The 72,089-nt window shown below is 40.6% G+C and overlaps 2 pseudogenes; one reads left to right on the top strand and one right to left on the bottom strand.

Moving 5' to 3' along the window:
- Positions 1-24,481: 24,481 nt before the first annotated feature.
- Positions 24,482-63,419, bottom strand: LOC143390259 (protein FAM107B-like; annotated as a pseudogene).
- LOC143390258 (DENN domain-containing protein 4B-like) lies at positions 25,621-32,279 on the top strand (annotated as a pseudogene).
- Positions 63,420-72,089: the final 8,670 nt, after the last annotated feature.

The following is a 72,089-nucleotide window of genomic DNA, read 5'->3' as shown; positions in this document are numbered from 1 at the left end:
TAGTGGACAGACTGAACAATATAGTCAGGGTAATGAGCTGGTGTAAATAGTTAAGCATGCCCAAAAATGAGCCCAGGAGAAGTGCCACAATGCCCAGTTTTAACACAACTCATTCCTCCACCTTCCAAGAAGGGATTCATGAGTAATTGTGAAAACCTCTGCAAAAGGTCTGCAGATATTTTATTAAGAGGAACACAAAATGCAAGACCCAGATGGAGCTCATCTGGGATTTATGTTTGTTGAAGTTGTCTGGTGCATGGGTGGGACAGACACGATGTGCACTGGGAACTGAATCATTTCCTGGGAGAGAGTCCACTAGGGAAGGAGCAGCCATGCCTGGCAAACAGGAGAGGTAGGGAGGGCACACAAACTCCTACTTTTATCCAAGAGAGAAAGTTATGAGTAAAAAGGAAGAAGGTCGCTCTGTGAAATATGCACAGAACTTCATGATGCAAGTGTCACCAACCACACAGACAAACACACACTGTGCATGCACACTCAACACAGAGGGACACAGTGAGAGGAGCTGGTTTTCCCCCACCTTGCCACAGACCACCATGTAACTTAGTCACCAGGAGGACCTCAGTGAATTAGGCTCTGTGCCCAGAGAAAGATGTGATATCAATAGAAGACAACAAGGCCTAGCAAAAATGGTGGGACATCCAATATGGCCAGGGAGGCCCTGCATAGCCACAGCAGGGACAGTACTCCAAGGAGCTGACATACTCAAGGGCATGTAAGGCCTCCCCTAGGGAGACCCTTAGATTCACAGGGAGAACTCTGCACTGAAATGGAGGTCACCGAGGGGAGCAGAGGGGCCAGGGAGCATTGGTAAGAGACAATGAAATTGAGTCATGACTCATAATGTGACCCCATTAGACACACAAGCTGGTGAAGCTCAGGAAAATGCAGGCCACAAGAATGTATCCAAGGCTGTAATTATCAGCCCATTTATTTTCCAGTGGTGACAGGGACAGAAGCACAGTAATTGGAGGAGAGTTGTACAAAGACTCAGACAAATTGTGTTCCACTCTATTCCATATTTTATAGAGAACACTTACAACCAGATGAACTCTGGAATGGATGATAGCTCATTACTTTTGACAGGTTGTGCCAGAAAATGCATATTGTCAAGTGATTCATCACCATTTATACCCAGATCGCGAATTTTTATTTCCCCAAAGCCAGGCTTTGGATTTGGGGCACACTGCTGGGTTTTTTCTTTTGAGTTGGCAGTCAGAAGAATGACCCCAAGACATCTTTCCTTGTGGACTTTATTGTTTCTCCAAGAACCGTTTTACTCACCTGCTTGTAACTTGTTTTCATGCAACTTAAAGAAAGCAGCTGTTGTTACCAGGGAAAGGACTTTCACAAGTGGATTTTCAGGTACCTCTGGGGTGAATATTGTTGCTTTAACCTACTTTAAACTGTAGTTCATTGGTTCTTCTATTATATAGAGCTGTAAACTGTGCCTAAACCTAAAATAAACTCTCTGAAATAGCTAGGGCAGTGAAAAGACAATTTTAAAAAATCTCCTACTTTTTAAAGGAATGATTTTAAAACCACAAACAAAGAGCATAAAGGGAGAGGAAGAACTTTGGTTTATTACTTATGAGGTACCAGGTCTTTTTATAAATATAACAAGGCTCATTTAAAACCTCCTGAAAACCCTGCCAAGTGGGGTTTCCATGCCAGGATGTCTCCAGATCTGGAGACCTCTGGAGTCCTGAGGTGATTTACAGATGGAAACTGATCTGGTTCCAGTCTTCCAAAGAGACTTTGTGGATGGGTGTCAGCTGGACATGGTGGAAACCATGCCATGGATGTCCACATCCTTATGGACTTCTGAACAAGACGTCCCCAAGAACATGCATTTCTCCTGGTGCATTCATCTCCAGTCCACCACTGCAGCCCCTATCCTGGGTATAGCAGCACTGTGAGAAAATGATTAAGGAAAATTCAGGGTACATTAGCTTTCCTCCAGGACCTTCACTCTATTTAGAAATATTGGTCCTGGGGGATACTTTCAATTTCCTCTTGAGAGATCCTGTCATCTTGTCACAGTCCAATAGACACTTGGTTCTTGGGACTCTCCGTTACATCCAAAGTCATCTGAAGATACTAAATCCATGGAGATTCTTTATGTCTCTTAGCGGGGATATGAAGGCAAAATATTCAGATAGACTGTATTATATAGATTATATGAGGGACATCTGTTTTAAAGATAAGAAAAGGCAAACATCAGGACAACAATAGGAAGGAACATTAAGGAAATCTCTGCCCTAGAGTTCCTTCCCATACTGAAGGGATGGAGAATGAAAAACATTCTCCCAATTCAGATAGTGATTCCCCCTGTTTAGATGTGACACCCCAATTCACATGCACTCAAAGGTAATACCAGTCCTATTTTAGAGAGAAGAAAATTGACCAGGAAAATTTTTAAAATTGTTCTAAATTACAGAGTGGCTCATGGAGAAGCCGGGATTGGAAGCCAGTCTGACTGAAAACCTCACACTCTGTGTTGTCATGTGACCACGGGGAACACAGCCATGCCTATCTGAGTTTTGTTATGATCCTGAGTTCAACTGATGCTATAATTGTCCTCGATTCTCTTGGTACCTAAGACTTTCACAGGTGACTGCATAAGTGACAACTGTCATCAAGCTCAGTGCGGAAGTCCTAGTCTTTAAAACTCTCAAGGTCATGAGAAATCATACGAAAAGGAACCGGTCACAGACAAGAGGAAACTAAGAACCACAATGTGGAGCACACTGTGGGACCCTGGATTAGTTCCTGAACCAGAAAAGGACAGTAAAAGCAAAAAAAAAAAAAAAAAAGCCTGGAGTTTGGTTAACAGTGATGCACCAAGATTGATTCTGTGGTTTGGAAAAATGTCCCACAGTAATATAAATAGCATTAGAGGAAATGGAAATGGGTCATGGATACACAGGAACTCTCTGCACTAGCTTTTCAAATTAGCTGTAAATCTAATGTTATTACAAAATAAAATGGTGACTTTAAAAAGGATCAATGAACTCCCCCACCCACAACCTGACCCCAACCCAAACCAAAAAACTTGAATAAATTTTCCTCTCAAAGAAAAAACCTTATTTACATGTACAGACACACATAATTATACATTTAAAATCTCCAGATGGCTACATTACTGGGAACTTGGGTGAAGATTTTCATTAGCCTCACTTTGCTGTTGCATTAGGACATGTGTCCCACAGAGGGGAGGTGCTGGTGGAGGGGCAGAAAGGGCAGAATAAGGAAGAATGAAGCAGCCTGGGCCAAAGGGACCCTCCCAGGAAAAGGATGGGTCTTGAGAAGACAGCAGCATGGTGGGACAAACCAACAGAGGACCACTGGGCTGGACATGGGTAAAATGACTCCCAATCAGAACTGGCCACACGTTCACAACACACATACCAACTACACTTCCCCTGTAACCAGCAGACAAGCCCTGCCAACTTCAACTCTGAACTACTCCTCGGATCTTCCCCTTCTCCCTATTGCTGTAACCACTGCCCTAATTCAGCTTTTTAGAATCCCTGGGCCCTTGCAGAATCTCTCGACAGATTCCCTTGCTCCTGGGCCTCCCTCCAAGACCACCTACCCCCACACTCAACCCCAGACCAATAGGTAGAAAACAAAATTGATTCCTATCTCTTCCAGAAACCCTTCATGGGCTACTTGTCCTCAAACGCCCTTGCTGCTGTGGATCAACCTTGGTTGGTGGACCAATCCTTTCACTCCAGCATCCAAACAGCCTATCAGCACCATGTGGCCGCACCTTGACTTCTGCTCAGGACCAGCCCTGTGCCATCAGGTTTTTCCCTAGTTGCTTGCCTGGGTAACTCCATGAGGCTGTGAATGACTCATCTTAGAACTCTCCCTTGAATCTCCTCCTCCCTTCCTCAGTTCTTCACTAATCATGTTGAAATTCTCCATTTACAGGTCTATGTTATAGACCCAGAGCCTCAAGATGGAAGAAACCATCTCTACAATCCTGGACTAGCATTGTGCCCAGCATGCCATGGTTGTTCTAGAAATTTTGGCCAAGCTGACTGAAACAGTTACAGTAGCTGGAAAGCAGCATGTGTCTGAGCCATTCACAGCAGTGAGACTTGAGGTGCGTAGCAGAAAGAGCCCAGATAAGATGGCAAAGGCCAGAAGCCAGTGGAGAAGGCAGGGGTGGAGGCTAGAGCAGAAACAAATCAGTTTCTGAGCAACAGAATACCAGAGAGGCAGCTGGGGCAGTGAGAAAGACAAAGAAGAGGAAGCACAGATTCCGTGACTTTTTTGCATGTGTCTTTTTTTTTATTTTGAGTATGATAAACTATATGTAACATAAAATTTATCTTCTTACCCGTTTTGAATGCATAATCAATGACAGTAAATACAATCATATTGTTGTGCCTCTGGCCATTGAGCCCCCTAAATTAGGGCTTCCCAAGCTGTCTGTTGTGATAGACCCACAGTTTCTATTTGCTATCCATTATAGACAGATGCTTCTGTGAAAGACAATAAAAATGAATTACTTAGCAAAACAAATGAAAAATGTAAACAAAAATAAACACACACATTTAAATGTCACATTTGACAGCCTTAAATGGTTGTCCAATTGCAATGGACATTTCTTAACTCCTAGTCTCATCTTCTGTACTCCTCTCACAATGGATTAGTAAGGAATGGTTGCAGAGTCCCACATGAGTGCCATGCTCTGAATTCTCTGTACCCGGGTCCCAGTCACTTTGGTGTAGATCTCACTTTAAGCATATTGGTTTATGTTCCTTCTTCTGCTGCCTTTCAGAACCAGGGAACTCTGATAGTAACAAGGTCATCTTTGGAGGTGGAGAGATGGCCTGAGGTAAAAAGTGAGGTGAGGAAGCCACAGCATTATCACAGAATGGTTTTTGAATCAACACCATGCACAGATGTGTCCTGTCAGCCCTGTGAGTCAGGCCCACCTTCTCCCCTGTGATAGTCAGCCTGCAAGATGGACCCCAGTCATCCATACCTCCTGTGTTCACACCCTTGCTACAGCTACACTCTACTGACTGTAGCTGGCCCTGTGTGCTCATAGAGAAATGAGGGATTGGCAATGATGGCTTCTGAGGCTGGATCTCAACAAGCCTGGCAGCTTCTACCTAAGTTTCTTGAGTCTCTGACTTGGCATGGTAGAAGTTCTGATACCTTGGAGCAGTCAGTGCTGGAGACAGCACCAGGAACGACCGGGAGCACCATGGAGCCAGAGCTAGACACACAGAGAGATATACTGGAGACTCTGAACTCCTCTATCCTCCCTGCTCTACATCCCAGCTGAGCTGCCAAATATTGTGGAGCACAAATGAGCCTTCCCTGCTGACCTCCATCCAAACTGTAAAGTCCTGATTATTATGGATTAGACCCCCCTGAAAATTAATATATCAAAGCCCTTACCAGGGTACTGTGGCATATGGCTGTAATCCCAGTGGCTCAGGAGACTGAGGCAGGAGGATCTCTTGTTCAAAGCCAGCTTTAGCAAAACCAAGGTGATAAGCAACTCAGTGAGACTCTGTCTCTAAATAAAACACAAAATAGTACTGGGGGTGTGGCTCAGTGGTTGAATTACCCTGAGTTCAATCCCAAGTACCAAAAAAAAAAAAAAGCTCTAACCCCCAATGATCCATGTCCTCATCAGAAAAGGAGATTAAAGACACAGGAGAAGATGGCCATCTGCAAGCTGAGAGGAAAGTCTGCAGGAGAAATCAACTCTGTTGACACCATGGTCTCAGACTTCCAACTTTTGTAACTGTGAGGGAAAATAAACTCTCTTATTTAAGCCACTCAGGCGATGGTAGCTCAGTATGGCAGCCCTTTCAAATTATACAATGACCATAAATGATTATTATTATTTTAAGATATCAAAGTTTGGGGCTAAATTGCTATAGAGCAATTTATAATCAGAACACCATAACCTTCAAGAAATCTGTGTTTTTTTAATTACTGGCACAATAGAGGGCTACACCTTCCCCATGGAAATGCATTTCCTATAGAAAAGTGATTGCAGCCTTGTGAAACCTACATTGTCCCTCGAGTCTGATTGCTGTTTTGCTGTATTCACTCCAACAGAGAACAAGGAGGGCTTTGCAGATACCTGCAGAACAAATACACCCCCAACTCAGAAGGAAGAGAAGCTGTGAAGGAGAACCTCCTTCCACATCCCAGCCTTGCTGGATGCTATGAAAATGAAGGTAATTGCCAACCTATAAAAATGCAACGACTGTTAGGTCCCTCAGTGTGCTATCATCTATTAGTATAGTGACAATGGCAGAATTAGGTGGACAAATGTGCTTTCCAGTTTCCCAACTGAAACACTGCTAAAGCTTAATTGAATTCCACTTCAAACTCTGTGCCCCTCATAGGAGGTTGTGAGTTTTCATAACAAAACAAGGCAAATGACACTCATGTCTGAGGTGGCACATTGCCTATCCCTAAATTTACAAGAATGATCTTGTCAGGTTTTGAGCTTTTAGTCCCCAAAGTTTCAAGCCACTAGCAATTTACAGGTGTTCCTGCTCACTGATCTGGAGATCATGCTGGCCTCTGAGATGTGTCCCTGTAGAGAAAATAAAGGCAATAGGAGTCAGCTAGGAATTTTGCCAACTTCTTTCACTTCTCTGCGTGGGCCCAGGGTTTCCAATAACATGATAAATGCATTTACCTCATCCCAATTTGTGTCCATGCAACAGCCAGCTAAAAATCTGCCAAAACTTTTAGCCAAATTCTAGAGGGCAAATGAACATCATCCCTATTCTGACATATAGATTCTGACACTAATGTGTCAGAAATTTCTAGAATGCTGTTCCCAACACAAGGAAATGCCCCAGTAACTACACCCCTCTGTTCCTGGGACTCTCCACTTTCCCAGCAAAAGGGCCAAGTTGTCATTTGCCTTTTTATTGTACAACCCCATGCAAAGGCTTCTGTCAGGGCCCCCAAATGTGTGTGACCTCAGCTGTGGGGGTGAACCACTTGTCAAGGTCCAAGTGATAAATGTCAGACTGCACTGATAATTTAGGGATAGTTTTCTGCCACTTCCAAACTAGTCCAGATTCTCCATCAGAAGTTGACTCTGATTGACCAAGAATTCTCCAATTCAAATCTTTGCTAAATAGTTTGTGTCAAGTCCAGTGCAATTGAATTTGGCAAAAATCCTTAAGAATGCAGCCACTGGATGTGAGATAAAGCAACTTGGTTTAGGTTGTCACAGGAGATTCTTGGCCTGAGCTAGAAAAGTTCTAACCCAAGGAGCAACGGACATGGAATCAGAAGACAAAGGAAATGGGAGTGGACTCCTTGGGAACACTTATCACCTCACTTCCACCTGGGCCACTAGGCCCTGCCCTGGGCTCTGAGCTGGTCCTTCTCCAGCTGATTTCATCATGGAGAGAGAAGCACCCAATGCCAAGGGGATAGCCCCATCCCCTGTAGCTCATGTCCCTGCTTCTAGACCCCTGAATCCTTAAGATTAAATCATCTAGGCCTCCTTCCAAGGCCACCACCAGCCTCTTCCATTCTGTACCCTGCTGAGTGGCCGGTGTTGCCTACAAGCACCATCTGGGTCACAAAGTGTGTCAGGGGAAGGGGAGGGAAGTCCCCATGGCATAAATAGAGAGGGAGTAAGGTGCAGTGCTACTTCCAGGAGCTTACAGAAGATTAAGCCAATAGGAACAGGGAGGCCAATGAAGAACCTGTCGCCCCCTGCCTCCTTCTTCCCTACTCCATCACCACCAAGACAGAAGGAAATTTTGCCTTCCTGTTTCATCTTTCTATTTTTTGTTTCCTTCCATATGAGAAATTTTGTTTCTCATTTTAAAAACAAACTTTGTCCCTTTCAGGGGTCCCTCTACTAACTTCTTTGCCTTCAAGTCATTGAGCCTTGGTGGGAAATGGATGGAGCCTACCTAGGTCCCTGTCTTTGGCACTTGCTGGCCACATGTGAATAATGAGAAGTATTCTGTGGCTGCAGGGAGCCCTGAGCAGCCCTGAGGAAAGCTCAGGCTGAGCTGCAGAACCTTGTGATCCTTGAGTTATTTCCGAATCTCTCGTGTCTCTTTGAGGGGTAGTGGGGACCCAATTGTTTGTTCTCCCTTCTCATACCAAAAGGGCTTGTTCTGGCTGCACCCATGGCTCAGGAATGCATCAAGGTGTCTTTGTCACGTAGTGACAGGGACATGTGTTTTCTCTCCCCAGGCAATGGCATCATGGAACTTTAACATAGAGAAATGGTGGTTGGGATTTAAAAAAATGAATGTGAGAGGCTTTCAGAAGAGGAAATTAAGGATAAGCAGATATGGTTTCAGATCACACCAAGTGGCAGTGTCCATGCCCAGCATCTCCCTCACTCTGTGTGTTGCTCCCCTGAGCCGCATAGCTCTGTGGCCATCCTGCCCACACAAAGTTCCAGTGACTGGAGCTTTGACTGGCTTGAGGATGATAGAAACAACATACAGACCAGTATATAAAACAACAATAACATGACTGTTCATTAAGTGTTTTATGTGGATTAACTCCTTTAACTCTTACCACACAGTGGGGCAGATAGACCATTATAGCCATTTTGCAGATGAAGAAATGGAGGCAAAAGAATTCATTTTCCCATGATCACAAAGACAGACCCTGGTGGTCTCACATTCTAGAGCCTGAGGTCCTGAACACCCTCCACTGTCCACTCAATTTTCCACTAAAATCCATTGTGAAGTCCACTGACCTTTGTTATAGAAAATAGCCCCTTCTCTCTCTCTCTCTCTCTCTCTCTCTCTCTCTCTCTCTGTCTCTCTCACACACACACACACACACACACACACAGTCATTCATTGTTGAAGGAGAGCAGCAACGAATACCTCCCAAGGCAGTGACCCGAGAAAGGAATCCACAGACAACCTGGAGTTGAGTGTTGCCTTTGCCTTATTGTGTTTTGCTCGTGAACAAAATAATTCACTGTGTGTTTCTCTCTCTCTCTCTCTCTCTCTCTCTCTCTCTCTCTCTCTCTCTCTCTCTGTGTGTGTGTGTGTGTGTGTGTATTCCCAAGAGCAGTGTCCATATTTGTCCATATGGAGTTATGACAGACAGCATTATGGTAATTTCTCACAATTGGACTTGAATTTCCTTCATATTCTCTTATAAAAATATCAGCCACACTTTCATGGACCCCACAACACTTTTTCATACCCATTTTTATCAAAGTCAAAATTCAAGGAAGCTCTTGGCTGCCAAGGACCTTGTTCACCTGTGGGCCTCTGAGGATAGGGCTTCTGTCCCACAGTTTTCACCCTCATGCTGCCCAGCACACAGTGGATGCTCAATAAATGTTGGTTCACATAAAATAAAATGTGAGCCCCCCTAGGGAGGGGGAGGGGTGGGTCACCTCTTGATCCCTGTACCCACGGCTCCTCACTGCTCTATGTGGGCTTTGCCGGGGTCTCTGTGTCTGCTCAGTCTCTCTCTGCTGTATGCCAAAAACAGAGCTTTCCTGGTGAGTGCCAGTGTCAGATCAGCCCTTAGAACACGCATCTTTTGTCCCTACTATGTAAGAAGGAGAGACAGGAAGAGTGAGGAAGAGAGGGAGGGATGGTGCTGAAAATGAGGGGAGAGGGGACTCACCCTGGGACTTACAGCTGAGAGAAAATAAAGAGCCTGAATTGAGAGACTCCTGGGCTTTACTGTGAATTAAACTCTCTGCCTAAGAAGAAAATTGTGGACTAGAAAGAGAAACCATGTACACTTAGTTTTGTGCTATTCAGTCCTGCCCATGGGCTTTCTGTTCAGTCGCTTCTAGTTGGCTGGGTTTGTTGGCCTAACTTGCCTTTGGGTCCACCATCGCTGCCTGAGGTCTGGCTTCATTGTGGGTACTCAGGGGCCTCATGGCACTAAGGCAAGAAGAGTGAGGGGCAGTAAGCACAGCCCAACCCATGGCAACCACAAAGAACTTGGGGAGAGTTTTGAGATCTCAGGATGGTGTCTTGCAGCACACAGTAAGTAGGTGGCAAGCTTTTGGGTAATTTCACAATGCAAAAATGGATATTACCAGGGCCTCTACAATTTACTTTTAAGGATTATGTGTGCCCTTAATACCTGATGTGTCCCCCTGAATTGCATTGGCTTTGCTGAGACAATTCAAGACTAGGTATTTTTGCACTGCAGAAAGAAGCCCCCATCCCTGTCCCACCCTATCCTTTTCAAAAAAATCAATTCCCAGGGTGAGATTCACTTTCTTTGAGGTAACACTATAGCACAACAAAGGGAAAAAAGATTTTCTTCCAGCTAGAACTCAATACTACAAATTCACCTCCTCAATACTTTAAGTCAATTCATTGATCATGGCAATTCATGACCCAGTGAACTCAGCCAGCTGCAGAATAACCAAGATGGGGAAAACTACATTTTAAAAATTTGTTCACAGTAAAAACAACTTTTGGAGAGTATGTGAAGGTAAAACATCAGATTCAATACAGAATTGTCTTTCCTCTTGACTCTGATTTCCCAATATTAAAAATCCTGCAGTGTGCTTTGAAAAATATATAGGTTTTGTAAAAATTGATTTTTGTAAGCCAAACAAATCTAAAGGAAAGCAGGGTGGACTGTAGATGATCAACAATAAACTACCTTTAATAAGTTTCTCTTCCTGCTTTCTTGGTGGGAAATACCTTTATTGATCATGTCCTACATTTTTATTGAAGCCACTTCGCAAAAAACTGCCCTAGATGATCCTCTAAGAGAAGATGATGCTGCTGCCGCTGGAAGACCAAGTGTCAATTCCAAACCCCAGATTACCTGGAATGCTGCCCATCCAGCCCAGCCAGCCACTAGTTTCTCAGGCTTCAGTTAAAAAAAGAATAAAATGGGGCCAGGGGGAGGGGAGGCAAGAAAGGAGATTGCCATGTCTTGATACCGGGGTAGAAAGGGAGGATATAGAGTTCTCCCTTGGTATCCATAGAGGATTGGTTCCCAGAAAAATCTGTTGAAGCCCAAATTCCTTAGGTAAAATGGTGCAGCATTTGCACTTAACCTACACACAGCCTCCTGTATGCTTTAAAGCATGTCTGGATTAAACATAATACCTAATACAATACAAATGCTGAGTTGTTCTGCTGTGTTATTTAGGGAATGAGGAAAAAGTCTGTACATGTTCAGTACAGATACAATTTTTTCCTCAAATATTTGCCATCTATGGTGGGCTCAGTCCAAGGACACAGAACTGCAGATATGGAGAGACAGTTGTACAGTGAATGCTCATTCAGAGAAATCTCTGTGAATATCCTTCTAAAATTTACATCACTAAAATTGTCTTAGAGAAAAATTTTGATATGTAAGAAATGAATTGCTGGACTTTTGAGTTAAAATGATCTTCTGCACAGGAAAATATAGAATTCCACATGTTTAAGAAAAATCTCAAAGTCACAAGTGAGGTCATTAAAGTATTGGTGAAAAGATGAGGTTTGGGAGAAGCAAATTGCCCAATGCACTCCAATATCTGTCTATCTGTTGTGGTGAGTATTACTGTGTTCACTAATGTCAGGTTTATTCCTTGCTGAGAGACTGAGAATGTTTTACTTCCCTTCCCCTTTGAAGTAGGCATGGCCCTATGACTTACTTTACCCAGTGATGGGGATCACTTCCACTCCTTGACTCCCCATGCATCTCTCTACACCTGTTACATTGTAGTGGTGTCAAAATGCATGGAGAGGGCAGCTGTCTAGGAAGTTTCCTCAGCCCTTGGTGGACTTGCAGAGTAGGACATGAACATAAGTTTTGATAATCCACTTTGATTCTGGACTTATTTGTTACTGTAGCACAACCTAGCACATCCTCACTAGTTTATAGACTTTTGAAATCACATTTTCATTCATTTATTCATCATGTATTTTCTGCACATCTGTTAAATGACTAGCAATGTTCCGGGACTGGGGACATGGTTGTGAGCAAAGACAAACCTCCCTAACCTCATGAACTTAGCATTGTGTGTTTTCCTTACCTAACTTGACACCACAATAAATCATCTTGTGTATTTTCCTTCCAGTCCTATCTCATACTTGATGATGGACATCACGTTCTGGCTGAATGACTTGCTGAAACTTGTTTCACAAATTGCTTTCTGTTCTTTAAAGGTCAAATAAATAAAAACTCAGGCAGCCTCTATATTCCATTCTTTTAAATCTTTTTTTCTAAAAATAATTTTCTTGAATCTCTTTTGATTTTTATCACTAGAGCTTCTTCCAACTCAGTTCAGAAGCAGCACACGTGAGGACAGGGAGAGAGTAACCAAGTTACATGGAGACATGGCTGCTGCACAATGTTCTGTGAAAGAGAAGGAGGAGGCTCCATCTGTACATATTCACTCTGAAGCATGCTTCAGCTCTGACGTGTTAAGACATTAACATGGTGGTGGCCTGGGTCACAATAGTAGGGTGCAGAGATTAAGCATAAGCTTTGATAATAGTCACAATGGGTTCACATCCTAGTTCTGCCAGATGTTCACAATGTGAGCTCTGAAAATTTCTCTTATTAATTCCACAAAGATGGTTGAATGCCTACTATGTGCCAAATCCTGAATTGAGAATCATGCAGCAAACAGATAGACATATAGCATGTATGTGATAGATTAATTATGAAATAGATCAATTTACCTAAAGTTGGAAAGAAATGAAATTATTGTCATGAGAGTAATTTGACCTGTTTTTCACAATTATGAAAGAAGAAAGAAGTTAGAACCTAAGGGCCCAATATGAGTTAAGCATAGAAGGGAGAATAAGAGCTTTTCAGGAAAGGCAGTTGGTAGGTGCAAAGGCCCTGAGGCACAGAGGAGGCCAGTGGGTCTAGAACAAGGAAAGCAAGGGGCAGAGGTATATGATAGAGTTTGAAGATGGAGGCAGGGGCCCAAGAGTTCAGGGCCTAGGAGTTAGGTTTTTACCCTTAAATCAATGTGAAGTCTTCAAAGAAGAAAGACACATAGTCAAATCCTTTGCCAAAGATCACTTTGGCTTCTCTGAAGAGTACAGATCTGATGGAGGCAAAAGGGAGCAGGAGGCCATGAGGAGTCTCACTCTGAGATGGTAATGGGATCAGGGAGGGGGCACAGAAATTCAGTAGATATTTAGGAGGTAAAGCGCGCAGAGCAGGGTGATTAGCTGATACGGGGGAGGCTGGGTCAACAGTGATTCCCATCTTTCCAACTTATAGAAAGACTGTATGGGTGGATGAAGACCGAATGGGTGGATGAGGGCATAATTCTTCTTAGAAGAGGGAACTGTATCTCACCAAGGTAAATTATTCAAGCCAAGATCTTCTCCCCCAGAAATGTCAGTAGTCCCTGAGGAGGGTGGTGAGAGGTGAATTAGATCCTGAGTGAACACTGAGCCCAGGGCCTGGCACATAGAGCTTGTGCAAGGAGGGTGGTTCTTTCTCTGATCATCATTATCAATCATCTGAGTGGGAGACACAGGCCCCTGTCCTCATACCATCTTGCCCTTCACATTTTGTACCACTCTCATTTTCTAATTTTATAATCCTTTTTCTTTTTTTTCCTGGTACTGAGAATTAAACCCACAGATCTCAATCACTGAGCCACATGCCCAGCCCTTTTTATTTTATTTTTTTATTTTGAGAGAGGGTCTTGCTGAGTTGCTCAGGACCTCACTAAGGTGCTGAAGCAGGTTTTGAACTTCCATCCTCCTGCCTCAGCTTCCTGAGCTGCTGGGATTACAGGCATGCACCACTGTGCCCAGCCATCAGTGTGATTCTTTGAACGATGTTTGTTCGTCTCTTGACTTGAAGCTCCTAAAAGACAGAAACTGCATATGAATTTGATTAGCATTGGAGTCCCAACACAAAGCATTGTGACAAAAATGGACAAACAGCTTGGACATGAGATACCTGCTTCCCCTGAGCCTCATTTTTTCTTGTGACATGTACCCCTTGACAGGTGTCTAAAGAAGCCCTGACATTTGGTTGCTACTGACTGCACCAGAGCAAACCACACAGTTCTGCAGATTTCACTGCTAGGAAACAAATCAAAACTTGCCCAAAGCCTCAAGCACCTCAGGAAGTTCTTTGAAAATAAAAGACAGATGTTACCTAGCAACACTTCAAGCTGCCTTGTGAGGCTTATCTGCCATCTCCCCTTCTCTCCACTACCCAGTCTCCTCTTCTTGGTACTCATAAGATCCTGGGTTTTGAAAGTGTCTAAACTTAACTTTTGAAAACCAGGGAAATCAGAGAGAGAGAGAGAGAGAGAGAGAGAGAGAGAGAGAGAGAGAGAGAGAGAGAGAGAGATATCAAGGAAAAATAAAATTCACATTTAACCTAAAACATTTGAACCATTAATTTCTACACTACTCTCATAGAGCATTTATGAGAGCATCTATCCAGCAATAAAACCATTTGATTTACTGTGTGCATTTTCTTTTCTTAATTTGCTCCTATAGGTACTATCTTCTAAGTGTTTTTATGGCATTTTATTTAAAGCTTATTATTATTTATTACATCTTATGCAACGCCTTACCTCTGAACAAGATTATGAATACCACAAGGACTAGAACCAGCTCCTCGAAAGATATCTTGTTAACATATGTAGCAAGTACTTGTAATTAATTAACTGGGTTGTTTATCTTTGAGAAAAAATAAAATTGAGAAAATACACAGACACTCCTTCCAGATAGCAGAGTACCACCTGAGCAAATTCAAGGCAACTTGCCATTGGTTCACATCCTAGGTTGTTTGTTGGCTTTCCAGGAGCTAGCTCTGAACCCTGATTTGCTTCATGGTTCATTAAGTAAGACAGTCCCCTCCTGTAGGGTTGTAGGTTTTGTTATGGTTTTGGTACTGGGGATTGAACCCAGGGGTGCTTAATTGCTAACCACATCCTCATTTCTTTTACATATTTTATTTATAAACAGGGTCTCGCTGTGTTGTTTAGAGCCTTGCTAATTTGCTGAGGCTGTCATTGAACCTGCGATCCTCCTGTCTTAGTGCCCACCCCCAGCCACCAGGATTACAGGCATGCACCACTGCGCCTGGCTGCTTTCTTTCTTTCTTTTTTGTTGACACCTAGCTGGTACAGGTGCATTGACTCCCTGAAACCTCTTGAACAAAAAATAACCATGACCAAGTGACCTAGAAGACATGAGTGGAAACATATGTCAAGCTTCCACATTGGAGTCAGAATAGGGGAGGTGACCAGTTAAGATTCATTGCTGCTAATTCAATTGAGGGATAGCTTCTTCTAGGCTTCAGAAAGGGCTAGGAGTCAGCAGTTTCCAAATTCTTGGCTAGCTCCTTAAACTTAAAGTCTCAAGCATGCAGCCAGACAAGGCAGAAGAAATGTACTCAGTAATATAACGAAGGCTCCACCTGGAATCAAGGAAAAAGGCAAATAGAAATTTAACCATCATCCAGGAAGCACATCTTCCAGGAACACTTTGATTGTCCAAGCAGGAGCTCCCCAAAAGCCCTGTACACTAAGTACCAGTTTCCTCACATTCTCAATCACGTTGACTCCTGCCAATAAAAAGACCAGCAGAAGACCCAGAGGACTGTAAGCACATTACCTGAAATTCCAGTAGCAGTACAAAAACATAAAGGACAAACCTGTGTTCAAGCAAAACCTATGTCCCTTGGATCTCTCTCAAGAAACCTTGGCTCACTCACTCTCTGCTCCACTCTGAGGGGAGTCTGAGGAACAGAACCAACAGAATGTGTATGTAATTATAAAAAAGAATTTAATGACTTGGCTCATGTGATCAGAGGCTGGATAGTCCCACAATGGCTCTCTGCAAGCTGGAGAGCCCAGGAAACCAGTAACTGTTCAGTCCCAAATAGCTGTAGCTGCAGAACAAGAGGGACCAATGGTGCAGCCCAGTCTGAGGCTGCAGGGTTTCTGGTGAGAGTCCACATTTAAAGGTTGAAGGAGCCAGAGTCTGATGTACACAGGCAATAACAGGAGTGAAGAAACAGAGAACCTACTGGGCCTGTTTGAGCCTGCTTCCCGCTTCTGCTTTTTCTTCTGAGTCCCCAGCCAAATGGACTGTGCTGTCCACATTCATCACGGGTCTCCCCTAAGACCAGCGATGCACATGCAATCATGTCTGGAAACACTCTCACAGATGCATGCAGAGGTGTCTTCACCAACTTTCTAAGTGTCCTGATCCAGTCAATTCACAATCAAGGTAACTGTCACTGGGGGTGATGAAGAGTCAAAACCTTCCTTACTGCCATTCTGGAGACTGAACTTCTCTATTCTTTCCCTGGGTCCCTTTCCCCCTTTGACTTCATCAGTTATGGTGTCTGGGGTTTCTGAACAGTGAAGCATTCTATTTTAATAGAATTCTATCTCCAAAGTGAACTTACATATGCACTATGTGAGCAAATACTATAAAATGAATACATTTAAATTTTAAGAGATACTTTTGTGTTAAGCATACTTACAGTTAGGCTTTTCTTTGTGTCTATGTGTTTTTGAACACTAGTGGCTCATTCTCATTGCACAAAGCCTTAAAATATAAAAATGGCAGATTAAACATGGATGCCTCCTTTGTTTCTGAGCCCAAACAGCTTCCTTTCCCAGAAAGTAACTACTACAAACTGAATAGGTAAGCTTTCAGGCCAATTTCTAAGCACTTTTAATAGTTGTGTGGCAAAATATACTTTCAGATTTTTTCATGTAAATGGGATTATACTACATGTATTGTTCTATAGCATTTTTTATAGAACAGTAGAACTTCAAATCCAAATTTCTAAATAAAGAATAATATATTGAAAGTCATGCATTATAGTTTTTAATTTATTAAAATACTACTGGATGGGGATTGTCTCATAACAGAAATTATGAGAGCTGCTCCAAATATATCTTTGAACAACAAGGTATATAAACATAAATCATTCTGAAGGACAAATTGCTAGAACTGTAATTGTGTCAAATATATCCATACGTTTAAATGTTTTACTGAGGTATAACTCACAATAAAATTACCCATTTAAGGAGATATTAATAATGTTCATATGAATACTATTGTTCATATGATTGTATTTGCTTTTGTACCACAGATTGAAGCCAGTGGCACTTAACCACTAAGCTACATCCTCAGCACTTTTTTTTCCTTATCTATTTATTTTAAGATAGGTCTTGTTAAGTTCCTTAGGACCTTGCAAAGTTTCTGAGGCTGTCTTTAAGCTTGCAATCCTCCTACCTAAGTCTCCCAAGTGGGATAATAGGTGTGTGACACCATGCCCAGCCAGATTACTCATATGTTTGAAGAGTCTTACAACCATCACAATTTTAAATCATTTCCATCACCCTGAAAAAGAAACCTTGCAATCATCCATTATAGCCAACTAGGCCATTAATCTGGTTTGTCTCCACATTCCAGATGTTACAAAGAAAATGTAACTATATATCATGTGGTCCTTTGTTTGCCTCCTCTTACTTGCAGGTTTGGAGAATTACCCTTATTTTAGAATCAGCATTTCATTACTTTTTGTGACTGAGTAATATTCTACTACATGGATATACCATATTTTACTTTTCAATTTATCAATTGATGGACACTTGGGTTGTTTCCACATCTTAGCTATTATGAATATTCCTATTATGACCATTTGTGTGCACAACATTTTGTGAATGTTTTCATTTCTCTTGGGTATATACTTTGAAGTGCTGGGTCTTGTGGTAAATCTATGTTTAACTTTTAAAAAACTGCTAAACTTTTTCAGAGTAGCTGCCCCTTTTACATTGTCACCAGCAATGCAACAAGGTTTGAATTTCGTCACACTCTTATCAATACCTGTTTTTGACTTTCTTTTTTATTATGTCCATCTTACGGAATACTAAGACCTTTGCACTTTCAAATTGGCTATACTAATTTGTATTCTTGCTGAAGATAGAATATATATATATATATATATATATATATATATATATATATATATATATATATATACACTACCCATATCTCCATAACATTACTGGTAGCTATTATCAAACTATGTATTTCTGGGAGCGGTGTTGTATACCTGTAATCCCAGTTATTTGGGAGGTTAAGGCAGGAGGATCACAAAATTGAGGCCAGCCTGGGAAGACCTTGTCTGTGTAGCTCAGTGGTAGAACACCCCTGTGTTCAATCTTTAGTAGCACACTAAAATAAAACCCTACACAACTATGTTTTTATTTTTTGCCTTGTGAGTATTTGTACAAAATTACTCATTGTTATTTTAATTTGTATTTCCCTAATGCTGGTGACACTGAGCATCTCTTTATATGCCACTGAAACATTTTATTCATTTGAAAACTTCCTGTGCATAAATTCTGTTCATTTATTGACATTAATAGATAATCTGTGTGTAATCCAGGTATTATTCATTTGCTAACATATATGAAATATATCTTAGTCTGTTATGTAATTTTTTCAGGTTCTGGGGATTGAACCCAGGAGTGCTTTACCACTGAGCTGCATCCTCAGCCCTTTTTTATTTTGAGGCAGTCTCACTAAGTTGTGGAGACTGGCTTTGAACTTGTGATCCTCTTGCTTTAGTCTGCTGATAGGTGGGATCACAGTTGTGCACCATTTTACCTGGTCCATTTTCTATTTTTGTAAATTTAAATTTTTATAGTTTTCTTCATTATAAATTTGGGGTCAGAAGTCTTGCTTAGTAAGTTTCTTCCACTCCCACTCCCAAGATTATAAAAGTATTTTTATATTTCTTAGAATATGTCTATAGTGTTGAACACTAATAAATTTGAGAATTATTCTTCAATATGGTGTTAAGAATATATGGTTCCAATTGCCCCAAAACTTTTCATTAAATTTATTATTTCCTAATTTGAAGTAAAATTTTACCTCAATCATAGTAATTTCAATGGGCAAATCAATGTTTTTTGGGGGGACTATAAACTATGCTCCATTGACCAACTTGCCTACGCTGGGCCAGTATAGGGCCAGTTAAGTCACTACTGCTTAGAAAGTGCATTTGGGTATCTGGGCAAGCAGGACCACTTTCCTAATTCTTATTTTCAAAGATAACATCTTGGCTAATCTTTGTAAATGTAAAGAAAAATCTTCTGGTGCAATGATACCTCCTGAGAAAAATAACACAGAAAGACAAAGGTTTAAAATGGGAAAATCCAGGGCAATTTCATGTTCTATCATTCTGTCACTATTAAAATTGCAGGGATACTTGTCCACTACAAATTCTTTTTTACACCCCTCATGACAGACTTTGAGGTATATTTCTGTTCTTCATTGAAAGGAACCAGGACTCCTTGATGGGCACAGGTCCTATGTAACATGTCAGAGAAAAAAAATGAGGATGGTTCAAAACATCCTATGTAATAAAGCAAGGATGTTGCTAGAAATGTTAAAAGCAATGTTTTATAAATAAACAGAAAACAAAGACGTAATAACTTTCAAGCACTTTCTTTGGCCAATTTGAAATATTCTGAAAATCTATAAAAGTAGAGGGAAATTAAAGTAAGAAGTTGAGCCTACAAAGAGTCACAGATTTGTACTGATACTCACAGGAGGAAAGGAGGCATAATACAAAACAAGGATGATTAAAGGGAATATAAGGGAATATTCACAGGTATGTGTATTTTGTTTATTCTATGAAAAATATACCTTTTCTTTAAAAGTGGAAGAATGTGCTTGTTTCTAGTTATGAATACAGGAAAGTTTACAGTGAAGATAAAGAAACTGGAAATATATAGTACAAGAAGACGACTGATTACCAAGAGTGGAGACACATAATTACTAAGTAGAAAAGGAGTCCTGTAGATCATATACAATGATGAAGAAAATCCAACAGCATATCCATGGTAATAAACAGCCAAATATCTTGAAGAAAATAATTCTCCACACAGATTCTTCATACACAAAATCTCAAAGTGATTCTACTAATTATATGGAACATCAATAAGGCCATACGTAAGTTTGGCCTATATATCATAAAGGCTGAAGATGAGTAAGTAATACTGGTCATGTTAAGTGAAAAACACACACCATTTCTGGGAAGAACACCAAGTTTTGAAAATTTAAAGTAAAATAAATGGGGAGGTAGTAAAATTCCCATGGCAAAGCACCTAAGAGCTAATTATATAAAAGACTAGGTCCAAGGCCTTGACTTATGATGGTTCAATGAACTTGGACTGTCCAGCCAGGATCCAGGTCTAAGTAAGAATCAGTCAACAACCCAGATATTGCTCCTTCATGTGGTCTAAGCAGGCATCCCTTTCCCTTTAGGCTTGATAAGATTTGTACAAGCCCAAGAAGTTGTGTTTAACTGTGTTCCTAGGAAGACATGAAAGTAAATATGGCCATAGTAGTATAGAAGTCATTATTAATATGCAAAAATAATTGACATAGACTTGGCTTTAGAAACAGATTTACATAAGTGAAGTTTAAAATGTGTTAATTGTATTTAAGCATGGGTTGTATACTGTTTAAGGAGTTTGAAAAGTCCCAATCAGCCATACTAAGCCTGTAGTTGTACTTGAGGTTGTTTGAGACAACTCAATTAATTAAATTTATAATACATGTTTAAAAGCTCAAGAAAAATTGTTGTTTCCAATCTTTTTCCTTAATTCAGTTGAAAAACCACTAGGCAAGGTCAGAGTGAGCAAGGTGGCCGAGGAAAGTCACACACAGGAGACTGAGAAAAAATCATTATCCATGAGGAGGAGGCTGGCAAGCAGGTTTTCACTGCTGGAGAAAGGTGCTATAAATATGGAAAGAAGGAGAGGGAGAAGAACTGGGTAGGCATTAAGGGTATTGCTCATGATTCAATAAATACAGATAAAAATAAATATCAATGCATATATACATTGGGAGCCTGGGTGCACAAACCTCAGGAGCAATGAAATATCTTTAATAAAAAACTAAGGGCCCTTTTTACTACTTTCACTGGGAATTACTATCATTCCAGAAAATCAAGGGGCAAATAGGGAGACCCTCAAAACACCTCCAGTTAATAATCAGACTAATTTGCTCAGGTGAAAAAAAAAATAGAAATTATCATTTAAAAGGCTAGCTTATAAAGCTTTTATTTACTCTGAGACCCTGGAAATAAAATAAGTTCATTTCTTAAAATAAATGTAAGACTAATGTTTTAATGCTTCTTTTAGATATACTACAGCATGTAGTATGTTAAAACTCACTTAACACTTTAATTGTCCCGTCTTCTTTCAAATATATTACTATTATAAAACACACATACATTAGTTCAGCAAAATGGCTTAAAAACTGTCACCATAGAAAACCTTGCAGCTACTGTTCAAATCATTTCTGGAAGCCATCTTCTGCATGGGTTTTAGGGCTCATGATATACCTTAGAGATAGCAGATCTACTCTTCTAAGTAGGCTTTGAAAAAACAAAGAAACCAAACAAACAAACAAATGAAAAATGAGTCCAGAGACACTAGAAGTTGGGTAACTGAACACTTGAATAATTAATTTATGGTTGAAAAATAAAATCATAAAAGTATAATTATCAAATAAAGGGACCTGAGCCTCCAAACTATTTTAAACAAGAGGATAATGCAATCATGAAATAGTTTTCCAAAATAACTTCTCTGATGAAAACATTAATATGTGTAAGAAAAAAAATTTCAGAATCACTCACAATTATACTAGCTCACAAGCACTAAAAACTGGCCCTTCCCAAAATGCTTCTTCATTGGTCCTGTCAAGCTACCTAAAATGCTCAATCTTTCCCTGCAGGACTGGCACCTGCTGCTCTAATGCCATATACTCTCTGTAAAGGGTACATAGAGATTCATTAATATCTTAGCATGAACTTATTTGACATACAAACTCCCAGGCCATATAAATGCAGATGATAGAACATTTGCAGGGAAGGCTGTCAAAGACCATGGTCACCAAGGGAGACCCTGGAACTACCTTCTGATCTCTGAATTGAACATAGCCACATCCCATTCTGGACACTCACCTTTAACAGATCAGACAAACACAGCTTCATGGTCCAGGCACGTGGTGATTTTTATTAAGAATAACTTTGGTTCTAAGATTTCCACCCTCAATTCTGTAATATTTTACATTAAAAACAATAATACAAGAGCAAACACAAAAAATATTAAATTATGAAAACAAACCCATTAAGGCTCCCTTTATATATATTATATACACTCAAACAAGGCAAGATTTTTCAGAGTAGAGGAATAAAGTCAGCTGTTATAGCTTAGAAAGCAACACTAGTTTACTTTTAAGAGACTATAAAACACTGAACTATTTTAAGAAAATCATAGAATGGAAGAATGGAGCCATTTTTGTCAAATGGTGGCTCCAAGCACAGAACTGCTCAGATGTTCATGAGTCCTCAGGTTATAGTGCCAGGTACAGGAGAGACTGACAACTTTTTAAACAAAGCTTGTGGGCCCAGCTGAACAGATGATGTCAAAGCTTCCTTTCCTATACACTCTGCTACTGATCCACACCCATCACTCTACACAATTTACAAGTCCTCTTTAGGTCAGACCTTGTAGTATAGCTACAATCAATTCTGCAGATCTTAGTGCAATTAAAAGGGAAGTGCTTTTTTAATTAACTTTTTCCCAGGGTTGAATCAATCCTAAGGAAGTTCTAGGAACAGAATTGGTCCTTCCAGCCCTTGAGATTTTTATCAAGTGGCAAAACTGCTTCAAGGAAGAGATCTCAAGATCAAAATCCTATTAGATAAAGATAGGAGCCAGTCCTGAATCTTCACTTTACAGACCACACCATGAGTCCACAAACAGAGCAAGAACTCTAATCAATGTGCAATAAGGAATGTTCTTTCAAGATGATCACTTACCTCACTTTCTTCTCTCAAAGGGAAGAATGATAAGAAAAGTGTCACCATTCTAATCTTCAACAGCAAACTATTTTAAAGCAACTTCAGCATGTCATATTTAAATAATATTTGCTGATGAGACAAATAATTCATTTCAGGTGTAAACAGCTAATATATTTCTTTAACTAGCAGTATATTATCATCTATTTAATCTTAGTTTGTTCACATTGGGACTGAATGTGGGCCTGTTGATTACTAAAAGCATCTCCCACAGAAAGCTAATATCTACTTGCTAGTTAAGGATTCCAAAGCTCTGAATCCAACTTTGTATGAGTTATAAAGGAAGTATAAAAGCCTCTGATGTAGAAAGGCTGAATCATCTCTTCGAAGAACATACTAAATCCACAAGAATTCTTCCATGTCAGCAGTATAAAATTAACTTTGCATGACAATTTGCTATTATTTGCAACTTGGATGTCTCTGAATAGCATGCTTGTTAACATAAGGAAACTGAGTCCCTTCTCCCTGCACCTCAGTTTCTCCTGAGAGATGCAATACAGTAGTCATCAACATTATCCTTACCAACAGCATCATGCTGAGAGAGTGGTAAAAGTTTTCCTTCATAAGAAAAAAAAAGAGTAAAGAAATACACAATCATTAATAAAAAAGTTTTCAAAGCTTGGATTCTACTAATATTCAAAATGTACAAATCAAAAGCCTGCTTGAGATCAACTGATACTTGTTTCTCATTAAAATACCTAAAGAAGGCCTCACCATCCAGCTCCTGATGGGAACTTTCCCTGCACTGTGCTCAAGAGAAATTAAGATTTTTGTACTCTTTACTTTTGACACTAAAGCTGGGTCATACAGACTATTTCTGTTTTCCAAAGGAATGAGGATTTTTTTTTTGCTTTTCCTAAAAGAACTATCTCAGCAAGAAATTTAAAAATAAACCTGAACTGAAAACATGCTGGCTATCAAAGCAATAAATGAGTTTACATGAGATACCTTCTGGGAAGTGGATACCTCCACAAAGCATAGAACTGAAAGGAATTAAAACAGACCAACATGAATCTTTACATGTTTTTATACCTTCTTAATCTATTTCTGAATTTTGGTGCCAACAATGGTAATAGCTGTGTTCAACATTAACATTCTCCACTGTTATTTCTAACATGGGTGAAAGCATAAATTAAAGAAGAAAAATTTGATTTCTCAAAGTAGAATTTACAAATATTGGATGTAACCGATTAAATGCACTTCTATGTAATCTAAATTATCTTATAGATAACCAAAAGAAGAAAGAAACACATTTTCTTTACCTCTTCAAAGAAAATAATATTTGCTCCACTGAACTCAGATTGGAAGAAAAACCAAATAGTGCAGCTCTCAAGATTTTTTTCCAGTGTCCTCTTTCTTTCTTTCTTTCTTTCTTTCTTTCTTTCTTTTTTTTTTTTTTTTTTTTTTTTGCTTTAAGTCTCTGAACACAGGTCCATTATTCCAAATTACGTGCTTGTCAATGGCGAATGGGAACTACAATTTTCATAGATAATTTATCCATTCAGACTGTAATCAAATCAAATCAAATCCTTGTCATAGTAAAAATTCTTGGCTGCCTGGAATTCTCTCCAGGGGCTCTGGCCCTGCAAAAATGCAGAGGAGGCAACTAGACACAGCTCTTGTGGTGATGGCAGGACACACCATGTCTCTAGACAGCCTCCGCCTAGGACTCCTGGGCTTGGACCACCTCTTGGCCTGTTCTCTTGAGATTGCATTTCACCTTCACAAACTCCAGGGCATTTTCTTGCTCTTCTTGCAATTTCTGCTTCTCAAGTTCAAGCTAAATGAAATTCAAAACCAGGAAAATTATTTACAAACTGAGAGGCTTTCAAAGCACTCCTCTCATTCCAATGGAAGAAATTCTCTCTTGGTCCCCCAATAGAAAGAAAGAAGGAAAGCAAGGGAGGTAGAGAGGGAGAAAGGACTGATTCTACAGAGGCAGCACCCAACTGGTCGTTACTACCAATGACAGAAAGATAAGACTGGAATGAAAAAGTCAAAGCCAAGAAAACAAAATCCCGAGAAGAACACGCAATTGCCCTGGAGTCCAGGTGAGGCTGAGCTGCATTAAATTACTCCAGTATTCTGTTTATTCAGTGACATTTCTCTGATTTACCTTTGCCTTGAGCATTTCTTTTAGGTCTTCAATAGAATTACTGTCTCTACCTCGAGTGTAATATACACCATCTGCTGACATTTTCTTTCTTTTCTTTCAAGGCAACAATGTTTATATTTGATATGTCTGGGAGATTCTGCTTGCTCCAACATTCTTATTTCTTAGAAATGAGAAAGAATGCTTTTCCCCAGTCACTCTTACCTGCTTCAACTTATGCTGCCATTTTAAAAGTTCTATTTTCAGGTTAGATTTCTTCTTTTGTGCTTCTTCTTCCTTCTGTTTGATTATTTGGTCTCGTTTTCTCTTTTCCATCACCTTCTGCAATTCTGGTTTATTCTGAGGGGCAAGACCCCTGCAAAAAAAAAAGCATTAATGAAAATGAGAAATGTTCATCATGAAAAAAATGTAATTGAAGGTATTAGCCACAGAAAAGAGTTCTGAAGAATCAGACACCTCTGATACCTACTCCTAAGCTAAGTTAATGAGGGTGCTCAGAAACTCACCATCATCAAAGAAAAAACAAGAATATCTTCCAAAGAATTTGTAAAATCCTTATTCAATAAAAAATTATTGAGCACCTACTATGTACAAGACATTAGACTATACAAAGCAGGGTGATAGAGATGGGGATAGTTGGGGAAGTACCCTCCTGCAATGGGTATAATATGTTCCCACCACAGAGAGGTAAATGCCTAGGACCTGAGGAATCTCCACTGGGGGATGATTCCGGAGGCATAGCCTCTGATCTCATATATTAATGCAACTCAGGGACAGGTTAGCACAAAACTATTTCCTACCCTAGAAACCTCTTCCTATTCTCCATTTTCAGATCCCAAAAATAAACAACAGTCTCTGTGACCAAGATTATATAATTTCCAAGGGTCATGGCCAGGCACAGCAATCAATCATCTCCTGTCAGTCTACTGTTCTTTGTGCCTAGACCACGTCAGATACATGGATTATTTATAATGCATGAAATTCAGGCTTCAAGGAAACTCTACTCTTCTGAGAAATAAATTAGGTGGCTATTTTTTTAAATGGGGAGAAGTAAAACCAAAATAGGCTATTCACTAGCAACACTCCATCTGATATGTTTGAGCCAAGTCAAAGGAAAGACCCATTGACAGTTTCTTAAGTAGGACATCTGTCTATGTTTGATGTCAGCTTAGAGTCACCTTGTCTCTATGTGTGTTATGGTTTGGATGTGAGGTGTCCCCCACAGCTCACATGTGAGACAGTGCAAAAAGATTCAGAAAAGAAATGATTGGGTTGTGAGAGAGCTCTTTAACCCAATCAGTGAATTAATTCCCCAACAGGGATTGACTGAGTGGGAGCTGAAGGCTGGGAGAGTATGACTGGAGGAGGTGCAACACTGGGGGCATAGTGTTGGGGCATATATTTTGTATCTGGTGAATGGAGTCTCTCTCTGCTGCCTGATCATAATGTGAGCTTCTTCCCTTTGTCACACTCTTCTGACATGATGTCCTGCCTCACCTTGCACCCTGAGGAATGCAGCCAGCCACTAGGGACTGAGACCTCTGAAATGGTGAGCCCCTAAATACACCTTTCCACCTCTATATTTGTTCTGGCAGGGTCTTTTAGTCACAGTGGTGAAGTAGCTGACTATAATATTGTACTTTGCCATTTCCTTGGGATTTTCTCCAGCCGGGCTTTCCAGGATGCCAGACAAGACTACCTACCTCTTCCTTTTTGTCTCCCCTAGTTATTTACTTTGGCCTGACTCTACTAGCTCATCAGCAACCTCAACTTGATGTTAAATTTTATTAAGAACATTTAAAATAAAAACAAAATAAACCATAGAACAGGAAACACACTGATGATTTCAGACCATACAGGGTCAATAATGGCTGGTGTCCACATTCATGCTGCACAGGTGTATTTACACCTGACTCAAGAGGGGTTCACACTGGGCTGCCTGTAGACTCAGCCTGGGCTCACAGAGGCACTACACCTGCCCACCATTGCCTGCCCCTGCTGCTCACTGCTGATCTGGAGAATGGGACATCAACCCAGGCAGTTGTACTTTGAACTACTCCAATCAACTTACTTAGGAGTCAGTTGAACAACTGGTAAATCAAGTAGAAGTTCCCAGAATAAGTGCTCTGGTTATAAGAAAATTAAGAGCATATCTTTCTTAGCTGCTGTCAAAGTCACACAAACACATCTATAAACAAATCTTGAATATTAAACTTCCTCAGTAATCCAGAATTTTAAAAAAATTCTGGCAACTTTCCTACTTTCTTTTAAAAAATGTAGTTGTTTACAGAGTAAAGATCAGTATGATCTGTCTTTGATGATAAGGACAAAAAGACAAAATAATATATATGTCCTATTTTCTCAAATTTCAAATATTAGCAGAACTCTTAATTAAAAAATTAATTTGGTCAAATTTCCAAAGAAACAAGAAGCAGGTCATGTTTCTGATTTAATTATAGTTTGCCTCACAGTTATCAAGACTGAACAGAGGTATGAAAATACAGACAGAATATTCTAGAAATCAAATCTTTAATCAGCACATTAAAGGTTGCTTTTGAGCACTCTTGCCTTTCAGTTAGAAGAGTCATTAATCACTGTAAAACCTTTCTTAAAATAATCTGAAAAAAGACTAAGAAGCTTCTTAGTTTCATGACTAATAGAAAGTCTTGATTTGACACTATAGACAGAATTAAGAGAATTAAATTTTAGAATTAAGAATTTAGTTATCTGAATAATTTAGATTTCAAAGATTTTTCTTTCATTGTATTCCACCAGCAAAATTCACTTAAATTATTGTTACATTCTTCTGCAAAACTCACTGAAAGAACTTTGATATATGACACTTTAAGCTGATTTTCCATTGCAGCTTATAAATGGGTTTAACTATTCTATAGTATTCATTTTCTGTTCAAAGATTTTATATGATAGTGACAATAAGATAAAATATTTAGTAACAGACAATTCAGGAAAGTGGTGCTCATCTGATAAAAATTCTGAACTTGTAACACTCAAGAAGTAGTCATTGACCTTCAGTTAATATTTTATCATAGTGGGTCTCTTAACTTTCTGTGCAAAATGAGAGACATTAAGCACTGCCTGTGTGTTTCTCTAAGTGGATCAGAATGCAGAGACTGTGGAGGGGCAGAAGTGAGCACCTCCAAATTTTGTAAATAACAAGAACACTTGATTCTCTTCAATCAATTCTGACATACACATAACAAGTACTTTCAATCCCTTCAGTGCTGACAGAGAGTCAAGAGCTAGTGGCTTCATACTACCCAAGATCAAGGAATTCTCAAGTCTGCTTTCTGGTCATGGAGCTAGCTGTGACTATCTCAGTGGGCAAAGCCTAGTTTAAAAATTGTGAACTTAATAGGTGCACTTTGAGTCTTTGCCAAAAGAAGTCAGGCAGTTTATCCAGATCCATTTTAAAAAAGTAAAAGCACACCCCAAACTTGCCCCATTAAACAAATCATGGGAGGACCATCTGCACTGTATTCTACACAGTGGTGTCCCCGAGAAGTATAAAAGGTAGTGTCTGCTCCCATCAAGCCCTACCCATTCCTGCACCCAGAGATAACTGTTACTAACAGTTTGATCTGTGTGCCCCCACACTTTTCATACCTGTAAAAACACAGGATTCTCTTCCTCACTCTTCTTCACATCAACAAAACGCACTAAATATTCATAGGCAAACTGGAAAAGCCCATATGCATTGCTTCTTCATCTCAACCCCAAGCATGCTTGCAAGCTATGAATTAAGTCAACTCCTCAATAGGAACACATCACCAGCCAGAGCAGGAAGCTGGGGAGCAAACTATCAGAGAGCACACGTGCCTGACCCCCACCCCCAATCCAAACTGCTCCTGGTCTATTAGGTTTTTGTTTTATGGTGAAAGGGATGGCTGCATTTGGATTTCAGCATGATTGTGAATCTTGGAATTGTCTAGTTTGGCCTGCCTGATTTACATTCTTGGCTTACCCATTTTCACCTGCATGGATTCAAGTATAAATACTTTTCTCTTTTATTGCTACAACCTCCCCTATATTTTTCCATGCTGTACAGCACCAAAGTATTCATTGAGAAACTATTTGTCTGGTAAAGCATTTCTAAAGTTCAGCTGAAAACTCAGGGAGCTAGAAACCACTCACTTAGAAATGTACAAGACAAAGAACCATTAGGGACATGCTCAACTTACCTGGTTTATTTGTCCCAAAATTACTCTTTATAGAAAACTGAATCTCTTAATGTGTTAGAAATCATCTTATTTTTTTTTTCTTTTCTTAAAAATTAGTCTAATTTTCAGACGAAAAGAAGCTCCTCTCTCCTCAGACCCTGCCCCGCAGACCCTACAAAGTTCTCCTGGCCACACTAACAATCCTGTACCAGCAACTGGGCCAGATGTATACTGGACCTGAGGAGGAGGCATCCCTGGAATTCCTGTTGATGGACTATGAGGCCGTTTGCAGCCGCCCTGCCTGGAACGGGAAGTCCAGGGAGCCTTACTGTGCTTCATGGCCTGCCTGCTCAAGGGCTACCGGCTCTTCCTGCGCCCCCTTACCCAGGCCCCTTCTGAGGGGGCTCCTGACATTGACAACCTTTTCTATCTTCAGGATTTCCTCAAGTCCTGAGAACACTCCAGCCACAAGCTGTACTCTCAGCTGCTGCACACGCAGATGTTCTCACAGTTCATCGAAGAATGTTCTTTTGGCTCTGCTTGGCATGCTGTCTTTGAATTCTTTGACTCTTGTGTTGATAAGGTCCACCCCGAGCAGGATAAGCCTGAGACGGCGCCCTTAGTGGAGCTGGAAGAACTTTCAGGGAAAGTGAGCTCACAGTCTTTATCACCACCCCCCAGGAGCCCCCCACCAGAGGGCAGTGAATCCACTCCCAGTACTGCTATGATGGGTTCCCAAAATTATGGGATGAGCTATTTGAATCTCCTCAAGAGGAACCAGGGGCCCTGCCTGTGCCAGGCCCATCCCGTAGCGCCCCCAGTAGTCCTGCCCCTCGCCATACCAAACAGGAGATGAAGGTGGCCCAGCGGATGGCTCAGAAGTCAGCGACAGTGCCTGAGCTGTGGGCCCAGTGCCTGCTGGGCCATTGCTATGGGCTGGGCTGTAGTTCCTGTGTCTTCCTGCCTATGTGCGGTCAGCACCCTCCCAGGTGAGGGCGCTGCACACAGCCTACCATGTGCTGCGTGAGATGGAGAGCCGCAAGGTGGTGCTCCCAGATGAGGTGTGTTACTGGGTGCTGATGCAGCTCTGCTCCTACTACGGGCAGCCCGTCTTGTCTGTGCGGGACATGCTGGAGATGCGACGGGCAGGCATCGTGCCCAACACCATCACCTATGGTTACTACAACAAGGCTGTGCTGGAAAGCAAGTGGCCATCTGGTACACCAGGTGGACGCTTGCATTGGGCCAGTGTCCTGGGGGCTGCTCAATTCCGTCAGCCTCTGAGAGACTGGATGCGGCGGCGGCGGCGGCAGCAGCAGCAGCAGCAGCACCAGCAGCAGGTGTCAGCACACCAAGAGGCTGGCAGTTCCCAGACAGAGTCCTATCTGGAACGCCCTTCCCCGACCCGTCCCCTTCAGCGCCAGACGACTTGGGCTGGGCGAAGTCTGAGGAACCCTGCTTCATCCACTGGGTGCCTGGTGAAGAGTGGCAGTTTGGGCAGTGCCCGAGGAGCCCAGTCCACTGTAGAGGCCTGTGTGGCCCACATGATAGAGGCTTTAGGGGTCCTGGAGCCCCAGGGATCATCTGTGCCCTGGCATGATGGAAGTCTCTCAGACCTGAGCCTGACAGGGGAGGAGCTGGCACCTGGAGGCAGTCCAGGCAGCTCAGGCTTAGCCCTGAGTGCCCAGACCACTGAGGCCCTGGAAGGGCTGAGTGTGCCAGGGCCCAAGGCTAGTGGGCGTCAGGATGAGGCAGGCACCCCAGGGCGAGGGCTGGATGCCCGCCTCCAGCAGCTGCTCACTCCTTCCCGCCGCTCCCCTGCTGCCCACTTTTCCCCATCAGAGATGCCCCATGACCTGCCTCCCCCTGCCCGTTGCAGCCCATTGGAGAGTCCTCTGAGGCCCCTGGAGCGACCTGGATCCACTGCATCAGAGAGCTCAGCCTCTCTGGGCAGTGAATGGGACCTCTCAGAGTCTTCTCTCAGTAGCCTGAGCCTCCGTGGTTCCTCAGAGCACCTCAGTGACACCCCTGGATCCCTCCAGCCACCTTCCCTGGAAATTCTGCTCTCCAGCTGCTCCCTGTGCCATGCCTGTGACTCACTGGTGTATGATAAGGAAATCATGGCTGGATGGGCACCTGACGACTCTAACTCAACACAACCTGCCCCCTTCTCTGCCTGCCCTTTTGTGCCCTTGCTTAGTGTTCAGACCCTTGATTCCCAACCCAGTGCCCCCAGCCCCAACTCTGCCCCTGCTGGTGCCAGTAGTAGCTGGTGCCCCTGTTCCTGGGTGTCCTGGCCCTGTGCTCAGCGACCGCAGGCTCTGTCTTGCCCTGGATGAGCCTCAGCTCTGCAACGGGCACATGGGGAGGGGCTCTAGGCACATGGAGAGTGGGGCCTGGGCATACCTGAGTCCCCTGGTGCTGCGGAAGGAGCTGGAGTCTCTGGTAGAGAATGAGGACAATGAGGTTCTGGCACTGCCTAAACTGCCTGCTGCCCACCTCATCATCTTCTGGAACCTTCTGTGGTATTTCCAACAGCTACGCCTTCCTAGTATTCTACCAGGCCTGGTGCTGGCTTCCAGTGATGGGCCCCCGCCTCCCTAGCTCCCCCAGGCCCAGTCTCCTTGGCTAACTCCTGATCCAGCCTCTGTGCAGGTGCACTCCTGTGAAATATCCTGACTCCTGACCCTAGCAGCTGCCCACCTCTCTATGTGCTCTGGAGAGTCCACAGCCAGATCCCTCAGTGGGTGGTGTGGCCAGGCCCTGTACCTGTGTGTCTAAGCTTGGCATTGCTGGAGTCAGTGCTGCGCCATGTTGGGCTCAATGAGGTGCACAAGGCTGTGGGGCTCTTACTGGAGACTCTAGGGCCCCCTCCTGCTGGCCTGCACCTGCAGAGGGATATCTACCACGAGATCTTATTCCTGACAATGGCTGCCATGGGCAAGGACCATGTGGACATAGTGGCCTTCGACAAGAAATACAAATCCACCTTCAACATGCTGTCCAGCAGCATGGGCAAGGAGGAACTGAGGCAGCGGTGGGCACAGATGCCCACTACCAAGGCCATTGATAGCTGAAAATGTTGTGGAGCACCTCTGGAATGCTAGGGACCCTCTCCAGCCTATGGTGGGGAGGCGAGGGAGCAAGGATTCCATAGACAAATTGCTTCTCTGTTCCCTTCATAGAGGACTTGGGAACAGGTTGGGAAACCTGTTAAGCCATAGGCTCCAAGTAGGGCCAGCAGAAAGGGGGACCCACTGTTACCAAAAGTCACAATTCCCCCGTCTCCATCCTGCCGACCCTTTCATGTCAGTGTTTGGGAGAGCTGGGGAGCTGGTGCAGCTCTGTCCCTCCCCAAGCCTATTCCAGGAACTCTCACCCAAGGCACCCACAGAGCTGCACTGCCCTGCTTACTTTAGAAGTTTTTGTTATAAAAAAAACAACTGGAAAGATATAGAGCTACTGAGCCTTTGCCCAGATAAGAGGGGGGGGGGATCTCATCCAACCAGTGGTGGTTCCCCTTCCCTGGCATTGCTGAAGGAGCCCAAGGCTCTCCATGCCTTTCTACCTTAGTGTTTGTATTTTATTTTAAGTTATTTATTCTGGAGCCACAACCCCCTTGCTAATGAGGCTCTTATGGAGAGTGAGAAAGAGAAGGGAAATGGGGCACTGAGGTCTGTAGCTCCCTGAAAGCCAGGCAGTGGGAGCCAGGGGAGGCCCAGGCCACCTTGAGGAAGAACTGGTGCCTCCTGCAGTCCTGATCCTTTTTGTCCACTCCATCTTGGGAAGCACCCCACCCACCCAGGGCCCTGACCTGTGCAATAAGAATTGTCCCCTGCAAAGTTGTGTTGTATGTAAATATATTAAAAGCTGCTTCTGTCTTTTTTAAAAAAAAATAGTCTAATTTGTTATGACAGCAGAATGCAGTTCAACTCATATTACACATACAGAGCACAATTTTTCATGTTTCTGGTTGTACACAATGTAGAGTCACACCATTTATGTCTTCATACACTTACTTAGGGTAATTAAGTCCATCTCATTCCACTGCCTTTCCTGCTCCCACATCCCCTCTCTGCCTCTACCTCCCCTTTGCCAAAACTAGAGTTCATCTTTTCCTCCCATGTTCCCCCCTCAATCCCTATTATGAATCAGCCTCCTTATATCAGACAAAACATACGGCATTTGGTTTTTTGGGATTGGCTTACTTCACTTAGCATTATATTCTCCAACTCCATCCATTTACCTGCAAATGCCATGATTTTTCTTCTCTTTCAACACTGAATAATACTCCATTGTTTCATTCTTATTTTTTAAAAAGAGTTTCCAATACTAAAATTTCAACTACTAAAAATATAATGCTTTATAATGCCTTCTGAAAACTGCCTTTTTGTACTACTGATAAAGGCCTATGAAACCCAAAAACCTGACAAAAAGTCATAACCATCAGACCTAGAAGCAGACTGTGACCAGGTGGAAATTTAAAGTCTGCTAATGGAAACTTAGCCAAATCCAAAAAGATGATAAAATAGAGAAGCACAAGTTCAGAGCTAGAAGATCTCTGAATACTTATTCTCCTAAGCAGTAACTGTTTTTATCTTATAATCTCTAAGAGTAAATTGTAAAAAAATAAATAAACTATCTGCTGCAGAGCTTTGAGCCAAATTTGTAGTTATGTGAGCAAAGGTCAATGCTACAGGTAAAGTTTGATTTTTGCTGATCTCATCCTCTGGTCTTTTCATTTACTCAACCCTTTCTCTAGTTTATATAATTACTATACTTATCTCTAGAAACTGTCCTAAATCCCATGCTTATTTCTATCCTTTTTTCTTCTAAAAAATCTATTGCATGATCTTGAAGAATCCTCAACAAGAAACAATTCTCTCTAATGTATCAAAGTGGGACAAGCGCAAGGTAACCTGCAGGTTTACTGGAAAGATCACTGGGTAAGATAAAATAAAGGAAGGCCCTTTATAAATTGTAGAAAAGGAAACATGTTTTCATTATAGTACAAACCAGTAATCAAGCCTGGTAGTAATTATTGATATGTTGCTTCCTATTATTTGGTACTAAAATAGAAATAAGTCTCCAAAGTCTCCAAAGCGTTCATGATATGGAAGAAAAATAAAAGGAAAGTTTTATTCTGAGCTTGAGAAGTTTTCACCCTAAAACTGACTATGTTCCTTAAAAAAGACTCTACTAAACAATGATTTTCTCTTTAAAAAATCTATTTATATCTTCAACATATGACGAGATATATTCATCTTTTTTTGACTTTGAAATATGCCTTTTTCTTAAATACATTTCATCAGATTGGAATCTTTCAAAGAAAAGGGGAAAAAGAAATAGGAATTTCCCAGCATGCCACATGGGGAGAAGATGGATGGGACTAGCTGACCATTTATATGTCATGTATTTTAATAGGTATTGTAATACATGCTACTATTTAATTTTTAAAGAAATATACTATTATTCTCCACTTTATAGGTGAAAAAAAGATATCAAGAGAGGTTTCTTGGTCAAGATCATAAGGTACATCAAGTTAAATGGTGAAAGCTCAGGATTCATGACCTCTGATCTCAAATGTCCTGGCTATGCCTCAGTGCTTCAGCAAAAGTCATCATTCTTCCAAATTAGTTGCACTGGGCCTGCTAAAGAGTCAGCTATGTAAACAGGGAAAGGAAGAATGGGTCAAAGACAGACAGAAAGGAGGTCCATTTTCTAGAAAATTTAGAAAGACTCAACTGCTTAAATCCATATGTTCTGCAGTGATGTGTATCATGCTACTAATTATATATTTTTATAGCTTTTATTTTATTCCTTTTTGTGCTGCTGAGAATTGAAACAGGGCCTCACACATGCTAGGCAAGCACTCTACCACTGAGCCACAACCCCAGCCCCAATAAGTATATTTTTACAGAGCAATCTGCAGCCTCTAATCCAGAGAAGATCTATTTTACAAAATTAGGTTTATTTTTCCTTTATTCTGAGTTGGAGACTTTCTATAGACTTGCAATGAAAATAAAACAAAATAATTTGAGCTACAATATTTCTTAAGAGTTCAACTAAGCTCCATCTTCAGATCAGAAAACCAGTAGGTGACGAAATGGTATTCTGTTTTGAAGCCCACTAACCTGATGATCTTCCAATAAAATGCAGACAAAATTTTCCAGGCAGACCTGCTTCCAAATTTTGTGGTTTATTTAGAAATGTATATAGTCTTATTTTGCTCTGGGCATGAGAGTACTAAATTCATATTTTCCATTTTGATTGTGCAGCAAAGACAGGCAGAAGTTAAACACTTACTAAAAATGATCAAGCTTGTGTTCAATTTAAAAAACTTTAATCTAATAGCTCCATAGCACATGCCAGAGACAAAAATGAGGGTGTTACAATCCCATAATCCAGGAGGAGAAAGATATCTAGAAAGACATCCGGGAACAGGAGTCATTAGTTCTGGTAGGCAGGAGTGAACTCGGAAGAACTGCCGTGAAAATGCTCTGAACCCTTGTGTTTTGCTTTTTTTTTTTTTAATTTAAAATTTAAAAATATAATTTAAATTTAAAAATTTTTAAATTTCTCAGGATGACACAACAGCACAAGAGGTATGGAAATAAAAACAGAATTTAAGGCAATCTGTAGAGATAAATATGGTAAAAATACAAATTTGAATATATTCTGCTCCCTTCTAAAAAGTTACTAAAAATATTGATAATTATTTAAAATACAACTTAAAAACAAACAAACAAAAACATAAGGAAGAAACACTCTTATCTATTCACTCTAATAAGGTCTAGAGACTTCTCCCTGCCACTAACCGATTGATAATGCAGGCAGGATTTACATTTGTCTCTAATACTTCCCCCAAAGCAAGGGAGAAATTCAGAGATTTCAAATTTAAGAAATAACATATTTCTCTTTTACTTGGTTTCCTCTCTTATGTCTTTGCCCTAGCCAGTTGCACCCAAATTTAAGAATGTGTGTGCATTTTAGAAGGAACAAAAACTGAGCTGCAGCAGGGGCTTCACTTCAGGGAGGGATGACCTGGCTTGAAGGGGAGAGAAGGGAAGCCTTGAGAATTGTCAAGAAATAAAAACTCTTCAAAACCTCTGTAAAAACAATAATTGATAAATCTGGTTATCTTAAAATCCCTGTAAAGAAGCCATGCTCCAGAAACTATGGTAGCTTTTTAGATTCATAAGGAGTTCTCTGTGAAGACCTTGATGGTTCTGGGATGTTTTGACAGATTTGATCAATTTCTGGGGCCTAATGAGTTATGGATTGTCATCTTCCATGTAGTCTGGCTCAGCCATGATGTTTCTTGGGATGAGATATGAGTCCTTGGGACTGGTATCCTCAAGAAGGCCATCTGAAAGAGAAAAAGAAGACTTACTTGCAGGCTTTTCTGCCAAGACTTCTCTCTCAAAGCAGAAACCTGGCTGTGCCCAGTCCAGCACACTAGACATGTTACCCTCCCGGGTCCACATCAGGGACATCACCTGCAAATAATCCTATGTGTTTTGAAGGAAAGTGGGGAGAACAGGAGTGAGGAACAGAGTGGTTTTCTTCAGTGATGCTTGAGACTATGGGGCAGAGGAGTGTGGTGTCTTGACTCTAGTCACTGCCTTTCATATTTGTGCTGTGGTTACACAGGATGCTTCCTGCTACCATGTCACAATAGCAATCTTGCAACAAGCATTGGGCACCAGGTCCCTTCAGTCTCAGCAAATGAATCTGCACTGGAAACTCACAAGTCCTGACTCTGCATCAAGATCAGAAACTTCCAGAGCAGTCTAATTTGACCTGTGATGCTCCTGGTCAAATCTCCTCCTCTCTTCACTTGAGCCAGCTCTGTCTTCCAGTGGCACCTGCTCAGAGGGGCCTGAATTCCTGAGAGCCCTGCTGAAAGCCACAGACCAACCCCAGCACTTCCCCAAGTGAGCTATGCTACCAAATTTAATTATTTATGACTGAATGTGCAGGGCATGAATTCCTGAGGGTAAGGGTGACCTGTTTTCATTCCACTGCTCTATCCCCAGGGCTGGACCAGAGGAAGGCAGACAGCAGGGAGGAGGGAGGAGATCTTGCAGCAAGAGCCTTTTGGGGCAGGGAGGGGAATGGAGTCGCTGGGGTTTCACAGAAGGAACAACTTGCTAAAGTGCCTGGATAGAGTCCCTTAACCTTTCAGGCCTCAGCCTCCTCTGGTCCCGATTCTTGGTCTATCTGGAGTTGTCTATTCCATGACTCAAGTATATGTGTCCTCCTCAGTAAGAGGAGTTCCTGGGGAATAGGGCATTTGGACCCCTCTTTCCTACCCTCCCTGCAGCACCCTAGAGTGGTGCATGACATGTTTGCAACACATAGTAGGTGCCCTATGAATACCAGTCCCATTTTGTGAGACACAAAAAAACCTAGTGGGGGTTGGGATGAGGTGAACAGGATTGGCTGAGCAACAGGCTGCAGATAGGAGCCAAGGCTGGCATCAGGTCACTGTGGACCCTGAGACTCAATTCGTGGTATGGATCTCATTACTGCTCCCCTGCCTGCAAAACAAACCTGGCCAGTATTTCATGATAATTACAATGCAATTTATACTCTCCTGTTCGGGTGTGGTGACTTCAACTTCCAAACTGAAAATCAGATACCAAGCCTCTTTACACAGACTAGCTGATGGTGACCTTCTCAACAAAGTCCATGGTACACAATTACTTACTGCCTGGCTAATTCCACTCCCCTAGATAGAAGAATGATTAGAGAATAGAGGAAGGCATGGCAGGAGGAGGCATAACCAAACATCTCACACTGAACACTGCCACTTTCCCCACTAGTACCAACAGCAGTGTATGTGTATTTCTGTCACAAAATGTATTCTGAAAGAGGTTAACCACAGGTTTCTGTCCTTCTCTGCCAGGGCAAGAAGAATTTTTTCCCTAGAATTTTAGATACCCGGGCCAACCAAATGCCTGATACAAGGCACTGAATAAATGTTAAACTAAATGAAATCTGTTCTAAAAAGGAGCTCCTCCATGGATGAGCTCCTAAATGCAAGTCAGTGCTATTGAGGTGGCCCAAAAGCACACAGCTAAGAAGGGTGTGACAGAAAAAAGATGGGAGCAGGGTGAACAAGGGAGGCATGTTGTACATCCTTGATCTCCAGTACATGTGAGGGTTGGAGACACTAGAAGAGAGCAAAGACATGTTTGAAACTAAAATAAAAAAGCATAGGCAGCAGCAGCCACTAAAAAATCAAAGCAGGGCCTGAGTTTTAAAGACACCAGTGAAGTCTCCACAAATTCCTGAAGTGTCCCCAGACACTACTGGACTCTTAACACATCTGACTAGAAACAATACAAAGTGGCAGCCAGCAATTACAGAGAGCTTTGGATACAGCACATTCAGGTACAAAACCACATTTGATTTTGGAAATGACCTTACAAATAAAAGAACTAGAATATTTACTTAACAGACAATAAAATGGGGAAATAAAATTTAAATCCTGTGCCCACTTATATTGCCAGCAGCATAAAGCTAAAACTAAAATCAATGTCCTCTCATTTTACAACCTGTCTCTCCTCCAAACTGTAATGCTTCATATTTTTATACAAACAACTTGAAAATAAAGCAAATAAGAATCCAAAAAGGAAGTCAATTAAAGAAGAACTGTAGCTACATCTTTTGTTTAAATATTTATATCACTGTATATCAAGACTCAAAATTACTGAAGGATAAGGAATATGTGACAAGTTTCCCCAAACATTCCTTAGAGACTACCCTAGAATGCCTGCAAACTTAACCAAGTAGAGAATTACTAACCTTGTTCATGGTGAGTCGGGGAACCCATTACAGCCAGCCTGACCAATATGCAGTCCACAGTCACCATGCTCCTTGCCTTAAACCTCAACTGCACCATGCACACCTCTATGCAGTCAGTGGTCTAAAGAGTCAACGGCAATTTCATTCTATTTAATCAGTAGACAAAGGTGCCTACAAGGTTCCATAAAAGGACCTATTTCTCAGCTCTAACCCACAGATAATCTCCATGACACCAAATCAACAGAAGACTGCCTCTGAAGGTCACTGCTACAGTGGTTGGGTTTGGAATAGACTGAAGGAAGGCAGGGAAAGAATCAGGGTTCTGCTAGCACAACCCTCCAGAAGAGGTTCAGTCCAGGATGGCTGCAGTGTAGGTGATGAACAGATTGATTTTTTTGACTTCACTTTTTAGATTTAGTTTTCTCCGATTCCTTTTCCTTCACTCTCTCATCATGCCTCTGTAAGCTCTGTTCCCTCCAGCACACATGATCACCTTCTTTCTGCTCCATTCCTGGATATCCACAAAGGCAAATCTCTCTGTCTTTTCAAATCCAGATAAATGTCAGCTCTTCCAGCAATTAAACTATCCAGCCTCTAACAAAATGGAATTTTCTTTGTTCTCTTTTCCTGGTACTCATTGATTACTATCTTGTGATTTAGGGTTGGAACATAAATCTTACCATCCCTTTCACCACAAAGACCACTCTGGTTACACCTTTCTTCTTCTTTTTTTTAAATTATTGTATTTGTTCAATGTGTTACTTCAATAAAATAACAAAGTCATGGGTTAACTACCAGTAGAGGGGGCCCCTGAGCTGCCTCGGATATTAACTAACTACAGCGCTCAAAGGGCTGGTAGGCCAGGCAGAAGGTCCTGCACAGAGCATCAAGTAATCCAGAAGTCTGGAAGTGAAAGCACTTTGCAAGGTGGTATTACTACATGAAACATCTCCTAGAAATAAGCGCAAAGACTTTCTTGATATACTCTACTGGCAAAGTCACTGATCCGTAAAGTAACTTTTCAAAAAATATCAAGTCAATTAAAGAAAACTAGGATCTGCTCAATGAAGGAGAAATAAAACTGATTTGAAATCTTTGACACAGCTTACCTTCTTTGAACCTCAATTCCCCCTTTTACAATGAATATCATTGCAAGAATTGATTGAAACATACATGTAGGTACTCTCTATATATAATTCCTGACAAATAGGTGAGCAATCAGTAAGTAGAAGCTATTACTAGCCAAGCTATGCCACCAACACTTTCAAATGTTTTATTAAGAGGTCTCAGTAACCTTGAATACAAAACTATTTCTCTCTAGGCCTTGGATTCTTCAAAAACACAAGTTCAGTTGAAATACCCATAGACTTTCTGGCTGGTAAACTCAACGGTTCCCAGGTGCATTCACGCTACAACCCTAAGAAGCTGCTATAAAGCACAAAAATGTTTATCACACTATCAAGGTGCTCCATTCCATGGTTAATGGTTCTAATGGCTCCAGCGAGGGTGTTGGAGTGTAGCAAGAAAAAAAGGCTTTTTATGCTGTGGTGAGGTGAATGGAACTCCCTGAAAGATTTTAGGCAGTTGAATAATAACAGATTTGCATTTTAGCAAATACTAACAGCATGCCTAAAAATGCCACCCAATGAGAATTCTGCTTTTAAGTTCTGCAAATGAAAGTCATTACTAAACTTGGCCAGCCCCAAGGACCAAGAAATCCCATCCTAACAGATGAATTTTGAGTCTTTGCTTTTTTCCCCCCTTCCCTTTCAAAGTTCATTCTGGACCCAGCTCTAGCCTACCCCAAGTATTTTGTTTTGGTTCCTTCGCAGGTAAACAGCCATCTGCTGATCACATTCACAACTGGGCTCATAAACACACACTGCAGCAATTTCCCCATCATATTACATTGGCTCTATCCTTGCATATTTCTAAGTCAAACAGATAAAATTTGAAAGCTAATCTGATGAGATTTAAAAATCAGAACAGAGATTATGGTAATTTTCATGTTTACTTAAATATTAAAAATCTAATTCTCCCTGGAAGCATTCATATTTGAATTCCATTTAAAAGCCATTTATCCTATAGCAATGCCCACAGTTTACAGGTGTACTATAGCCAGTCTAAACACATTTTTTAAAATATATATATATATATATATTATAGTAGTAGATGGACAGCATGCCTTTATTTTATTTATTTTTCTATGTGATGCTGAGGATTGAACTCAGTACCTCACATGCTAGGCAAGCACTCTGCCACTGAGCTACAGTCCAGCCCTAAAAATTTTTGAACTGCTACAGTTCATGAAAAATTAAAAGTATTCCAAGGATTTCTTGCAGAGAATCTCTTTCCCAGGCTGTTTCTAGGAGATTCTGGCATCCTCAGGCAAGACCTCGAGAAAGCCAAGATACTTAGGATTGGAGGCTGGTAAATTCCAGTCCTGCATCAGCCTGAAAAAAGGTAGGCACTCTTGCATCCAAAGCAATCTCCCTCAGTACCCAGAGTCTCCAGACAGGCAAGAGAATGAATTAAAGACAGGAATTTCTCCCAAGCAGCAGTTAGCTTCAGCTGATAAATTTCTGACCTGCCTGGCCTTGAAGCAAACCTAAAAATTCAGCCTTGGACGAGTACACTGTGACATCATGTGGCACCCAAAGGCATCAGACAAATGCTCAGAGGGCCTCTGGGGCCACAACCCCCAAAGCTTAGAAAAGATGTGCCATCAGAGCAATCCATGTAAGGGAAGAAATATTTTTTGTACTTTGCCAAGCTCCATTATTGCTACAGGAGTGAACCTGCAGTCCCAAGTCAGTCATTATACACAAGAGAGAATTCTCAACCAATTGGTTCCCATACGCTGCTGTGCAAATGTCAAACAGTGATGCTCTTGGGAAAATATCAAATTCATTTTCTCATCAGTTTTTTTTCATCCCCCCAAAATGCTTTTTTTTTTAAAATAAGGCACATGTTTCATATTTAGAAGATAGGAAAGGAGGAACAGATGCGGGACAAAAAATATCTTGGAAGTCAGAATACACACCAATATCCAAGATGAGCTGGTGGGGATAAGATGGTGTCACAACGCCCTGAGTGTCCTGAGTTAGAATGCCAACTACGCTGTCATAAGGACAGCATGAGGAGGAGCCACAGTGCTTCATGGGACACAGAGTGCTTTTACTAAAAACACACACCAAAAGTATTTGCCATGTATAGACATGAAATGAAAGGAGCCCATTCTGAGTGTCTCTCTTATATGTGTACATAAGCTCCTCCCCAACATTCAAGCCTCCTGGGCCCTTGAATAGGGGTTCTTCTTCCCTGTTTTCTCCAATTGAGGTGGACAGTTGAGACAGGGCTCCATATTAGGCTGACTGGTTCTACAGGCTAGCTCCTCACTTACTGTGAAGGGTGATCTTGGGTAAGTGTCTTCTAGTTCAAAAAGGAATGACATAATCTTACAAATTTTTAGAAAGAGTAAATGAGAAATGCTTACAAATTCATTGCCTTACACAAAGTGCACCTTCAATAAATGTTAGTGGTTTTAGTGCTGTCACTGGTAATGAACAGTGATTAATAACAATAACTTCATTACGGCTGCCCAAGATTACACAGACATGGAAGGACAAAACCAGGATTCAAACCCAAGTTTTTCTGATTCCAACTAGAAGCTCTCAGGTATTCTATGCTTCTGGACTGGAAAAATAGATGGAAAATCCTCTACCTCTCGATATGATTTCAGAAGCTTTCTAATATCATAGCATTACAATCCCAAACTGAAAACATCTCGTCAAAGGTAACTTGAAATGAGGACAGGAGGCTAGAAATGCATTTTCTTTAAAATATTTGTTCTTTTTTTAATATTTAATTGATTTTGTTTTTTAAATACATGACAGCGGAATGCATTAATTCTTATTACACATAGAGAGCACAATTTTTCATATCTCTGTTTGTATATAAAGTATGTTCACACCAATTCAAGTCTTCATACATGTTCTTTGGATACCATGCCCATCACATTCCACCATCATTGCTAATCTCCTGCCCCCTCCCTTCACCTCCCACCCATCTGCCCTATAGAGTTCATCTATTCCTCCCATTTTCCCCCCTCCTATCCCATTATGGGTCAGTCACTTTATATCAGGGGAAACATTCAGCATTTGTTTTGGGGGGATTGGCGTTCATTCTGAAAATTCATCTACAGGTACTTTTTTGGTGCATGTCCTTCTCTGTAGGTGTGTTATACGTTCATAAATATATAAAATAGCAAACCCAAGTTATCTCTGACAATGTCCTATCCCTCACCCTTGATGTGGAATCAATCATCAATTCTTTTTCATAAAAGTATTTGAAAATCATTCTCTTACCACTGATAGAGTCTTGGGTTTCCATCCCCATGTCCTTCAATTCTCAGTATCACATAATCAGATCCTAACTGAGCTCCATCCTCCTGGTGGCCCTTCCTTCAAACCCAGCTGCACGCTCAAGTCAAATCCAATGCACGGCCTAATTTAATCAGATCAGGAGCCTTCAAGCCACACAGCACTGTCAGTGGGGAATATAATGTTCAACTGCCTGGCCTCCCTTTTATATTTCTCTACTTTGGGTCCTCAAAAACCTTTTTAAACTTGTGGCTCCTGCTCTCCAGCACAAACCCCTACTCTAGTAAACCAGTGTCCACAAAACCCCTGCACATCTCTATCTCCACCTCTCTTCCACATTCCCCCCTGGGTGGAATTCCTCCTCCTGGTCAATGAAAAATGCAGGCACTTTGAAAGCCCTGTGCAAAGCTTGCTTTTCCACAAACCATGCTCCTTGTGGGGTTATCTCCCTCACTTGAACTATTGTATAAAATCTTACTTGATATTCCCCTGTACCCACGGATTGAATCCTTACCCTCTCCCTTCCCTGTGAGCTGTTATTCCAGGTGGATCTGTGTTATCTCCCTGCAAGGACACAGATGTGAGTCTCCACAGCAAGGAAGTGGCCTCTGATTGACTTCCATCATGTGCCCAATGGTTCTAGCACAGAGTCTCATGTACAAGACATCTAGGAGATGAAGACCTAATAGATACTTGAGCTGTTGATTTCTCATGGTTTAGCTGAGTCCTGGGTGGGGAAGGGGCTGAAACACATCTGGTCTTACTCCCCACTGCATTCTCCAGCCAGGTGCTGCTGTGGACAATTTGTAAAAATGAATGAAATAAATGGGGCACAGACTGAAGCTCAGTGCATCTGAATACAGTAACTCCCACCATGAAGTCTTCACTGATTCCTCTTGAGCATCACTTCTTTATACCCCTACAGATATTGCTAACACCTCTCTTAGGACACTGAAGCCTGCTTCTATTAGAATTAAATATAAATTTTCTCATCCCTCGTATTAAGCCCACAAAGAGATGGCCTGACTCTTCCTTATTTCTTATCCTCAGAAACATATATCATGTTTTCCTCAACTGAATTTGACCAGTTAATGCTCAGGTCAAGTCTAGAAGTATGGACCTCAGATTCAAGAAGAGGTTGCAAACAGAACATGACAACCAAAGTTTGAACAAAGTTCCTGCCCTCACTTGATCCTTCAGGTGCTCACAACAAGTTAGAGACAATACTTTTTGCAACATATCTGTACAGGGAATCAATGCCCCTTTTGCTAACCAACAGCTTATACTCCCTCTTGAGTAAGGCAGCTCAACAAAATCCTCACTACAAGTCTATAACATTAATTGTTATGCATGGTCAAAGAATCTTCTGCCACACAAAGATAACAGATTGTTTTCTTTTTTTCAGATTGTTATGTGGAGGGAAATAAATATTAGAACACTAGCTTGCATAAATATTCCCATGAAATAATCAGTAGTTCATTAATATGCAGCATATTAAATTGCACAAACCTCTAAGCAACTGAAGTGCTGTCCAATTAATGGGTTTCATTAATAATTGATTACATTAAACTCATTGGCTTTAAAATTGCCTTAGACTGATAAGTTACACTTATCACACAACATGTGGTAAATGACTAGTTTTAAGGTTATATTTAAGAGTTTCTCTCCTACATAAAGTAGTTTGATGAAATCTCAAGTTTGAGCACCCCTTGATTCTATCAGTGGAGTATTCTGTAGCCTAACAGTGTCATCCAGTGGTAAAAGGCACATTTTGTGTTTAGAGTGGCTGCTGCTTTTAAAAGAAATCACTCACATGTGTTTCTTACTTGAAGGAAAAGAGGAGAGCAGTTTTTCAAACTGTGTTAAGGAAACTGGTGAGTAAATCTAAAAATCACAGGACTGGCACAGAAGAGAGCTATTCTTTGACCAAGGTGGCTCCAAAGCCTCAGGGGGGTACACTATAGGAGGGAGGGAGTGGTGTGCAGCTCTGAGCCTGGCTCCACTGGGACAGGCAGGCAGTGAGGACCCACAGCAGGAGTAGGGCAGGCCACCTTAAGTCAACTCATTACCCCAGGCAGAGCAAGGCAGCTGTGGCCACCCTTGTTATTTTTGCTTCACTGTCTGTCCCTGCTTTGCCCATCAACCATTCAGCCACTTCAATTCTCAAAAGCTCATCTCTTTCTGAAAAAGAAAACAAAAAGTAGACAATGATGCTCCAAGACTGATTCTAAAAAACTTAAACAAAAACAATAACTTGTATATGTTGAAGCTCAATTGAAAATAAAAAGTTAATTTCCTTATTTTTATAAAGAGAAGGCTGGGTCAGAGGACCCCTGAGATTCCTTACCACTTAAACATCGTGATAATAAAGAAGTTCAGTTTATCTGTTGATCTCCTCCCCCTTGAAGATTCTCAACTGCTTGACCCAGGGCCAGAGAGAAGGTTCACATAGAAACAGAAAGTGGAATTGTTTTTATTAAATCAAACTTCAAATCCAGGGGCCTCCTAAATATCATAAACAAGAAACACATTTTTAGAAATGCAGACCCTTATCATGGCATTTGCAGGTAAATGGATGGCATTAGAGAAGATAATGCTAAATGAAGTTAGCTAATCCCAAAAAACAAATGTGAATGTTTCCTCTGATGTAAGGAGGCTGACTCATAGTTGGGTAGGGAGGGAAAACATGGGCGGAATAGACAATCTCTAGATAGGGCAGAGGGGTGAGAGGGAAAAGGAGGGGGCAGGGGATTTGCAAGGATGGTGGAATGTGATACACATTATTATCCAAAGTACATGTATGAAGACACAAATTGGGTGTCAATATTCTTTATATACAGAGATATGAAAAATTGTGCTGTATACATGTAATAAAAATTGTAATGCATTCTGCTGTCAATTATTTTTTAATCAATAAAAAAGAAATGCAGACCCTTGAACTAGCAGCAGCAAACATATATATGCCATATATGATGAGTAAAAATAAAGCAGTATTTATTCTTCCTTGCACAAACGCACATACTGTGACTATATATTACAGTATTGTATTATTTCAAGTCTGAAGCCTAAAAGCTACCCTGAAATCAAGCCACAATTCAACCTTATTACTCCTCCCTTAGCTTTTCTTGACATTTCTTTGCCTTCTTTAAAAATCCATGGATATTCTTCTTGCCTAAATCCACTAAAAGCAAAACACATGAAAAAAGTTAATTTTTTTTCTCCACAACCCTTATGTTTAGAAACTAAGCATCTACCCTCATAGACTACTTTTAAGAAGATAATTTTTGCAGCTTCCTTTTTGATGAGTCTGTTGATAATATGTGGCAAAAGTGTAGGTACATATACTTAAACCTGGAAATTCTACTTCTGGGCATTTACCAAAGACATAAGCAAAGACATAGACAAAAATATATATAAAGATACTTTTTCTAGCAATTACTTATGATAGTAAAAAATGGAAAAAGATATTTAAATATCAAATAATGGAACATAATGCAGCTTAAAAATCAGATAGTATTAGAATAAGTAATGAAAAGGAAATATTCATGATAGATTAAGTGGGAGAAAAATACTAGATTCCAAATAATATACCCTTTGTAAAACAAATGCCTACGAGTGTGTGTGTGTGTGTGTGTGTGTGTGTGTGTGTGTGTGTGTGTAGGTTGAGGGGTGTCTAAATGCAAAGAGCTTTTCAAAGTGCTGTTTTCGAGCCAGCAGTGGCAGTACCACCAGGACCAGGAAATTTGTCAAATGCAAATTTGTAAATGTGTAGCAAATGTGTAGCAAGAAGTACTTTCTCTAAAAATGAGATCTACTGAATCATCTATCTGGGATGCTCCCAGCAATCTATTTCCATAATGTGTACCCTGTGCCACACAAACTTTGAGGAAGTTACTAAATCCATCCCATTGCCCAGATGGGAAAATTGAGGCTCAGAGAGACTGAGGACCTTGTGGAAACCTACAAAGCAAACGAATGGCAGCATCAAGCAGCTCACTCCAGAGTCCATACTTGAACCACTTTACTGTAGGGCCTGTCTGCATTAGCGCTCAGGTTTGGAAGTGTGCTCTGTACTCTTGCTGCTAAATGAAGAACATGATGCATCCCAGGTATAATCTGATCTCCTTCCTAGTGTCTTGGCACTTCTGTTACAGGGTGACCGGTGGTGGGAGGCCTGTTTTGGCATTATCACTAGCATCACCATTAATATACCTCTTGATGAATACCTGGCTGACATGTTTGAAGGCTATAAATAGATGTTTAGATCTAAGTGTACATTAAATATTTCCATGGTCTGGCTGGGCACAAATCACGAGCCACTCAAACAGGAACAAACTTTATTTTCCAAACTCCCGTGAACGCCACCCATGTGGCCCTGCTAGGCACACCACTCACCAACTAGAACTCCCTCCACCGGAACTTCACCAACCAATGTGAACTCCCCAGGAATTCCTGGGAGAACTCCAAAGTACTGGGCGCCCAAGGTGGATAGCTGGGGTCTATATACAATTGAATACACAACCTATTTCAATCCAGCATTATCTTAATGGCTTACCTCTCAACCATTACTTCTGGCAAAATGCCAGGGGCCATTCTGACTGGGCTGTGGCACTTAATAAAATATCAGCCCATACTAGAAACTCTCATATCCATAAGCAATAGCCAACTAACAGGTAAGATGTTTCTACTGCCAGTCAGAGTGGAGCAGCCATATGGCAATTCCATAAACAAGAGTTTACAAACCCTGTGGTCTACTGTCTTTGAAATTATGCAACTTTTGATCAATTTCTTTGGATTCTGTATTACTTCAAAGTCTGCACCTAATGTAATGTTTAAATATTTAACTGCTATTTTGTATACATAGTATTCAAATTTACAAAAGTTATCAAACCTTACCCCTAAGCCACAAATTCTTGAATAGAAAAGCCTCCCCTGGTATTTTTATTGCATGTTATTTTTTGAGGAGGAAACACCTCAGCCATTCATTTCAGGAAACTACAAAGGGGATGGACTTGGAATAGAGTTTGTTTAGGCTCAGTCACTCCTGAGAGGAAGGAAACTCCACAGACCAGAAAAAAACTTCCTGCTGGACTGACTTTTAAAGCTTCCAATATTCCTGTCTTCAAGAGCTGAATAATAATTTCATAAAATTCATGACCAAACTAACATGCTCAAAAGAAGAGACTCTTATCTTTAAAAGCACTTAATGTGTTGAGAGCCACAGCCAAAGCGGCCCCAGCATCAGCTGATTGGCTCCTCTGCATTGATGCTCATTGGGCTGTTTCCCCGCCCTCTCAGACTACAGAGCTGCTCATTGGGAGACTCTTTTGGCTCTGCCCATGCGACCCAGACAATCAGCCTCAAGAGCAGTTGAGAGGCTGTCCTGGAGAGCCTGTAGTGGCAGTTGGGCTCTGAGGGAATTCCTAAAGAGCTCTCCTGGTGTGGCATGTGAGTTCAAAAAATAAAGTTTGTTCCTGCTTAATAAGTGGCTCGTAAATTGTGCCCAGCCAGATCATGACCAAGCCTAATTGACCAAACTAACATGCTCAAAAGAAGAGACTCATCTTTAAAAGCACTTAATGAGAGAAATTTCAGAAGTAACACAGAGGCTATCTGTCCAATCTGTCATTTCTTCAGAAGAGAAAACTGGGGCTCAGGGAGATGAAATGACTAAGTTTGCAGAGAAGTTGGCAAGGCCTAGACCAGAACCAGGAGCAGCTGCCTCGGGTCCACGCATCATTCTACCACATGGCCTCCACTTCCCATAGTCCTTGTAAAGTTTTCTAAATTGATTTTCTCTTTTTCCTTCTGTTTGGGTGTGTCTCTGGCACCATAACTAACATCATCATTATCCTGATCAATAACTGGCTATCATCTCTGAAGACCATAAAAATCTATTTAAATTACAACTATACTTTAATAAACACACCAGATTTTTATCTGCTTCTGCAGCCTGCCAAATTTTAGGATAGTACAAAGTCATCATGACAATTTGCCTTCTTTTTGGGGGGGTGGACTTTAAATATGACCATTTAACAGCAGCAATGTTATAAAAACAGTGAATTAGTGAATGCTTGGACCCAATCACATCAGAAATCCTCTCCAGTCTCTACTTACCAAGTCATCCTTCTGTTGAGTCCTACCCTTCCCCAAACATCAGTATTCAGGATAAAATTAAATAATAAGTTGTTGAAAAAATGAAAATCAGCCCCACTGACAATTGGAGAAGGAAAGACAAGTTTCACGGACAGCTCTACCCCAACATCTCCAGCAGAACCTGAAGGAGGCTCAAAATGGGATACAGAGGACTCAAATTTCCACCATGACAAGAAGCAGACTTCCCTCTTTTCTCCCTAATATGTGTGATTGCTAAGTGACCATTCTAACCCCACCTGTCTCCTGCTCCCAGATAAAAATTACTAAGCTGCCCAATTACCAAACAGTGCCTGCCTCTGACCACATCCAACCCAGATCTGACCCCATCTCCACAATCACACCTTCAGGTTCCTCAGCACAGGCAACAGACCACCTCTACCTTTCCAAGACAATCACTAGGTTGCTCTGGGGGTAGAGTTCTGTGATGCAAAAGAAGATATCCCCTTCTAACATCACACATGTTCCTGGTGATTTGGGGACATGTGATTTGAGACACTTGTGTCTTAATAAGTTAGCAATGTGTGGTAAAAGTAGAAAGAACTTTACACAAAAGGTTCACAAACCTAAATCCTAACTAATCACTTCTCTGAGTAAAACAACAAGTACCCCATCATTTTATAACTTTTCATCTCAAATGACTACATTTCAGCCATACTGTGAATTAAGTTACTCTCCCTCATGGAAGAAAGTATTCTGACTTCCAACCACTCAACTTACTGTCTTACTTCTGAAATACAGCACAGTTAAGCAGTTGCCCATTTTCCATTTTTCACTCTTACAAAGAAAAAAGAAACTTTCATGCCAGAAACAATGGCCATGGTTATGTTTCCTCTGTATGATTAAAAATGTTTCATAATTAAAAGAATATAAGGTGAGGTCTTATTTTATTTCTGCTTTCACAATGAAAAATGAGTGTGAGGACTAGGCATGCTTTGGGAGGACTGTCTATCTCTAAGTAGACCCTATTTGCTCAGCCCAGGTACTTATAATTAAAGTCTGTTTTCCCACTTACTCTCTTCAGGCTGCCTCATGGGCTTTCTGAATATGAACAACAAACAGCCCTTTCATTATGGAGGACACCAGAAGCAAAACAGGAATGGTACCCTAATAGTTGCTACAAGACAGAACCACAGAACTATGTATTTAAACATTCACTGTGTCCCTCCTAAGTATGGGGAGGTGGGCCCTAAAATTCTAGTTGGATGTAAGGTAAAGTCCCCTGTGGATGAGGATATCAGGATACAACATGAGGAACCACGGTACACTGGGTAAACCCCGGGGTGAGGAGTGCAGAGAGACCTCAGAAACCAGATCTTCCTAAGACTCCTGCCGACTCTACAAGGAGGAAGATTTTCCCTTGAAGATGCTCAATGAGAATGCTCTGGAGCACATAGGTAACACCTAAAAACAGGGAGCTGAAACCACAGAGGTCCATTTTTAGCTCACAGAAGAATGCTGAAGTGAAATAGTCTGGGCTGTCCTCATTGCCCCACCCACCTCATAGCCCCTGAATCAGAGGAGGAGGGAAAGGCAGGGAAAGCCTCTCACTGGCTCTCTACATCTGGAGAGAAGGCACTCCCAGAAGTCCTTGGGGGGCTTCATGCATCTCAGTGACCAGAACTGTGTCATATGACTACCTCAGTTACAAAGGAAGCTGGGGATATGTAAACCTGGCATATCAGCAGTGAAGAGGAACATCAATGCCTACCTGGTAGACAATAAACTTTGCCTCACCAATGTACCCTCAAGGTCTGCAGTTGGTGTTTCCTCTGGTTCATATGTTGAAGTTCAAAATCCATCTCACCAGGTGGCAGTATTTAAAGACAGGACCCTTAGAAGATGATTAGGTACAGATGAAATTATCAGGTATACTCCTTATGATGGGATTGGTGTGCTCAGAAGAGGAAGAGACCAGAGCTTGCTCTCTCTACACTCTCTCCTCCTGCCACACCACACCCGCATCTCACCCTTGCCGCTCCAGCACACGTACAGAGATGCCAGGGACCCAAGCAGCTGCCTCTTGCCCTCGGCCCTCCAGCCTCTGTAACTGCTTATGAAGCACCAGGTCAATACTTGTTACAGCAAACTGAGCAGACCCACGAAATACATGGAATTAAACCACCTTCAAAGGGAGACCAGCTCCTGATGAGGGGCTCTTTGGTCTGCATTTAGCTACTCTGAAACCTCAGCTCCAAAGCTGAAAGAGAAACTACAGCAAGGCAATTTCTCGGAAGCGTCTGGTACTCCTGGCATCCAGAGTGAAAGCTGCAGTAGTAACATAGATGCAGACTTGCTAACAGAAGTCTCTTCAGCCTTAGCTTTTTTATTTGAAACCTTTCTTTTCAAGGGAAGGGGGTTTTGGCAAAAGTCCAAATGTAAACACATTAGCAGTGAGCATCGGTGCCGGAGCAGGGTAGTGCACTACACCACTTGGAACTCTCTCCCTTGAACTCTGCACATGAATTCAACTCCCTCCAGAGGCTTGGTATTTTTGAATGACAGGCCTTACCATTTTCCCACAGGCTGCCTACCAGAGTCACAGAAAACAAAAACCAGGCAAACTCAGCTCCATGAAACCGTTGACACACCATAAACACTGATTGTAGTCACCCGTGTCACAGCACACCCAGGCCCAGAAGCTGCACTGCTCTCCCCACAGGACCCTGCTCAAGTGTGGACTATTTGTCTGGGGAAACCTTCCAAACCCAAATAGGGAAAAATGACAGCTACACACTTGGCAAACAAGGAGCACCAATAATTAAAGCCTAAAACAACAACAACAAAAAAGACCACATTCAACATCTAGACATCAGGTGCCACAATATCTGAGAAGCATAACCACTTCACTCCTGAGGTAATGGGAAAGGGCTTTAGAGAAACAATGCTTAGTTTCAGTGACAACAAACAGAGACACTCATCATAAATCCAGGTCCTACAGAAGCAGAGTGATGTGATTCATCTTCATTCAAGCCAGACGCTTTTAAGGATCACTTAGTACTGTTGCAATGTCTCCTATTTACTCATCACCTTCCATCCTCAAGTAAATTCCTTTTTTCTCTCTCTTAAAACTAACTCCATCCCTCACACACAAATGTGTTAGAACGTCAACCTCCAATTACTGAGTCCACAGCTCCTAAGTCCTTGGACACCAGGTTTAGGTCTTTGGCCCCAAGTGCTATCATCCCCCATCAGCCTACTCACTCTGGAAGTTCGTGGCACTTCAATCAAAGCTGTTACTACCTAATAATGCTGCAAATACTGTCAAATAGCATCTTCCCAAAGTTTTGGCATATCATTAAGACTTATATCATACAGTAGCCACCATGATTAAGTACAAGAATAGAAAAAGATAGTAATTCTTTATTAGATGCCATGCCAGACACCTTCCACAAGAAATGGAGAATTCCGTTGCTCACCCTGAAGTTATCAAAATTGTAAATGTTTTCATTTCTTTGGCTGCAACAGGACTCATTACCCAAGAAAACAATATTCAGAAACTGCCCATTGGCTCTGACTTCTCTCACAGATCTTGTCACAAAAGTCAGACGTATCCTTTAATAGTACCTGGATTTGTTATTGATTGTTGGTTTAATTTTGGTTTTGTTTTATTTTTACTGGAGGTTAAATCCAGGGCCTCATGAAGGCTAGACATGCACCTTGCCACTGACCTATACCCCCAGCAACAGTACTGGTTTTTAAATCCACACAAATAGAAGCTTCTGGTTACTTTAATTGAATAAGAAGGACACGAACGAATGACATGTCAACACATTCATTATAAGAACTTGTCTTTTACTGACAACTGTTATAAAGGAAATCACAAAATGCTTCCCAAAGAACAATTATAAAATAATTCTCTAACAAACTTCAGATGTACATGACAGCTACTACTTCCCTTATGCCTTTAAAAAGAAAACTAATCTGAAAAGCTTAAAAATAAGAGGATAGTTCTGCCTTCGCAAATGGATTGAGTATTTAAAGTAAAATGTATCAAAAGGGCCAAGAAAAGTAAGATGATTCCTTTAAAAGTTTAAGGCAATTTAGAATTGGAAGAACGAAACCTGAAAATAAATTGTCCATTCTGGTTTTCAATCTTTTCTTTTAAACATTTTTTTAGATGTTGATAGATCTTTATTTTATTCATTTATTTATATGTGGTGCTGAGAATCAAACCCAGTGCCTCACACATGCTAGGCAAGCACTCTACCACTGAACCCCAGCCCTGGTTTTCAATCTTTTAAGTATAAAACTGACAGTACAAATATTTGGGAGCACTTTTTTAAAACTTCACTGTGTTAGAAATATATAAGCACAATGGTTATATGTAACAAGTTAATTAGGAGGAATGTGTTATTTTGAAAACTTCATCTGTGAAACTTCAGAATTGAAGTAATAACCTTGTTTTTTTCATTTCCAAATATATTAGTTTGGGGGAAGGGAATACGCTGTATAACTATGGCTAAAAACTTTTATATTTAATAATAATATACATTACCAACATTAAGGAATCTCTTTTCCTCTTTCTCTAGTTTAGTCTTCTGATTGTCAGTCCCAACAGCAGTTACTACTACTTCTACCTCCTTTTTGCTTTTCAAGTTCTCCAAAACTCCCCTGTGCTTCGGAGCCTGCTCAATGGACTGGGACACTGGTTGACTGTATTTCAACCCTGCAGAGGTTGGATTATCTTCCCTTTCTCTCCATTTCTGCCATAGACAACCTTCTCAAAGACCTGCCTTTTATGATATACAGGATATTTCTGTTTTGAAGTACCTGGAGCTATTGTATTTACTGTAAGAATAAAACAAAAACAAAAAACAAGACTGACAGCCTTCAGAGAAAGAACATATTTTTAATTTCAAAATGTATGATCATATCCACTGTGTAACAATGGGCTTGGCTGTGTGTGGTTTTCCATCTAGAGAAGATGCTTGAGAAGATATAGTGGGAGCCAGAAAAATAAAGGATCAAAGTCCTAGATCCTAAAAGAGGTCAATCTAAATCCACTCAGACTGTGATGGAAATACAGCTAAGAATGAGTCCGCTATAACTGTTCTTTCTAGGCACAGTTAGACTCACTCTGAAAAACTCTTGACAAATTTTCTAAAATATTCCAGATAAATGACTTCCATACTTTTCAGTCTGTGAGCCTCTTTACACACACATACACACATACAAATGAAAACTTAGAGTTGCTAGAAGTAATATATCGCCTTTCCTACATGCTGCACACTTTTATCTGCTCCTTATTTCACCTTTCTGTGATGCTTGTTGTGACCACTCAATTGAATTCATGACCCACTGGTGGACCAACCTGCAGCTTGAGAAATCCTGCTCTAATTTATTTACTTAATCATGCCACAATAACAAGGTGATAATAATGACTGGCGAAGGCATGTGTTAACAGAAATGTAAATTGAAAGAGTTGCCTATACCACAACAAACACTTCTGAGAAAGTTTTATGTACTACTGTTTCTCTAAGACCTATAATATATTAAATGTCCAACTGTTATTTGTTAAAGTTTTACAATAGCTCAATAAATTTTGCACAGAAAAAAAGTACATAAACTTTTTTATCTGTCCTATATTGGTGATGGTGCAAAAACAGTTGTCTTGGGCAAACTGTTTCTCCCTACTGGGTGCATCTATGCTCTACCACAAACTCTTGATTAAAACATTTTATTTTATCATTTTTTTTGTTGCTATTGAATTGTTTGAAACTTACAAGAGAAACTATATTAGCAAAGATGGCTTGATACCAAGGAAACCCACAGAAATACTAATTCTACTACTACTACTACTAGTTAACTTTTGAGCCTTAATACCTTCCAGGTAATGTCTTAAAAAATAAATATTCATATTTAATCTCTTCCACAGTTCTTTGAGGAAGTGTTATCATCCTAATTGACAGAGGGTGAGCCCAACTTTCCCAAGGTCATGCAGTGGAAACCAGCTTCTTCACTACTACACTATATTCTATCTCTTGTAAATGGAGACTAGGAGATAAGAAAAATGAGATATAGCTGTCTCGTCCTGTTTTGGAGCCAAACAAATCATTTTTAAAATTGTTTTTAGAAAAAGACTAAATTCATCATTTCACCCTCTCTACCTGAGTCCAGGCAACTCCCTCCTTACTCCTCCCAGGTGCCCATCATCATCCCAGTACCCTAATCTCCCTCATCCATGTACCACATGCTTTGTAATTCAGATCATGGTCCAGTTATTTGCCTCCACTACCAATGGGTATAAGTGCAAACACTTACACATGTACACACTTGGAAATTCTAACATGGCATGCTCTCTCTAGCTTTTAGAAGTGAGAAGTTATTTAAGACACCTAATTAAATAATTTCACCATACAAAGTAAGGGCATAAAAGGGAAACAGCGCCTTGACCTTCCTAGAGATGCTAAAATGCATAACTTCTAAAAGTATAGTTTGAATCATTACAAAGTGACCAAAATTGATTTGGAAGTGTCCATGGAGAAAATAAGCAGACCGGCCAATATGTGCATGCATCCCAATTTTCCTAACTGTATTCTTTCCTGCATTTCAGAAGTAGAGAAGTTTCCCTGGACTGTGCTTCTGGTAAATGTGGGGAGCACTGGAAAATTGTGGTGAGCTGAGCAGGGGAACTATAAAATCTATACTTTGTTGCTGAATTCTTAAAAACATATCAGTGCCCTAATAATATGAGCTGCTGGGCATAAAATAAAAATGAATCTGACAGTTTAAATTCTTATTAACTACCAAGAACTAAATGTGAAGGGGAGCCCAGACTAGTAAATAAAAATAAGAGAAAAAACCTTCAACTATTGAGCTGTGTGAGCCCAACTAAAGAGTAAGTAAATCATACATCCCTGAAAGGCCATGCTGATTTGTTTACTGCCATATGAGCCAACTGGTTTAGTTATACCAAAGGAGATGGCCACACCAGTCTAATACAAAAAAGACACTGACAAGGACCCAGCAGGATAGTCTAAGGAGGACCTATAGCCCAGATGGGAGACACCAGCCTGACTGAGGCAAGGAGGACACATCTGGTAAGTGGCAGGAGACAAGGCTAGGAAGGTAAAGGAGCCATGATCACAGGGTCCAAAATCAGGCCTGGTTTACCTGTAATGTGGCCAGTAAGACACACATGTACCAGGTCCCTAAAGAGGATGAAGGCATTGTAGAAACTGTTTTAGGAATGTGGGTAAAATAACTGCCACCAATTTCCCTCATTTAGCCTATGATAAAATGGGAAAGTGGTCAGAAACCAGATTATGTGAGGATTTCAGATTTTGTTCTGAATACCACAGGTAGGCAGGGGGAAAGGACCCTGCAGCTCAGGCTTATAAAAATACTACAGAAATAATAATGCTGCTCAGTCCTTCCTCAGCTTAAATCTGCAAATCCTCCTAAGTTCAGTCTAATACACCAAAGACACTGACAGACCCATAAAATAGCAAAATGTAAATTGTGGTTTCACCTGTAAAAAAGAGAAATCACTAGGTATATCTGGAGTGCATTTTCTACTTTCCAAAATGTTCAACTTGAAATCAAATGGAAATTAAATTAGCATATTTCCATATGTGATGACAATTTTAACCATTAGGGATACCCTCAATAATATTATTCACAAGTTGTTGTAAGCAGAGGACAGAATGATCTTTTAGTGTAGAACAGTATTGTATTAGAATATGCAATTAAGTAGCTCCTGCCCAAAGGTGAGGCTTCAAAGTGAACCAGAACCTGGGAAACAGGCTTGGGAGAGACTGCTCTCAGTGAACATTACTCATGTTAACTAAAGCCATTCTCCAGTCACTGGAACTGTTCAGGTGAGGATGTTTTTAGCTTCCTTTTGACAAGTAGTGGGTGAAAGCTCTGTCTTAAGGCTTTGTGGATGCTTTACAGCATCTGGAGACATTTTAATAATAGCTTAATTATATCATAAGAAATGTCAAAAAAGAAACATAAACAGAAAACTCTCCCTTTTCAGGAAAACAGACCACCATCAGATTTAGATTCCTCTCCACAGAAGATAAAGGTGTGTAAGCAGTGCTCCTTTAGGAGAACACCACATCAGCCACATCAAAGCAGGCACATGTCCTTTAGAAATTCAGAAGCAAGCGGGAACTAAGCCCCAGATGTGAGTGCCTTTTGCATGTCTAAAAGCACTTCAACTTCTAGCCCTAAGACCAGAGAGAAGCAGGCAAGGCCCACACCCCTGGTAACAGACTCAGCAACAGCAGCTGCACCTCCACTGTAGACAAGACAGCCTTGTGCCATTTTCCTTGGGTGAGAAGCAGTGCTGCCTGAGCTGTCGCAGAAATGAGGAAAAGCAGTCTGTCTCCAATGTATGTGAAAGTACAACTTTTACAATTTTGCTTAAATAAATCTTTGAGTTTCTCTACTAAATCAATGAATTGCTATTAAAAGAAAAAATCTTAAAACTCAGGACAGCCATAAAAATAAATAAAATAAATAAAAACACATGGAGGGAAACAGTATTTCTGCTTCAGTAGGAAATGCTGGAGTTTTTCCTGTATACAACAACCTATGGATAAGCAATCAGTTCAACAGATATACTTATTTCTCCTTAGAAAAAATGTTCCCCTTGATTTTAGAAGCACAGTGCTAATTATACAAAACTGGGAAAAAGAGAAAAGTATAAAGAAAATAAAGTGCCACCAATGACTATACTACTAAACATATTCATATTTTGACATATTTCTTTTCAATTAATATGAATATAAACCTCTTTTAATTGTTAAGGAAAAATTAAAAATCACACTGAATAGACAACTTTATTGCATTTGCAAACATATCACCTATAATAGAATACTTAATGATTTTGTAATATGTCATTTTATGGATGTGCTAAAAATGACTTAATATTCTCTATTGTCCTATTCAAAATGCAATTGATTTTAATGTAACAAAGGAGGAAAAGACCACTATTTTGATTTTCAGCATCCATTATGTGGCTAACCTTTAAGACACTATCCACTCTCCAAATTTAGTGGGATATCAAAAGGAAACATAAGGTAATTCAAATTTGTATTTCAGTTATCCTAGGCGTTTCCACTCACATATCTGTATGAGGCTGAATCTTCTGCATATGATGCAATCAAAACCACCCACCACATAGACTGAATACAGAAGAAAGTATGGGAAGACAACTATTTTCTGATTATAATAAAACAGGCTTCCCGAAAGGAAAACAGTTCTACTTTTTTCACTAAATCCTTTTTGACTTGGAAAACAGTTTTCATTTTTAAAAAACTATTAAAGATCTGCACAAATATCCATACTTGCTTTATTTTGTTATTCTGACTCATAGGATCTCTGAGATAAGTGATGTGTGAGCTGTTGTGTGATCATTTGTTATGCAGTAATAGGTAAGTAGTGCAAGTTAGAAAGCAGGACAACCAAGTTTAAATGAGTTTAACCAAGGGAAGAGGAGAGAAGGTAGTAGCTAAAGGAGGAGGTGAGGCTTGGTTTGCCACTGTTTGTTCTGTTCTGCTTGGATCCTAAGATAGGAGGGAACCAGTGCCCATTAACACTAAGAGAAGGAAACACCAGCACAGAGAGGTTAAAACAGGTGAGAAAGAATGGGGTGGAGAAGCTGCTTTTTAGAAAGTGAGAGGGTTCCTCTTTCACTTATATAAACAGAAAAATGCAGATTTACAAAGGGGCCATGAGTAGGAAAGACAATGGCATCATCTAACCATCTTATTTGTGATAGAAAGATCATCTGCTAAGAACCACAAACAAGGAAAGATGGGGCTGAGAATGAGACTTGAGAGTTAAGAAGTGCCAAGAAGGTTGAAAAAATCATTAAGGAGAGAGAGAGTGTGATAAGGAAAATGTTTATTTCCAGGAAGTATTGAGGCTGGTAGGTCGGAACAGGATTTTATAGAGAAATATATGTAACTTTCTCTGGCAGGACTGGGCCATCAGATACAGGCATGTGTGGGTCGTCCAACCCTCCAGGGCTGGCTTCAACCAAGACAGAAGACAGAGGTGTGTCCGTGTGTTGACAAGGCACAGCTAGAGTGCTGGCCACAGAACTGGACATGTGGAGCAGGTAGGGATACGTGTGTGGGGGGAGCAAGGGACTGGAAACCAGCTTGTAGGGCAATAACCTATTCTTTAGGTTGAATAAACTTACAGACAGAAAGCGTAAATTTTGGCCACCAGGTAGACTGTGAATTTCAGAGCAGAAGCAGTTCCTAGTATTACCGAGAGCTGCAATAGTGATTCTTTAGGATGATCCACTCAACATGGTTTGGGCACTGAAAGTACCATATCCTGAGCAATTCTTCACTCCTAAGACTGCTCCAGCACCCATTGAGTTCCAGGTAAACTGAGGCTGCAGGTCCTTCAGTTCTGGCTAGACTGGAATCACCCTGTGAGCTTGAACAAACATCTGGAGCATTAGGCCATAATTCAGTGCCAGGTGTTCAATAAATGAGGATCCAGGACCAACAGAGGATACCACTGAGGAAAAGAAGACACAATATGATTGAAATGAGCCTGAAAGAATCAGAGAGTAGGAGAGGAATGATCTGAATCATTTCTTGCCTCCAGACTCCAGAGTACTCCCAGGGGTGGGAGATGGGGTACTCTCCACTCACAAGGCTGTCCGGACAGCAGCAAACTCAGAAAGGCTTTTAGGTAGGACTAGAAGGGGAGACACTCATGGAGAAGACAGGAGCTGGCTGACCAACACACAGCAGAAGAGGAACACAAGTGGAAGGGCCTGGAAGAACAGGGAGTGCATGGGGACAGAGGGTAACACATAGAGCTGTCCTAGGAGCCCTTAGGGATGGGGGCACCCAAACAGGAGATGATGATGAAAAGCACACAGAGCAGATGGAGGAGGGCTGCACCCACATGATCTGGGGGACCACTGGTTGGTGATGCAGTAAATGGCATCAACCTGGGATCTGGTGTCCCCCACTGTCTGTGGGACATAAAGCATAGCCATATTTCAACACATTGGAAACTGCTATTTGGTGTAAAGACAAATTTATCTTGGAGAAAAGAGAAATTTTCTAAGCTTGGGAATTAACTCCTTGGTCCCCATCTAACCATCTCCCCTTCTTGGAACTCTATTCTTCTATGTCTGCTTCACACATCAGCATCCTCTTTCTCTTTTTATGCAACCTTTGTCCAACCCTGAGTATCCTTAAATCCCTCATCTTTCACTAATGTCATGTTCGGCACAATGGAATCCAAAAAATTCTCATAGTTTTACAGATATGACAACTGCCAATAATAGAAAAATATAGAGTGTAGACAATATTTCTTGACAATAAAAGCCAAAAGGAAAAAGATTCAAGTTTTCACAAACCCATGGAAAGAAAGAGAGGGTATGTATTATGATGAGTTGTATTTTGTACTCTTATATTTTGCACTGTTGTGTGTGTGCTCATTTGCACAGATGTACATATGTTAAGATTGTACCATCTGGTGATTTAAGTCTTAGGGAAGCTACAACGACTCAACAATAAAACATTATTCCAGGAAAAACTTTTTAGGAAAAATATATGCAGTAGAATTCCATTAATTCAGTACTTTCAGCTGAGTTTTGGGCAAGATGGAAATAGTTCAGTCAGCCTGGGGGTGCAGGGCCCTAACCTAACACAGAGGTGGAGTAAGCTCACAGGTCAAGGGAAAGGTGAAGCACATCAAGGGTCCTTTGCCTCCTGGGGTCCTCGATCTCCTGTCGCATAGCCAAGTTCTTTCTCCTACCCATCAAGGCGGGATCCTGCTACCTCTCACTTGTGCGCTCATGGTTTCCCTTGGTCCTGGGGAAGCACCTGTCCCCACCTCAGCCCACAACCATCCAGGCAGGCTAGACAAGCAAAAAGAAGCATCACAAACCAAAACACAGAAAATGGAGCAGAAGTTCTACCTGCTAAGTATATTTTCTAAGGGTTACCAATAAATATTTATTAGAAAATGACTGTCATTAGCTACAGAAAAAATATATATTCTTTTTTAAAAAAAATATTTATTTTGGGGGCTGGGATTGTGGCTCAGCAGTAGAGTGCTTGCCTAGCATGTGCGAGACTCTGGGTTCAATCCTCAGCACCACATAAAAATAAATAAATAAAATAAAGATATTTTTTAAATTTTATTTTTTAGTTTTAGGTGAACACAATATCTTTATTTCATTTTTACGTGGTGCTGAGGATCAAATCCAGGACCTCACATGTGCTAGGCAAGCACTCTACCACTGAGCCACAACCCCAGCCCCAAGAAAATATATTCTTTATAAAGAGTTCACATGTTAAGCCAGTTTTTCTTAAAAAGGCATTTATCACCGCTATTGAAAATTTTATTTTATGTAAATAAATATAAATGCATGCAAGGTAGATGATTACTTAATGTTAATGAGAGTAACTCATATTTTTTCTCAAGTGAAAAGACATTGCAAACAAACCTATCTTTAAAAAAACTATATATGTGTGTGTGTGTGTGTGTGTGTGTGTGTGTGTGTGTGTGTGTGCGTGCGCGCGCGTGCATAATCTGTTTCTCTAGCTCAACATTACATTTCCACCAAATATTTGTGCACACTAGGCCAGGCAGAAAAGGGGGTAAAAGAATATGTAGCAGGAAGAGCCAAAGCCCCATGAAATTATTATACCAGGATGAAGGAAAACACCAAATCCCTTTTCTTATTAGACAGGTATTAACAGGGGATAAAATACCACTGCCATTGTGGATGCTGAAGACACTCTCCTGATACCATCAAGCAGTACAAAGCAGTGGAGTCAGGGAGCAGCAAAGCGCTGGGTTGGGCTCACTAGGGTTTTTGCTTTTTGAAATATCTACAACTACTAGGGAGAAGGTAAAGACAATGAGCAAAACAATTCCAAATCAAGTGCTATTTTGCTAATATGCAGCAGGACTTGGTCATCTTGGGATACTATTGCAAAAAATATCACAGATTGGGTATTTTAAACAACAATAGTTACATCTCACAGTTCTGAATGATGGGAAGTCCAAGGTGAAAGTGCCCAAACCAGCATCTGGTGAGGACCTGCCTTCTGGCTGGCAGCTGTTCACTCACTGTATCCTGGTGTGGTGGATGGCAGAGGGACAACAAGCACTCTATCTCTTCTTCAAGGGCACTATTCCCATTCAGAAGGTCTCCCCACTCATGACTAATCACTTCCCAACTCCTATCTCTTAAATGTCATCACACCAGGTTTAGGATATCAACATACAAATGGGGAACATAAATATTCAGACTATGACAAAGCACTTCAAAATATATCTCAGTCCTATTATCATCACTGGATAGTCACATTTTACTGGAAATGGAAGTCATCAAAGAAAACACACAGTTGAACCATCAGGATCCTAGACACTTAAAAGCATGAGTAATATAATAGAGATATAAGATTTAAAAAAAAAAAAAAACAAGCAATGGGCAACTCATCCCTGGTTTGTCAGGCATGGTTGGACACTTGAAGTAAACATGGGGAAAAAAGAATTGGCATACTACTGTAAAAGACACAACCTATTATTAAAGCTCTCTTCCTGGTGAAGACATAATACCTGATACTCAGTATCACAAGACTAAGTTCACACAATTTCTAATGAATGAATAGCTTATTCAGCAGTCCACAAGAAGACCCCAGCATTTCTACTTAGCTCAAATACACTTCTGTTGTTTCTGTTTTAATCATAAATGTTCAAGGTTTTGAAAAGTCATCATTTAGCAAAGGGAAAATCTTGCCTAGGAAATATTTCCACACCTGTCACCTACCAGGCTTTTACTAACAAAATGTTAAAGATCTAATCCTTTAGATATTTGCAAGCAACAAATAAAAGGATCAGAATAAGAATATACCTCTTTATAGTGGTAGTTCCTCAGGGTGGTGAAGCAGTCCTTAGCTTTTCCTAATATATACTCTTTCTGGAAATCAAACAGTCAAGTTCAAAGAGAGAAGCTGAAGCAACTTCAGAAAGCGGGAACTCTGTGCAACTGAATGACCTCATATGGCATGGAAACTAGAGCAAATGATGAAAACAAACTGTACCAATTCTGGTACCAGTTACGACCCTTCCCGACCCAGGGAACATTCTGTCTCCAGAAGCAAAGTAAAATTCAGTTGCACATGAAAAATCAGTTCCTCTATTTGAAAGCAAATACCTTCCACAGGAATTAACTAAAATATTTATGAAAGCTAATTAATGTTTACAAAGCAGCTCTCTCACTAAGGGCTGTGACAATATATGGTGTATGCAACAAGTCAGATCCACTCTCCAGCCCTGGATATGCAGCATCCCCAGCTCCACATTCACCTAGCTTATCTATCTGACACATCCTGAGTCACCTTTTCAACTATAAATATGTTCCCCAACTGTTGGAGGCTGGGCTTCTTACTTCTTATAATATCATCACAGTACCTGAAGAACATAAGCTTTAAGATAAATTCAAACTGCACTCATTACATATTATAGTCCACTTATTACTTACACTGAGAATTTCCTCTGGGAAACAAAGGGTATGTTTATTTAATCAGTAAAAACAAAAACAAAACACTCACAACCAGAAGGGAACTGAGTTTTAGGATCTAGTCCCAACTCCATCCATCTGTGTTGACCTCTGGCCTGAAGGGTCCTCCTCTCTAAAACAAGGAAACTCCTTTGAGTTCTACACTGTTACTATTAAATTGGTAGGAGGTATAAAATCCACATCAAAACCAAAATATAAATTGCAACTGCAGAAACATACACGGCATCTAGTTAGTGAATTGACTTTAGCTCTAATCCGCAAGGACACTTCCATAACCTCACAATACACAGCAGAGGCCAGGCCCCTCCCAGGGAGGCACCTGGTCATTCAGCACATTGTGGGGGAGAGGCTGGGGGAAAAGGGAACCCTGAAAACAGTCTACAAACAATGCTGTTTGGTATATCATTGTGGACGTGTGATATTTTTAAAAAACAACTATTCCCCATGAGTTGATCAGCACGTTCTTTGGTCTTTCTGCTCTTCTTTCCAGATGCATTTCAGCCTCCCAGCAAAGGAAACCCTGCTTAGCTCTCAACATAAAGTGTCACAAGACCTAGTAGATACTGGTAGTAAAGTTTAGTTCTGCTCTGCTTATAAAAAAAAAAAAAACTAGTTCAATAAGAACAGGATTTAGTAATCATCCCCTCTACCAGAGTTTAAGAAGTATCTATTTACCTACACTAAGTCTTACCTGCCAAGAAACTTCTCATTGAGGAAGCACACAATCTTGGCCAAGAAAAGCAATGAGTGACAACCTGGACACTGAGGGAACAACCACAGAGCCATAAAGGGGCTCACAGAGGTACACACTTCCAGCACCAGCCACTGATGGTAAAGAAAATATTTCACATCATGACACAGAGCCACACTTTAAAACCTTGATCTGTAATACAGGCACAAATTTCCTATTGATTTTGTTTTTAAATGCAGGTTATGGGGGTGGGGGTGGGCTGGCGCTCAGTAGTAGAGTGCTTGCCTAGCATGTGTGAGGCACTGGGTTTGGTCCCTAGCATCACATAAATAAATAAAATAAAGGTATTTTTGTCCATCTACATCTAAAACAACATAGTTTTTAAGAATGCCGGTTGTGACTGGCAGTATAAAAATAGTGAGTTAAATCCAGCAACAGATGGATAAACAAGATGTGATATTTACATACAATAGAATATTATTCATCCCTTAGAAGAAAAAGAAAATTCTGAGCCATATACACATGGTTAAGCCTTGAGGACAGTGTGCTGAGTGAAAAGCCTTGAGGACAGTGTGCTGAGTGAAATATGCTTATCACAAAATGACAAATACTGTGTAAGTCCACTTACATCATGAGCAGTCAGGTTCACAGACAGAAAGCAGAATGGTGGCCTGGGGCTGAGCAAAGGAGGATGGGAGGCATTGTTTCATGAATGCTTAAGTTCAGTTTGGAAGGAAAAAGTTCTGGAGATAGATGGTGATGATGGTCACATAACACTGTGAACCATGGGTAAAATCCTAACTTTTATTATTCGTATGTTACCTCATTAAAAAAATGAGTTAGGAAGAAGCCAACAATTGAGAAATTCCTCCTACACAAAGAGTTTCTATACTATGTAATATTGGGTAAGCCAGCATAAGGGGAAGGAAATATTTTCGGTAGTGTAACAGAGACTAGAACCCTGACAGTACATTTATGTCTTTGCATTTCTTTTTAAATTTTTCCAGCTAAGAAAAAAGGACATTTACTCAAAATTGAAAAAGGCTGCAATGCTCAAAAGATATTTGACAGAAAAATTAAGAACATATGAAAACTCAGTTAAGAGCCAGCTGTCATCCCAGAAGCTCAGGAGGGTGAGGAAGGAGGATCTCAAGTTCAAAGCTAGCCTCACCAATTTAATAAGGCCCTAAGCCACTTAGTGGTACCCTGTCTCAAAAATAAAAAATAAAAAAAAGAGGGCTGGGGGTGTAGATGTGGCTCAGTGGTTAAGTGCCTCTGGATTCAATCCCTGGTAATAATAATAATAATAATAATATAAATACATATAAGTATATTATCAAGTATATAAAACAGAATTTCTTGCTTTTGCCAAGAATCTATCAGAGGAACAGACATTATCAGAACATTCAATATAAAAAGTTTATTTTATTAGATTATATCCTCTAATAAATTATATATTTTGGAATCAGTTGTATGTTACTTCTAATTAAAAACTAGGAAAAACAAGAAATTAAACACTAATTTTTGAGCAGCAGATCAAAAAGAATATAATAATTCAAGGTTTTATTAATCAAAAAATGATTCTTTTTAAAGCCTGTGATTTCTAGCGGTGTGCTAGATGATTTTACATGATATCCTAGGAGTTCTGCTCCCAAAATGGCAAGAGGGGCCTTGCTTCCTGATCCTGTCTCAAATCCTGAGCTGCATCCTTGAAGCTCAGATCATAAAACTATGCTCACATCTTCACACTGGAAGCCCTAGTTATATAGGCCAATGTTTTTCAAGCACAACTGTAAATAAAAGTATCTACTTATAATCTGTAGTTTCCTAGTCACACACCACTCCAGTATTAAAGTCATTTTTCTTCAAAATAAACATTTTCAGACAGTTATATTTCTGTGGCTGCAACAGGCTAGGAAACATATTTAATTAAACTAAGTTTTATTAGAGTACCCTCAATAATGTTGCCAAAAAATGGCTCCTTGCCCCCAGTTCTTTTGCTGGAAAGTCTTAAAGCTGATGGCTATTTTAATGTTCAGTAAAACGTCAACACAATTTTTCAAGTCACTATAGGCAAAGTATTCTCACACCATTCGTGTCTTCATACATGTACTTAGGGTAATGATGTCTACCTCATTCCACCATCATTCCTATCCACTTGCCCTCTCCATTTCCCTCCCTCCTCTTTGCCCTATCTACAGTTCCTCCATTCCTCCCAAGCTCCCTGTCATCACCACTATAAGTCAGCATCTTCATATCAAAGAAAACATTCAGCCTTTGTTTTTTTGTGATTGACTTGCTTCACTTAGAATTACATTCTCCAACTTTATCCATTTACCTGCAAATGCAATGATTTTATTCTTTTTTAATGCTGAGTAATGTTCCATTGTGTGCATATATCTCATTTTTTTTTTATCCATTCATCTACTGAAGGACACCTAGGTTGGTTCCATAATTTAGCTAATCTGAATTGTGCTGCTATAAACATTGATATGGCTATGTCCTGTAGTATGCTGTTTTAAAGTCCTTTGGGTATAAACTGAGGAGTGGGTAGCCATGTCAAAGTGTAGTTCCATTCCCAGTTTTCCAAGGAATCTCCATACTGCTTTCCAGAATGGCTGCACCAATTTGCAACCCCACCAGCAACATATGAGTGTACCTTTTCCCCCACATTCTCACCAACACTTATTGTTGTTTGTATTCTTAATAGCTACCATTCTGACTAGAGTGAGATGAAATCTTAGAGTAGTTTTGATTTGCGTTTCTCTAATTGTGAAATATGAAATGAATTGGACTCTGCCATCGTGTATAACAAATTAGAATTAATAAATAATTTAATACAAAAAGATGATGGTGTTGGGGGTGGGGGACTTTTAGAGGGAATGAGGTTGTAGGGACAGAGACTTCAAGAGAATGAGATTTGGGCTGGGGATGTGGCTCAAGTGGTAGCGCTCTCGCCTGGCATGGGTGCGGCCTGGGTTCGATCCTCAGCACCACATACAAACAAAGATGTTGTGTCCGCTGAGAACTAAAAAATAAATATTAAAAAATTCTCTCTCTCTCTCTCTCTCTCTCTCTCTCTCTCTCTCTCACTCTCTCTTTAAAAAAAAAAGGGAATGAGATTTCTTTTCTTTAGAAAAAAGACTTGAAAGAGACCCCACCACCACCACCCCTTCCAACTTTTGAAGTCAGAGTTAAGAGATTGAATCTGACTGCACCTTGACCTTGGACTTTCCATCCTTTAAAACTATGAGAAATAAATCTCTGTTGTTCCCAAGCCAAAAACAAATGTCAATACAAAACCTTCTTTTAATCAGGAAAAGTTCATTAAGCAAAGTGGCAACACCTTTGCCTCCAAAGCAGAATATGTGACTTCTCCTTTAACATTCATGCTGACTCTAAGCATGTACCTTCATTCCCCATTGACATGGAAGCTCCCTGAGAGCAAATACTGTGTATGCTTATTTGTGCCCACAATGCTATTTTCCTAAGGAATTTCATAAACATTAGTTAAATTAATACATTCCACAAACTCAATCCAACTATAGTCACCTGTTTTTACTTTGCCAAAACTCTTGAGTAATTTTCTCAAAATTAAAAAGATGAAGAAAAAAATCTAAAATAAACAAGTTTCTTCCCTATCATGGATACACATTTTCTGTTAAGATTCTGAAATAATATCACTAGCTTATAAATACAACAAGTCTTCACTGGGGAAAAAAAAAATCCATCTCAGACAAGCTCAGAGATGGGATCTTGCCAAATTTTGTTCACTTTCTGGTTCCATTTACAGAGTGACAGTAGTCACAGCTTAGGTCACAGCTCCCATGGTCAAGAAGCTACTCTGAAGACAACAAAACTTCACAAACTGCACCCTTGATCATAGGGGAAAAAATCATTTAAGAACTCCTGTTCAACAAAAGAAAAATGCAACCATGTTAGAAGAAACTGAAATAAACAAGATGGAGATGAGAAATATGTATATCATGCCTGATAAATCACTGCAGAAGACAGGCAATGACGGGATAAAAATTCAGTCTAAAGAAAACAGCAATTTAACTCACCTGCAGTTTACAACTACCTAAAGCAAATAAACTGATTTTTATAAGATGTTTCTTTAATTTGCTCCCCAAACAGTCACCAATTTCACACACCAACTTTGAAAATCATGTGTATCTATTTTTTAATGTGGTACTGGGGATGGAACCCAGGGATCTCAAATGCTAAGCATGCACTCTACCACTGAGCTATGCCCCAGCCCTGAAAACTAACAACAATGTCAACTTTTCCAAGGTAGGTTCAGACATTTAAGCACCATTTGCAAACAGCCACAGCAACTAATGGAATTCTTTGAACAAAGGAAGGCACTAAGATACTGGATTAAAAAAAATGTATTCCTTTGGAAATACCAATGCTTAAACAATTATATTTTAATACTCAGAAACCAGTTATCTGGTTTGCCTGAAACACTCATACTGAAACCATTCTGCTGAAAAGAAACCAAAATCTTATAAATGGAATAAACTAGATAACATCAGTTAGAGATTCATATGAAAAGGGTACAGTGATTAATTACAAATTCTCACCTCCCTATCCAGCTAATACCAATACTAAAATTACTACCCTGTGCTTATCAGCCAAAAAAATGGAAATTCTACCTAAGCAAACACAGAAATTAATGTCAGTAGAATTACCCAAATTAAAACCTCAAAAGAGCAACAGAATTTCAAAGTCAAATTGCTGCTTAATACCTCATATTAGGAGATGAGAGGAGATAAAACTGCTTTGTGCTCTTGGTACTTTCCTTAAAATAAAAGTCATATAAGCAATTAGGTAAATAAAACAAAATTATAAAGTCAAAGTACTCTTCTGAAGAAAAAGCAAAAGTCAGAACAGTAGAACTACAATAATTCCCAGATCTGAGTATTAAATGTTTTGAGCTTCACAGTGGTCAGAACCAAAAGTGTTACATGTTCTCAGTAAAATGATTAGCATTTCATTTTCCCAAGGGAAAGAAAAAAATATCATGGCATGTTAATCTAAAGTAAGTTTCCCACATTGAATCCAGAATAAGGAACAATGTGCTACATGTGCACAAGAAGAAGAGCAAAGGCATAGGCCTTTAATTTTTTTTTAATTCACTGAAAAGAAATGCTAACTGGGGGACTGTGTTGTGGCTCAATGGTAGAGTGCTTGCCTGGCACATGTGAGGCACTGGGTTCAGTCCTCAGCACCATATAAAAATAAATAAATTAAATAAAAAGTTATTATATCCACAAACTGCTAAATTTAAAAAAAATAAAAATAAATGCTAACTGGATCCCCATATTTGGATTCCCAGGATCCTAACTTCATAAGCAAGAAGGAACTTGAAATAATGTAGTCTTTAGAATTTCTTCCCAAATATCATTTCCTTCTGCCAGTTTATTGAGAAGACAAAGGATTCAGCTATCCTCAGACATTAAAACTTAAAAACTCTTACTCTGTGTTGCTGTGGGGAGTATGAGAAGCAGTGTGACTGAAGGACACCTGTGTTTACAACGAACTTCAGCAAGAGCAAAACCAAATCTCCACCTCCAGACCAGGCATGTCTAGATCACTATTTCATGGGATTCATGTTTGAGTGGCAGGCCAGGGCAGAGGAAGGCGCCCCCCAAAAAAGGTCACACGGCTATTTGCAGTGTCTCTGGTGAAGTGCTAAAAGAAAAACAAAGTAGAGTCAAAGGGCTGCGCTCTCACACAGGTGCCAACAGGTCTCTGCATCTTGGTAAGAGCTTTCCATAGAGGAATCTGCAGAACCCACAATGTCTTGGAAAGGCACTGTCTTGACAGTTTAGGAAAACCACAATGGATCAACCAACATGGGTGCAGCCGAGTACAAGAAGGAAAGTGTTTGGAAATAGGAGGAAAGGGAGAATGAGTAAAACCAGCTTTGGACTCACTCCACAATTGTAGGAGCAATAAAGTCAGAGTTCCAAGATACTGAATGTACTAGAAACCAACTCATCTGAAAGATTCTTAAAGCACTGCCCTGCCACAGCCTTATCAGGCCATCAGGATGTTCCCAGGAAACATCTAACTGTGCCTGGCATTGCTCTGACTGAGAGGAAAGAATAAATTGTGGCCATAATTCTAGGAGACAATCCTAAAAACAGTACCAGAGCTTCAAGACAGACACTATCAATAACATACCCACATTCTTTTAGTGTTTTATTGAATGCTCACTCTATGAAGGTCCACAGATAATGCAACTGTAAAATTCATTAAGGGCACTATTATTAGCCCCATTTTACTGCTAAGGAAACAATCAGGCATGTAACTCACTTGCCCAAGATCACAAAAGTAGTGAGCTATAGTTCCTGAAGGTGGGTGCAGGCAATCTAATTCCAGAGTCATATAACATTACTTGTCATTTTTTTTTAAAGATGGTATCTTGCTGAGTTGCCTTGGCTTGCCCCAAACTTATAATCCTCCTGCTTCAGCCTGCCAAGTAGCTGAGATTACAGGCATGTGACATAGAACCAGCTACTACAACTCAATTTAAAGAAAGTGGTAAGAAAAATTATTCATCTCACAGAAGTTACCCAGATTAGAGAGGGGAGGGCAATCCTTTTCCATTTAGCTAACAAGAGAGCCTATTTTTTAAGAGCCAGAGAGCAGGAGGACTCTTCATAGTGCTACATGTAAGCCAGAGCTAAATACACTACTGAGAACCCACTCACGTTACTGACAAGTGACATGAAATGTGGAACTACAGCACAGACCACAGAACTCTGAAAACAGGACACTAACGCACCTTCCCAGGTACACAACCACCATTTGCCAGCTGTCCATCTACATTTTTATGTATATATTTTTAACCTATGGGAGATCACAAACATGCAGCACAGCTAGTTCTCACTTTGTTTTGTTTAGAATGGGGTCATGGAAATTGTGGCTGGACATGTCACCCCACCCAAATAATAAAGATAAGGTGGGTAGGGACGGGGGATAAGAACAGGCTCAGCCCAACCAGTGTGTGCATTACTTTCCAATGTCGGCTGCTGTGAAGGAAGGGGAGAAGTTCACCACTGAAAGAAAGCTACAGAGGCAGGGAAAGAAGCCCAAGTTCATCCACCACAGAAGGGTCTGCTGTACTTCAACCTTTCTGGGGTACTCCAGTTACTACCAGAGCCACTTCCTGGGATCTGCAGCAGGGGTCATGCTATTAAGTGTAGACAAAGCTTCCCCTTCAAGGATCTGCTGTCATTTATGTGTGTGTTTCAAGGTAAATCCTTAGAAATAAAGGGTTTTGAGTTTAGGAAACAGACTAAAATGATACAAAAGTAGAGGTAAATGCTGTTTTTTGAAAGGA

This window comes from Callospermophilus lateralis, unplaced genomic scaffold (assembly GCF_048772815.1).
Source record: "Callospermophilus lateralis isolate mCalLat2 unplaced genomic scaffold, mCalLat2.hap1 Scaffold_52, whole genome shotgun sequence".
NCBI lineage: Eukaryota > Metazoa > Chordata > Mammalia > Rodentia > Sciuridae > Callospermophilus > Callospermophilus lateralis.
Note: the sequence above shows the minus strand (reverse complement) of the source record. Positions and strands in the feature narration are given on the sequence as shown.